Below are 53,102 nucleotides of genomic sequence, written 5' to 3'. Positions count from 1 at the left end.
GAGATGGAGCACTCTCTCCACCCCAAGATGACCCATCTCCTCATGGAGTTCCTTGAACACCAGACTGGGGAATTTTTCTGGTAGGACCAACTGGGATCTAAGAGCCGTCTTCCTGTACAGCAGCCCATCATCCTCCAGGTATAGCCTCCAGGAAGCCCTGGTGGTAGGCCTTTCCTTAGTCTATCACCGAGAACTATTCACTGTCTTTGAGGCTGTTTATCATGTCCTGGATACGGGGTATGGCATGACGGTCTGGAATTGACTTTTTGTTCAACTCACGGTAGTCACAAAAAAAAATCCAGCCTTGTGTAGGTCCACAATCTTGTCCTTGACCTGTGTATCTTAGCAACAGACGTCGTCCCGACAACATTTTCTCCATCTAACATTGTTGAAATGGTTATCGGGCACAGCCATGGTTTGCTGTCTTTCAGCTGGATAGACAGAACCTGTGTCACACTCGTCATAACATCTGGTAAGACCTTGTGTGAACATGCACGCATATATTCTTCAATGTCAAAGGGCATGCGAGACAAGCCGTCCACATCCCTATTAGCCTTTCCAGGGTGATATTTAGTTGTAAACTGAAAGTCGGCAAGTTCTGCTACCCATCTGTGTGTAGCTGCATTAAGCTTAGCTGTCGTGAGAACATATGTTAGAGGGTTGTTGTCTGTGTATACCATAAATGGTGGGGAGTAGTAGGGGTAGTCCCGGAACCTCTCACATATGGCCCACTTTAACGCAAGGAACTTTAACTTCCCATAGTGAAGATGGTAATTTTTCTCTTGGGCAATTAAAGTCCTGGAGCCATACGCAATGACCCTCAGTTTTCCCTGTTGTCTCTGATACAGAATTGCCCGAAGCCCCTCTTGTGAGGCATCACAATGAAGAACAAAAGGCTCTTCAAAGTCTGGGTATCCCAATACCAGGGGCTCAGACAGGAAATCTACCAGCCGACTGAGGACTTGTCGGTGCTCTACTAGCCACTTTATTGGGTGTTCTGAGGACAACTGCTCTGGTTTGTTTTTCTTCCCTTTCTGATATTTTGTTTTCAATGGGGTCTCTGCTGCATTGCTCCGACAGAGCAGATCATAAAGGGGCTTTGCTATGTGGGAGAAATTTGGGATGTACTGTAGCTCTGATAGTTGGACACAAATCCCAAAATTTTTCTTAACTCTCCAACTGTAGAGGGTGTTCTCTGCTTTAGTGACTGCACAGGGGCAACCTCCGCAGGATCCATTGTCTATCTGTCCTTCGTAATAATCCTCCCCAAGAACCTTACTTGGTTTTTAAAGATCTCACACTTCCTAGGTGTTAATTTTACTCCATGGGTGATGTATCGACACAAAACTATTTTCAGATCTTGTAGGTGATCATCAAATGATTTGGAGTGAACAAGGTTGTCGTCTAAAAACGGTAGACATACCTCATCTCGTAATCCAATTAAGCACTCCTCCACTGATCGTTGGAACTCGGCAGGAGCTGAAGATAGGCCAAATGGGATTCTCACCATCATATAACCCCCAGGGCGTAATGAAAGCAGTGAGAGGGCGGCTCAACTCCTCCAGGAAGCCCTGGTGGTAGGCCTTTCTTTAGTCTATCACCGAGAACTATTCACTGTCTTTGAGGCTGTTTATCATGTCCTGGATACGGGGTATGGCATGACGGTCTAGAATTGACTTTTTGTTCAACTCACGGTAGTCACAGCACAATTGGAGACTGCCGTCTTTCTTCCTTACACAGATAATGGGGCTTGAGTAGTGAGACCTTGATCTCGTGATCCAGCCTCTGTTCAGAAGGTGTTCTAAGTACTCCTTGACGTCTTTATGTAACAAGATCAAGAAGGGCTTCTCCCCTGGTAGGGGTTTACCAAACTGAGTAAAAAAAAAACAATCCTGTACTAAGTTCATCTACAGAAGAGCCAGAGACTGGGTCCCACTGTATCCCAGGTAACCCATAACCGTCACATCATTTTTATTACTCATAATCCTGATATCGTCATATAACATTTTTCTTTCCTCTGCAGCTATATTAGGTGCTCTATAACAAACCCCGACAATTAGGCCATTTGAGTTTTTAGCATCTAGTTTTATTCATACAGCTTCTGTACTTTTATTATTATCAGTGAGCTCCCTTGCCTGCAAGTTTTCTTTTACGTATACTGCAACACCACCTCCCTTCTTGCCTATCCAGTCTCTACAGAACAACTTATAACCATCCATATTATATTCTTCACCATCATTGTCACTCATCCATGTTTCAGTTCTTCCTATAATGTCGTAAGTGTCCGATGAAATTAAAGCCTCTAAATCATTAATTTTGTTTCTAATACTCCTAGCATTTAAATACAGACCGCAAAGGGTAGGCCTTTTACAGTGCCCACTTTTAATATTTATTGGGGTTTTCCGTCTCTCCCCAGCTAAATTCTTAACTAACCTCCCTGCCCCCCCAATCCCTAGTTTAAACATTCCTCAACTACTCTACACATACGCCTCCCCAATATACTGGTTCCCCTCTGGTTCAGATGCAACCTGTCCGGCTTGAACAGGTCCCACCTGTTCCAGAAGGTCTTCCAGTGCCCCATAAACCTAAACCCCTCAAATTACAGTTACTTATGGAAATATTCATGATTACAATTTTAGTTACATCATAACCTTGCTAATATCTTTAATAACAGTATTTTTATTGCTTTTCATGTGCTTCTTATGCAAAACATCCTCCTTTGCTATTTCCCTCTACAGCCGAAAGTTTGAAACTATTTTATGCTACCGGAGTAAAGTTAGCAATGGGTTCGATATTCGCCAGACATTCACAGATCATCTTTGAATTTACTGTATTAAAACATTACAAAACAAAGTAAATTGCACATTCACAAATTTGTGTGTCTTTGTGAAATCACATGCACACCTTGGTTATTCAATTATTATATCCAGTAAATTGTGAAAAAGCAAAATAATGCAGCTCCTGGTGTGAATTAACGCGTTCACTTGGATTTTGACAGACTGCGACATTTCAAAATGAAAGTCCCAAATTTAAAAAAGGAGTAGCTCAACAAACGATTATTACAAAACACATAAAACACTTTTAAACCTTATTCCAATGTGGCACATACTTACAAGAAATGACAAGCATATACATGGCCCACTAACACTCGTGAAACTGTAAATAGTGGTATAAGGTAGCATGTCCATTATTTTTTTATGCAGGTGGAACATTGACTATACTAAATTTGTGCCTGTGGTTAAAGTACATGAGTAAAGCTACACATATCACAGCTTTTGGCACTTGTGAAACCTGTAGAAAATTTCTGAAATCAAATGATATGCCTCATGTCCATTGTTTTCAGTGCAGGTGGGACATAGAGCATCCCAATGCTCAAAAAACAAAGAGCCCAGCAACTGAATTTCAGCCTGTGGTTAAATGCAAAGAGATATGTGTGGCGGAAAAGTAACACTGCTCATCACCGTGAACACACCATCCCCACTGTGAAACATGGTGGAGGCAGCATCATGCTGTGGGGATGCTTTTCTTCAGCAGGGACAGGGAAGCTGCTCAGAGTTGATGGGAAGATGGATGGAGCTAAATACAGGACAATCCTGGACGAAAACCTGTTAGAGGCTGCAAGAGACTTGAGACTGGGAAGGAGATTCACCTTCCAGCAAGACAATGACCCTAAACATACAGCAAGAGCCACAATGGAATGGTTTAGATCAAAGCATATTCATTTGTTAGAATGGCCCAGTCAAAGTCCAGACCTAAATCCCATTGAGCATCTGTGGCAAAACTTGAAAATTGCTGATCACAGACACTCTCTGTCCAATCTGGCTGAGCTTGAGCTATTTTGCAATGAAGAATGGGCAAAAAAATTTAGTCTCTAGTTTTGCAAAGCTGGTAAAGACATACCCCAAAAGACTTGCAGCTGTACTTGCAGCGAAAGGTGGCTCCACAAAGTATTGACACAGGGGGGCTGAATACAAATACACGGCACACTTTTCAGTTTTTAAATCGCAGGGCCCTGATGGCATCTTACCTATAGTTTTAAAAGAGATGAGGGATATTATTAGCCAACCTTTAACTTTAATATTCCAGAAATCATTATCTGCGGGTGTGGTACCTGCAGATTGGAAGCATGCTAATATAACACCCATATTCAAAAAAGGGGATAGAAGTAATCCAGCAAACTATAGGCCAATCAGTTTAACTAGCATTACTGGAAAAATAATGGAAGCTATAATCCAAGTGAAAATGGTGGATTACCTGGATGCAAATAACATTCTGAGGGATAGCCAACATGGATTGAGGAGAGGTAGATCTTGTTTAATGAATCTACTTGAGTTCTTTGAGGAAGCTACAAGTGAAATTGATCACAAAAAGGCCTACGATGTGATCTACTTAGATTTCCAGAAGGCCTTTGATGTTGTTCCCCACAAACAACTCTTGCTAAAGCTCAAAGCTGTAGGGATTTTAGGAACTGTGGCAGCTTGGATCAAAAACTGGCTAACTGACAGGAAGCAGCGAGTAGTTATTAGAGGCACAATGTCACAGTGGGCCTGCGTTCATAGTGGGGTACCGCAGGGTTCAATTTTAGGACCACTATTGTTCCTAATTTACATTAATGATATTGACACCAATACATACAGTAAACTGGTTAAATTTGCAGACGACACCAAGGTGGGTGGTGTAGCAGATACTGATCTAGCAGCAGGGAGGCTACAACGGGTTCTTCATTTAACTCTCTGGAGTCTAGGGGTAGGGAACACACTTTTACTGACTGGGGCATGGTCACACATTTCATTCAATATCATAAACTTAATTCATGGCAAATAAATTTCTTATATATTTATTTTGGCATTAAACGCACCTTAATCTTAGTGTACTTTGTAAATATGTCAGATTTATGTGAAGTTTGACATCAAAGTATAGACATTGCAAAATGCAGTTTGGAACACCTGCAGAAACATTATAAAAGTACATAGTAAGCAATGGAGGAAGTTTGTTTTGATCCCAGATATCTGATCACCAAAGTCTAGGCTAGACTAAATGGTGTAGTTGCAACATTCAGTTGGATAAATAAATAAGAAAAACCTAACTCATGTCACTATTTCTGGCTCCTTTCATTGAATATGTAGCAACTTTCATGTGTATGAATGAGCCATTCACACCTGGCTACACCCCCCCCACCCCCTTTATGGGATGTACCTGGATTGCGTTTCACCGTTGTGTTCTTCATCAAATTACCGTACGAATGTGATTTAAATACACAGTAATGCGGCTATTTAGAATGTGAATAGCAATATTCAGGTGAGAGCGGCACTACATGCCCCTGATGCAGGTAAAACAAGGTAAGGTGACATGATTTACTTTTCTGCCGTGTGAACTGGGGATTTTGCCATCTTGCTCATTTGACTTCCTCTGCTGCCACCTGTAGGATGGGCTCCTCCTTTCAGTCTAGGATGTTTTTCCTTGCTACTGTCGCCTATGGCTTGCCCACTGGGGGCTTTGGGCAGGGATAATGTAAAGCGCTTTGAGACAATGTCATATTGTAAAAATGTGATGTACAAATAAAATTTAATTTAATTAATATTTACTGTTCTGACAATAGTTGGAAGTGCGTGGATCATTGCGGAAGCAATAAATTCAATTTATTTTTATATAGCGCCTTTCACAACAGAGTCGCCCCAAGGATGGATGTGTTGTGATACATAAACATCCACAAAAACAAACAATACACACCAAATGCAAACTATAATTAGAGAGAGATACAGAACAGGAAAAAGGAAGGATAGAAATTAAAGAAAGCCAGAAGACAACAGGGGAGAGGAACCAAAAACTTCTAAGTAAGGAGAAAAAAATCTCTGGGGGTCCAAGGTCAACTGGCTGACCAACCCCCCTGGGCATACTAATATTACTGAAAACAGAAAACATGTTTGCAAAAGGTAGGTATAAGCTGTGATCAAGAATGAAGACAAAGTCCATCAATGAGTCTGTTATCCATGTTGGCCTGAGAAGGTTGGTCAAAGTCCATCAATAAGTCTTTTCTCCACGCTGGGTCAGGTGGCCATGAAGGCTGCACCCACAATGATACAGTTCGTAGGTCCCATTCGCGATGTCACCATTCCATGGGACTGAACCAGGACTCTAGCTCAGATGGTGCCCACCCCAGGCACCATCCGGACATATGGGAAGGCAGAGAGCATGGCATCAAATATCAACATATTTTGCGTTTGTCGGGTTCTAAGGGTAAGTATAGCAGATGCTTTTGTCCAAAGTGATGTACAAGTGAAGATCAGTGAACAGGGTCAGCCAGGTCCTGGAACAGTAGGAGTTAAGGACCTTGCTCAAGGGCCTAATGGTGACATCACTTCGCTAGACACAGGATTTAAACTAGTAACCTTCTGACAGTGAGAGGGGGTCCTAACCTGCAGACTCAAATGATACTTGGACCATGAACCTGCTGATCACTAAATTAAGATACATTAATCTCATACATACACCAGAAGTCACTGCTTCAAACAGAATGTTTACAGAATCCCATAACACAGGTTTAGGCAACAAGTCTCTGTTTAAACCCCAAAATCATCATCATCTATTGGTCCCCTGCAATCTGGAAACCAATTCCAAGATACCAAATATCTCTGCCTTTTTCCAAGACCAACTATGGTGCTACCTCTAGCACAACCTTTACATGTAAGTTTACTACTACCACTCATCACTGGATCTGATCCAAGTACCAAGGACATTGCCTCCATACCCATATCACACACCATGTCCAACACTCTGCCTGGCACTGTCCGTGTTTATGGTTTGGTCGGTACCATCTCTTCCAGTTTCATCAATGATCATGCCACTTTCTTCATCTTTATATCCATCTTCAATCCATCTCAAGATGTCACCATCTCTGGGTCGAGCTCCAGCCCAAACTCAAACATAATCTCCTGTTTCCAGATGATCTAATATAACTAGTGCTGTCAAACGATTAAAATTTTTAATCAGATTAATCACAGGGTTGCTGTGGATTAATTTCGATTAATCACGATTAAATATCGAAAATATTTAACTTGTTTATTGAACATCTTGAACATGAGTCGGATGCATTCCATCTGCCACAGAAGTACAATACCATGGACGCATATCAAAAGTTTTTTTGCTTAGCCGGACAACTTGTCGGATTTAAGGTACCTCAGTTTAAATGGTCTCATCTTTGTTCACTTACAATTAGCCAGAACTACCGTAAATCCGACAAATAATCCGACTAATCATGAAATCCAATTCTAGCCCGGTTAACTGCCATTGTTAGCAATATCAGTTGATAACACATTACGCGCGGTGCTTTACGTATAAAACTCCATAGCAACATGTCCACAGATAAGTTGGACGGTATAGTATGTGCGACCGATTTAATGAGCCACAAATGAGAAGTAGTGCTTAAACAGTATAAAACTACAACTTTCCCTTCTGTTGATAAAAGGCCCAGCCATCTTGGATTCTGAACTCGGGATCCTCTGTGCTGCTCCAAGATATTTCTTGGATCTCCGAGAAACGGGAGTGCACATGCCGTCACTTCCAGCTTCAAATACGAGTTCCCAGGGCAAAAGGAACGCAACAAAACTGCCCGAAATGGGTTGACAGAGACATTTCAAGGATTTTGAGTCATTCTGTGCATCAGATGGGTTAATTGCGTTAAAAATTTTAATCAGATTAATCATGATGATGGATTAATCTGCGTTAACCCGTTAATTTCGACAGCCCTAAATATAACCAAAAAAATTATCCTAGTTCCCCTTTACCAAAATTCTTATAATCTCTCAAAATTCTAAGTACACTTGGTCCTCTGTATCAGTGGGTTCAATGAACCGCAGATGAAAAACACTTAAATAAATAAATAAATAAATAAAAGCCCAGAAAGTTCCAGGAAGCAAAACTTGAATTTGCTGCTCGCCAATCAAATGCCTTCACTATGCTGAAAGGTATGCTATTATAATTTTCAGTCATGTGTGGGAGCAGCTAGGAAGTTAATGTGGCTTCATTCATTTTTCCCACTCCTAGTGTTCTGGTTTGCCACACTGATGAGCTGGAGAGACTCTCCTTTCTCTTTTACCCACACTGCTTTATTGTGCAGTTAGCAATGGAATCTGGCTAAAATTCAATATATGATCTTGAGACTTTAGAGTGAAGTCATAAATTTTTTTTTTACATGGTCATTTATTTGGCTGCTGTATTTTCCCTTGTTCTTCACGTTGTATTAGGTATTATAAGTTATCTAGAGCCGATTAAAAGTATACGAGAGGATGTGCATAGGATACACTGTTTAACATAAGGGACTTGATCTGTGGATTTTGGCATCTGTTTGGCGTCCAGGAACCAATCCCTGTGGGTACCAAGGGACAACTGTACTTCAGCTACTTTAAGTGTTTTCAGTTTAATGTCTTTTTTTTATAATCCGAAAAACTTGTTCAAATTCTTGACATACAGCATTCTTTATTTGTCAGCTATGGGTCACTGTTTCCTTCTTTAGCCTAGCTCTGAGATCTAGGATTGTGCACCATTCAGAATTAAATTAAGAATTGACATTTTCCTGACTTTGAATTGAATTTGAATTACAGCTAAGACCAGGATGTATTGTAATTTGAATTTAAGGAAATATAACTAAATTGGAATTGAATTCAAACATACATACAGTACAACAGTATACATACAACAGTGCTAGGAAGTTTGTGAACCCTTTAAAATCTTCTCTAATGCTGCATAAATATGACCTAAAACATGATCAGATTATCCTAGTTCAAAAACTAGATAAAGAGAACCCAATAAAATGACACAAAAACTTTATTCTTGTTCCTTTATTTACTGAAGAAAATAACCCGATGTCACATATATGTGTGTAGGAAAAGTATGTGAACATTTGCTGTCAGTAACCCTATCCATGAACACTTTTTCCCTTATAATCAGGCAAATATAAAATACACTTTACCAACTGGTATACAGCCTCACTGTATACATCCACTATCTAGAACAGGGATGGGTAACTTTAGTCTTCAGTTGGGCCATAAAATTTATTAACAGCTATGATGGGGCCAGTCCGATTTGTCTAGTCGGGGGAGTTCCATCTATATCCAGAATAGCCACCCTGGTACTGGCCCAGCACATGGAAGTAATATAAAATTGTACTGCAACTGTTATAATCGTATTTATTTTGTGATACAATATATTGTATTTACAACTGACCACTACAGTTTTCTGCAGTTATGCTCCAGAACATCTTAAATCAGCAGAAAATAACTCAAATACATTGGTATACTTAGTGTTGTCTAAGTAGGCTTGAACAGTGTCTAGTTTTGCCACCATAATTCCACCAAAGCTTATGTCTAACCAAAAGATTGTAAATTCACATAATACAACGCACAACAGAAAACAGAAAGCGCTAAAGACAAACATGCTTTACATTTCCAACTCCCCCTAGTGGTCAGGCAGCGTGATGCACTAGTACTCATTTCAAAGAAAAAGAGTAGGGAGGGCCAGATGCAGCCCGTGAGCCACCAGTTGCCCATCCCTGATCCATAAAGTATTATTATTTGTGCTTTGCTAGATCACAGTTTTGTTTTTTTTTTTTTAACTGAAATTAAATCTTATTCCTGTCATTACAAATCAAATTTTAATTCATGAATGGAATTCTTATATACTTTTTATAAATTCTAAATTTTGCATGACCCTGCTGAGGATGACTGGTCCCTTGTGTGTACAGACACCTCCTCATAATGAACACAGCTGGATATAGAGCAGCATGAAGTGATTTATGTTGTGTCTGGATTCTTGAATGATAAAACTTTAAAATAAAATTCCATCCAGCCATCAATCTATCCATCCCATGTGCAAATACCCTAGGCTAGGTAATATGGCAAAATATTTAATCATAATATTTTTTATATCAAACGATGTCATAATATAATCCAAATAATTGCCCTTACAAAGATAAAAAACATGAAAAAGCTAACAAATTGAATGGACTGCACACTAAAATCTAATTTTAATAAATAAATTATATGAAAATACACTTTTTTGTCGTAGGGCATAACACTAGAAAACGCTGACAATAAATTTTGATGCTAGGTTTTGTATACATGTGTGTGTATGTGTGTGTAGGTGAGAGAAAGCTGGCTGCAAAGGGCAGCCACCTGTTGTGGCACCCAGGAAGCTGGAGGTTAAGGGTCTTGCTCAAGGACCCGCAGACATGGCAAGGCTGAGCTGGGCTCAAACAGGTGACCTTCTGATCACAGGCATTGAGGCTTAGCCCACTGAGCCACACGCTGCCCCAACACAAATCACAATGTTTTCAGAGATTTTCACAATAATTATCACAATATTCTAAACTTCATATGTAGAAAAGTAAAGTATGTCAGGTACTTTTGTGTTTTTCTGATTATGATGATCAAATTGTTTTACTAATAGTTATAGAGCATTTGACAGATACAATGATAAATTACACCAGCAACAGACTCATACCTTGAGGGAATTTGTGTAAAAATAGGCATAATAACTGTTAATCATGCAAGACAACTACTTGATGACAGTACAAATGTTCGTAATCATGCCCTACTGGGATGTTAAGTAGTAAATAGACTTATATTTTGAGATGATGTGGGAATGTTTGTCACACCTTCATGAAAACAGTGAGTGATGTTTGCTGCCTTAGTTCTGGGTCAGGCCACATCCTGGCAAGTAGCCTTGGGGAAGGCATATTTCAGGAGGGGAAAAGGCCCCCTGCTCATCAGGTGTACATTTTCTTCATTTTAAGCTGAGAGAAAAAGTTGTTTTGCATGTTTGTTCAGCTTGCTGAACCCAGTTCTTCATGATTCCTCCAGCACACATTGAGCTATCCCAGTACTCAAAGGGACACTGAACAGTTTTTATAAACATAAAACCCTGGACAGAGGGGTTCGGTGAATGAGGAGGTGAACCTGTACAGGAAGGTCAGTCCATCAGGGGAGACTCTGTAGAAGGACAGAGTACCAGCCTCCCAGTCCAGATACACCCCAACTCTGTGGGAACCTGAGGGCTGTATGGGTATGACAGTCCATTCATTATTGTGCCGGACATAGTAATCATGAAGAGAACAGCATAGAATCCATGACTTGTCATTGACCCCAAGCCAACAGTCATCACTGTCTCCTTTCCTCTTGATTCCTTTATAAGTTACTCCTATTTCAGCTCGATCTCCACTCCATTCAGTCTCCCAGTAACAGCGACCAGTCAGACTCTCTCTACACAGAACTTGGTACCAGGAGTCAAATCTCTCTGGATGATCAGGATATGGCTGCTCTGCCCCACATGTCACCTTTCTGTTCCCCCCAGACAGAGACAGGAGTCTGTGTGCTGTGCTGGGATCCAGTGTCAGCTGACAGGAGTCTGTAGGCAAGAGGAAGAGCAATTAATACCATCAGGAAGATCAGCATCTCCATCATTTTATTACTGTCACAAAACACACTCTAACACTGAACTTTAGTTAACCTCAATACACACATTTTTTTCAATATACTCTTAAATGAACACAAAGATATTACTAGATTTGCATAGCAAATATTCCAGGGTCCAAACACCCCGAGGTGGTCAGAAACCACACAGGGCCCTTCAAGAAGCCAAAATGCGTTGCCTAAACAAATGACTCATTGCTTGTATACCTGAACAATGGAGAGAAGTCAATTAGTATACTGCAGGCCTACATTTTTCACCTGTGTTACGTTTGTTATGGGTCACCTGTTTTGTGAGATTTTATTTGGCCTCTTGTGAGTATTTTTCCAAACATTTTGTTTAAGCACACTCATACACCATGTTTAGAAAGGTTAGTTATGGTTTACATCAACAGCATTGTCCCTTCCCCTACCAGGCAAACAGGTGAACAGAGGACAAAATCTGCATTAATTAAACACTGCTTGAAATCACCTGAAAACCTAATGGTTCCCATGTTAAATGTAGCTCTGCATTCAATACAATCATCCCCAATAAGCTGAGCACATAGCTCAGTCCCCCCTCCTCTATGCCTGACCACACTTCTAACACCATCATCAAGTTTGTGGGCGACACCACAGACTTTGGCCCAATCACAAATGATGATTAGGCAATCTGTATGGAGGAGCTGCACAACCAGATAGAGTGGTGTGAAGACAATAGCCTGTTTCTGGCAGTCAATTTCTACTAGAAAGCCTTCTGACATACTGCATTACAGCTTGGCACATTGGCTGCACTATGCCTCACATGAACTCTACAGCAAGCCACCAAGACAGCCCAGTGCATCAGAAACACAGAGACTGAGGACATTTAGAAAGTGTGCTGTGGGAGTCAACATCATCAAAGACTCATCCCACTCAGCAGGTTCAGGAACAGTTTCTTTCCAAGGGCCATCTCAGAAATGAACTTCAAGAATCAAAGTATACATCTTGCATAAATAGCACAATAATGGACCATTGCAATTTCACAGAGATCACCATTCATTGTACAAAAAGCAAGTATGTGACAGTATTGGGAACCAAGACTCACTCTGTCATCATGTAATCCAAAGTACAGTGGTACCTCAGTTCTCGAACTCATTAGAACTCAAATTTCTTAAAAGTCGAACCAACCATTTCGAAAAAAAATTACCTAGAACTCGATCTGAATCTCAGAAGTCAAACCGTGAACGCACACCTAAGATAACTTGTACGTGCGGGGAAATGAGTCACGCGGCACGTCTCTCAGCGGAAACAAAGGGTAACGCTTTAGTCTCAGCCTTGCATTCACTGTGATAGCATCGTGCATGTTTACACTAGCTGAAAACATGGATTTAGACAGTAAAAATACATTTAGACAATGATAAACAGTAACAGTAATTATTATTATATAATAAATACATTTAAAAATAAAGATTTCTTATGAATTATTTTAATATTAATAATAAAACATTAATACATTTAACTGTGATAATATTGTCATGCCCAGCGGGGACGGAACGGAGACAAAGGGGCAGATGTCAGGGTATCGGGAATACGGGGTTTAATAACAGGTAAGGCAGGCAAAACACAGACGGACAATACAATGACCACATTGGGTCAAACTGAAACGCTGACTAAATGACGACAAGCAAAAACAGCTGATCACAGGGGGATTCCACACGGGGTTAACGAGGTGGCGTGGTACATGGAAGGCACGGACGATCGGGGCAGGACACATTGTTTGGATACATTTATTTTCTTACTTTAAAATATCTGTTTTGATAAATGTGCTTAGAGTTTAGTACAGTATATGCTTTTCTTGTTTTGTCCGGTTCATTTTGTGTTTAAATGCTAAAAAAACAACATATTTAGGTGTCATTTTTTGGGGCCGGGAACCAATTAATTGGTTTTCCATTATTTCTTATTGGGAAAATTCAATCAGAACTCGAACTTTTTAGGATTTGATCCGGAGTTCTGAACGGATTAAGTTCGAGTTCTGAGGTACCATTGTACTTCAGTAACATTTCCAAAACTCTCTAAGCCCACAGATAGGGTACTAACTTATGAACATTTCGGATCCGGGTATCCCATGGACTGAGTGAGTTTTGGAAATTTACTCTTTGATTGCTCCTTGTTGAAGGAAAAGAGAATTGGGATTGAATTGGAATTACAGGAAACAGAACTGAAGTCCACTAAATTACAAGAAATTCCGCCTCGAAGAGGGTGACTTGATTTAGTAAATATTAGACATGTATTAAGTACCTTTTACAGTAATAAACATCATAAATACATTTGATCATAATTTGTTCCATATTCCAACTTGTGCAAAATATTTACCAAATTATTCATTATTTTTTGCTGTGAAAATGCAAGTCTGTGCATTGATCCCACTGCAAAATTATTGTGCTGGATAGTTATTTTGTTTTGAATCTGATTAAAATACATTATCTAGAATCCATGGGCCATTATTCCTTTAAAAAAAAAAGCCAACTGTGCCTTTGTTGAAATTATGAGGTGGTTTAGCGTGTAGAAGTTTCACTTCATTTTTGCACAGTCACTAACATCAGTGGAGGTGCCAAGTTATCTGAGCCAACCACGGCATGGTTGGATTGTCTCTGGTACTGTACTGGAAACATAATCAGAACTGGTTCCTTTACTTTTGGTCCTGTCTCTCTTCGAAGAATCCTTGGCTACCGCTGATTTGACTTAGAGAACTCCCAAATGAGGCACATTACCTTCGTTGTGAGGGAGCATCAGTTATGGCACTACGGCTATGTGGCGCATTTCCCTGAGGGTGATCCGGTTCATTGCTGGGGACCCAAATGGCTGGACCAGGCTGAGGGGACGCCCACGTAACACCTGGCCATTTACAGAGTGTGGGACTGGACTGTGTGTGTGCCTGGGGGGGTCACTGGCCAGGATCCCGTGTGGTGGGTGTGGCAACGCGCAGCATCAGTGCATGCTCCCGAACCTGACCTAACCTTACCTGTTCCTTTACTAGGCTCAAACTTGCATCCATATCCCAAATCCCAAAGCCATTGCTGCATCATGTGCACCTATAGAATGCATTATCAGTGTTACTGGCATGATATTTAGGCCTGACAAATGAAACGTTAGAAATGTGAAATTTCAACAGATAATGATGATGCAAGTGAAAATATGTGAATACAAGAATATAATCAATATAATCAATAACTGGACAATTCCTCTTGAACCCCCACTCCCAGATCCTGGACATTAATGCACCACACTGTACTGTTCAAAGTAATCTGTCTGTTTTCTCCTATTAAGCTTAATTCCCTAATAATTTATGCTACTTCTAAACTCATCGAGCTGCACTCCTGATTCCCTTTCTACAAAGTTTTAAAATCAAGTTCTAAGCTTGTTGTTGGCAGATATTGTTAATGATTCTCTGAAAGAAGGAATTTTTCCACAATGTCTTAAAACTGCTACTGTCAGGCCTTTATTGAAGGCCTTTATTGAAGGTATTGTGCTTAGTAATTATATGCCAATCTCTAGCCTTCCATTTCTTGGTAAAATAAATTTAGAAAGTTGTGTCTGTTCAGTTGATTGATTATCTTAGCACAGGTAATCTCTATTAAGTGTTTTCAGCCCAGCATTCAGGCATGCCACAATACTGAAGCGACTCTTCTCAAAGTGCTAAATTATTTTTAAATAGAGGTTAAACAGAGACTCAGGTAACCTTTCCATTCTTGTTCTTCTAGACATCAGTGCTGCTTTTGTCACTATAGACCATGAGATTCTGCTGAACTGGCTGCACACCAGGGTTGGCTTCTCTTAAACTGGTTCAGATCATATCTAAGTGGGCATTAATACTGTGTTGCACTTGATACCTATGTTTCAAAGCATCAAGCTATTACATGCGGAGTCTGGAGTCAGTTTTAGGCTCTATATTATTTCATGTTTACATGCTACACCTGTCAAGTATAATAAATAAACATAAAACCAGCTTTCATCAGTATGCAGATAACTCACATATCTGTCTCTAGCTCCTGATGCACATGGGGTCTATCCACTGCCTGACTGAATGCATAGACAATGAACTTGATGCCACAAAACTTTCTGCTACTGAACAAAGAAAAAACAGAGATGCTTGTTACTGGGAATGAAGTACAGAGGAAGGACATACTGGTGTACTTAGAATCAATGTCTCTGATGGCCAAACAACAACTTAGAAACCAGGGAATGTTTTTCAATGGTGATCTTAGCTTTAATAGTCATATAAGCAATGTCTGCTTAGCAGCAAATTGTCACCTTCGTAATATCGGCAAAGTCAAGGGTATGCTGTCATTTGATGACTGTGAAAAACTAATACATGCTCTTGTATCAAGTAGAACAGATTACTGTAATGGCGTCTTGTCTCGTCTACCTAGGAAATTTATTTAAAATCTACAATGGGGCCAGAGTGCTGTCACATCACATCACACCTACTATTTTTTTTTATTATATTCCCTCTGCGGAGGACTGCTTTATTTCTATTTAAATATTTATTTTAGGGATGCTCATTTTGATTAATTTTCCCAACCGACAACCGCCGTTCGTTAACCGAACATTAACCGTTAACTGATTAGATTAGAATATTAAATTCCTCTGGGGTCGGCGGTCCCGCCGGCGGGATCTGACAGAAATTTCGCCAAACCATTTAAATAACTCTGCGAGGTTTTATCATATACACATTTAAAAAACACCCTCAGAAACCTTGGACGGTCTACTTTTCAAATATACAGTATATATAGGTAGAAACTAAATATATTTTTATAGCTTCGTGATACGAATAGAAAGAACAAGAGTGACTGACTTAAGCGTCTGCGTCTCGAAGCAGCTCTGATCGCCTTCCCACTTGCAAATTGCGCTATTCGTATGATAACAACATGATAATCCGACAGTCAGTATTGGATAAAGAAATATGGAATACGCCCATTGTAACCGAAATAAAACAAGAGCACATGTCTGGGTAGTGTTTACACCGATCGGCTACAATATAGCACACGGATACGTCTCTGCCGCTGAAGCTTTGCGCCAATGTTTCCATTTTCAGCAGCAAAGCTCGTACCTGTGTTCATGGCTCAGTGGGCTAAGCCTGTGTGCCTGTAATCACAGTCGCCGATTCAAACCCAGTGTATTTAGAACGTGAAAAGCGATCTTCAGCTGAGATGCCACAAAACTTCATACTACTACTAATAATTAAAATATATATAAAAACATTTTAAACCGTAATATTCGGTCAAAATTAATTATTTCGGTTAACGGTTAAACGGTCAAAAGGAGCATCCCTAATTTATTTATTTATTTTTATTTACTTCCTCAAGAGAAGGAAAGGGAGAGAGAGAGGGGGAAAAAAGGAGAAGAAGGGGGATAGAGAGAGAGGCTTCCAGTGGCTTTTAGGGTTGATTTTGAAGTGCTCTTGATAATTTTGTAAATGTTTACATGGTCTTGCTCCATCATACCTCAGTGACATGACTGTAAAGTATGTCCCAGGCCGATCTCTCAGATCATCTTAGAGAAATTTATTGACTATTCCTAAAATGGGGCTAAGGAGGGAGGAGGCAGCTTTTAGTCACTATGGTCCTAAACTATGAAACTCTCTCGCCAAGAACCTGAGAGCTACTAAATGTCTTAGTGCTTTCAAAACTAGACTGAATTTAATTACAATTTTTTGACTTCCACAGCAACCAGTAGCGAACACGGGATTTAGTGATAGCAGTTTTATCAGTAAATAATACCAAAACAAATTCTGTTCTCCCTATTGTACTGAAATTTCACCAAACCATGAACACAAAATTGAGGTTTGTACCAAAATCATGAATCTTGTGTACCGTTATACCATTAGTATTAGCAATAAAAACATGCAGACTTACATTTCTGGAACCGTGGTCTGATCCTGCATTCTCCACTGTGGTCCACACTATAGGAGAAGTAGAATGACATTGTACTGGTGTATCCATTTAATTAATTAGCGCTTCTTCTCCACATACATGTGTCAGTAGCAGGGACAGACACACACACTCTGTAGCGTTGCCACCTGTCCCAGTCTTCCTGGGACTGTTCGCTTTTTTGAGCAACTGTACTGGAAAATTTATATTCTTTCCCTGGACATGAACTGTCCCGGGTTTTTGTGAAAATGTAATCTAATTCAGAATTTCATAGTTTCAAATAAAACGTCACTTGGTTTCCTTTACCACTATTCTTTTTCTTCCTGGTTATGTTTATATATCAAGTACTGTGTCCATGAATGGTCTAAAATGGGTAAAACGGGTATGGGTATGGGTAAAATGGGTATAGTTTTATTTGATTGGTAGCAGAAAGACGAAGCTTACTTTATTACCTGGCAACTTAGCAGGCTGTCGGTCAATATAATATGTTCATTATAATATGTCTAATAATGTTTTCATTACTAAAGGAAGTATACCTTTGGACATATTACGGTTAGGTTTTATAATAGATAATAATTTGAAAAAATATATTTACTCATTAAAGCAAAAAATCTGTATTTAACGTAGAAAGGGACAGCAGCAGACAAAGGAGTCCAGAGTGAGTGCAACTGTGTCTGCATCAGGTCAGATACATTTAAGAAAGGCAATAGAGATTCCTACCTCTGGTAACATAGTATATTTTCAAAAAGGGTATAATCCGAGTGTTCCCGTTTTTCACAAGTTGAAGGTGCCAACCCCACTCTGTACTCACATCAGCTTCTCCAGTTTACAGCTGGGATCCTCCAGTAGAGCAGAGAGCAGCTTCACTCCTGAGTCTCCTGGGTGATTGTAGCTCAGATCCAGCTCTCTTAGGTGTGAGGGGTTTGACCTCAGCGCTGAAGCCAGGGAAGAACAGCCTCGCTCTGTGACTTTACAGCCTGACAACCTGCAAAGCCACAGACAACAACACTGTCTAAGTTCCAAGAAGGTAGATTAGCTCACTGTTACAATTATAAACTTAAATATATCTACTTCAATAAAGATGTCAATAATTACAGTTAACAATGTGTAAAACCAAGCAAACTGTTCTTTAATTACTGCATGAAGTAGCACTGAACTTCTCCAGTGTGGAATGCCTAGTAATACTAACCTCAGTATTTCCAGTTAACAGTGTGTAACACCCAGAAATATTGACCTCAATAACTCCAGTTTACAGTGTGGAATACTCAGTAATACTGACCTCAGTATCTTCAGTTTTAAGTGTGGAATACCCAGTAATACTGACCCCAGTATCTCCAGTTTACAGTGTGAATCCCCCAGTCCAGCAGAGAGCAGATCCACCCCTGAATCCTGCAGGTCATTGTCACTCAGGCCCAGCTCTTTCAGGTGTGAGGGGTTTGACATGAGAGCTGAGGCCAATGCTTCACAGCATGTCTCTGTCAGTTCACACTGGTCCAGCCTTTAAAAAAATGTAACTTTTAAATCCAGTTTTTGCACTGGTACAAGGAAAATGACAAAACAGATTTTTTATAAAGGTTGAATATATTGTATATAAAAAGCATATTAGCAATCATGCCAGTTATGATTGATGCCCAGTGTATTTTTATTTGTAACATATGTTACAGTCAACATGTTTATGTTGTTCGAAATTGCAACATTGCTTTTACTCACAAATCTTGTGAGTGTGTATTAAAAATGAATGGTTATTTCCTGCTTCACTGCTTAATAATTTCTAACAAGGATTGAGTGCTGATAAGTTTGTGGAATATAAGGAGGTAGGAACAGAAAAGATAAGCTGGTTATTTTCGTTTATTATGTTACTGATGAAACACATTATGGCTTTTCTTGATGTTCAGTTTCTTTTTTGTAAAATGCACACTCTGTACTCACTTTACTTTCTCCAGCTTACAGCCAGGATCCTTCAGTACGTCAGAGAGCAGCTTCACTCCTGAGTCTCCTGGGTGATTGTAGTTCAGATCCAGCTCTCTCAGGTGTGAGAGGTTTGACCTCAGAGCTGAAGTCAGGGAAGAACAGCCTTCTTCTGTGACTCTACAGCCTGACAGCCTGCAGAAAGCAAATCAAAATACACTGAGTAACAAAAAAAGTTACCAAAAGTAATGATTTGATTTGCAAGGGGCTGGCATGTATAGTAACAGACACAGAGGATGCCTTGTAGATGCATTAGGCAGCATTACCAGCACTTGACGGAGTTTGATAGGGGTTGCATTGTGGGTTTGCATGTAATTGCCTGGCATGTGGGGCATGCAGATATCACAGTCCCCAATGTTGAAACCAATGGGCACGTGAGGGCACCCACATACGTCGTGAAGTTTCTGGTCGCCCAAGACCGACCACACCAAGAGAGGATCGTCATATTGTGCACCAAGCATTACAGAACCCCATGACATCTGCACCTGCCATCCGGACACAGGTACTGGACTCTCTACAACACCCCGTGTCATCCTACACCATGTGTTGACAACTGGCATCAGCCGGATTATGGGTTCACCGTCCCATGCATAGGCTGCTGTTAACACCAGTGCAGGGAAGGCTGCGTTTGGAGTGATGCCATAACCAGGAGTCATGGACTGATTACGAGTGACGTCGTATCATGTTCAGCAATGAATCTCAGTTCTGCATTACCACGGACGTCTGTCGGGTGTGCGTATGGCTTTTCGTTCTGTGTTCCCCATCTCAGCTGGGAACAGACATCAGCATCTCCCTCACACCTCCCGTCTCTCACACCCAGGAGTAGGGGCTGCACAGATTAGTCGACAAAAATGGCCAATAGCTACAAAAGTTCCAGGTCAGCCGAGGAACTAGGGTTCTTTACTTCGGTGAGAAAGCGCCTTACGACACGAGGAGCAGACTTACGAGTTGGATGTTGCGTGAGTTTTGTTATCGTCCCCAGGTGTTACACCAACATTACAATCTACTTTTATACTTTAATGGAAGTTGTAGCATACAAGTGTTATTGTTGCATAAATTGTTGCTGCTGAGTTGCAAGCTGTTGTTTCTACTTGTGTTTGTTCCACATAAAAAAGATCCGCTCATTGGCGCAGGGGTATGAGCCCCACCTCTGGTACAAAAGGTCCTGGGTTCAAATCCCAAGCAATCCCATTCCCAATGCAGTGTAACACTTAAATAGTTCTTTAGCTGCCCTCTGTCATAATGTCACATATGGGTGAAATGCAGAGGACACATTTCGTTGTTGTGCACTGTGTGCTGTGGTTTGCAGGTTGTGTTGTGTGCCTGTTAAAGCGGTTGATTGGAATTATTTGGAAGTATATTTGAGTGTTTGTGAGCCAGTACGGTTACGTGGGTGGTTGTTACATATATAGATATATATATATTTTTATTTTTTCGGTCGGCGTGAGTGCTTGTCTGTCTTTAATAAACAGTGTGAGTGTTAAATCAGAGCTAGATAAGATTTTAAGAACTCTGAGTTATTAGTTAAGTTTTCCCCAAACAAGCTTGATGGGCCGAATACCCTCCTCTCGTTTGTAAATTTCTTATGTTCTCATGTGTGTCAACAATGACCACTGATCACCAAATTCTAATTCTAAAGAAAATATGTATACGCATTTTTTTTATGAATACAGGTGTTCGATGGGGTTGAGGTAAGGGCTCTGCGCAGGCCAGGCAAATTCCTCTACACCAAACTCACCCAAGCCTGTCTTTATGGACCTTGCTTTGTGCTCTACAGCAGAGTCATGCTGGAGCAGAAAAGGACTTTCCCCAAACTGTTCGCACAATTCTCATAGACATGCCAGCAAAAATGAGCACACAGTAAGAAATAATAAAAATAATAATAACTGCATACAGTAAATCATGATGCACACGATAAACAAGCGTCTCTTTGATTTAATGTCACTGTTGCTCTCCAAACTTGGCAACGCCTTTACTGAGCCACCCTCCTGCAGTGGAAAACCAAAAAGATTTGCAACCACGCTCTTCTCAGTACGGCTGGGGTACAGGTCGGTTCCTGTATACCAATGGAAAAGGGCCATTTGTCTTGACAACCAGCCTCATTCATGTTAGCTGTCGTTTTGATGGTACAGTATCTTTTAAAATTTTCAGTACCGTTAACTGTGCATTTCTAATAATGTGTCCAAAATGTTATGCTCCCAGTGCGTAAATTAGTAACATTCTACATAATTTTATATAAGTTAGATGGTTTGTACATTATATAAGATAGGAAATGACAAAATAATTTCACATGCAAAGTGTACAGTAGAGTTTGTTTAGACATTGCTAATAAATAGATGTTTTATGTTATTGCTCAGGCTAGCAGACTGTTATGGGTTGGGGAAGTATTTTTCACAAATTTTCACATTTGCGGGAGTGAAAATAACCCTCACAAATCTGAAGGGGTTACCTTCATTTCACTAACTACATAGAGAAGAGGAATGTCAGTATAATGGATTTTAAATCCAGCCATTTTGTTTAATTCCTGTCTTTGTCTGGCTTGTTGAGCTGACCACAATAACAGTCACATGCTGCCATTTAGTTTTTTTTTGTCACACTGGCAGATGTACTTCCAGATAAAATGGTTTGGCGTTCCTCTACTTCGAACACTATTAAGTCTGCACTTCACATTCTGAGAAATTCCTTTTTCTGTTTGTAGCTGCATTGTCTCTGAAATGGCATTGCAAACTTGGGATGTGCACATTTATATGTACTTGGCTAATGTACATTGCCAATGTTGTAGTAAATAGTGGTTTATAAAGGGGTGGTCTCTTAAATGTGCACATGTGCAAGTGTTTCTATGATACATGTGATTTAGAACCTGTACAATGCATATTTATGCAAGGTTTAATAAATCTGACTTTTACTTTTCGTACAAAAGTCGAGTTTTCGCATGAATATTTCCTTACATTTTTTACAAATGAGCCCCCAGATTCTTCTGCCATTATTTACATATCATTTGTCAAAAAATACTTTGTTTTCATTTTCATTTAATATCAAGAGTCACTTGATATAAAACAGGTTTTGCAGTCTGTTATAATATGATAGTAAATTAAAAGAGTGTTAAACTGTCACATAATAACAATTATTGCCAAAATTATGAAGCAAAAATAATTAAGAGAGGATACTGGAACAAATTCTTAGACTCCTCTAAACTGAAGGGACACACTGGGAAAAGAACAACTGTTCTTTAATTACTGCAAGAAGTAGCACTGAACTTAGTATCTCCATTGTGCAGTGTGGAATGCCTAGTAATACTAACCTTAGTTTTTCCAGTTTACAGTGTGTAACACCCAGAAATATCGACCTCAGTATTTCACTTCACAGTGTGGAATACCCAGTAATACTGACTTCAGCATCTCCAGTTTACAGTGTGAAATACCCAGTAATACTGACCTCAGTATCTCCAGTTTACAGGGTGAATCCCCCAGTCCAGCAGAGAGCAGCTTCACTCCTGAATCCTGCAGGTCATTGTCACTCAGGTCCAGCTCTCTCAGGTGTGAGGATTTTGAGCTAAAAACTGAAGCCAGTGCTTCACAGCATTTCTCTGTGAGCCTACAGCTGTTCAGCCTGAAAAAGGAAACATGTTATTATACACACATAGATGGGTATATATACCCTACACATCAGTGATACAAAATACTACATAATAATAGGCACACCCTATACTTCAAAAGGAATTGGAGGGTAAACACGGCAACAGCTTAAATCACTACAGTTAGGAAAATAGTTAAACATGGTAACATTTACTTTTTGGACAATCGTCTGAAGGTCAACATGTTTCCTGTCATGAAGAATACATGAGCATTTTCACTTCGAAAGGAAGATATCAGAGTTTAGTGGATGAAAAGTTTAGCGTGCAGAAATTTCAAGAACTCAATCCACCTACTCAAATGAACAGCTGTTGGTACACTGCAGGTTCTCTTGCCATTTGTTACAATCACATTATCATTGACAGTGATCAAGTCTACCTTAAGTCAAACCTATGTACTTTTAGCCAAACTGTACATTTTCAGAAGTCATATAGACCAGAGGTGGTAATTTCAGGTTGAGGAAGTACAAATCCTGACCAAGATTTAGTTTCAACCAACCAGTTGAGTACTCTGTGACTGTGCCTCTTTACAACTGGTTTGTTGAAAATAAACCTTGGTCTGGATTTACCACCTCTGATACAGACCACGTTCCCTAATAATATTCTTACAGAGCCAGTTTGATGATTGAGTGCATGAGAGTGACCATGATCTAAAATCTATTCAATGACAGATTAATTTACGTTATTTTGTTGTCTGTTTTTTGAAACTCGTTAGCAATCTCCAAACTCCTTTTTAACGGTGCCAAAGAATGAAAGTTCAGTACATGGAAATGACACACCAGGAATCTCAAACACTGTTGTTCCCTCTTTCAAATATAATTCCTGAATATGTAAAAGAAGGAAGTGAAATGAGCTGTTTCGAATTCTGTTTCGAAAAACAGTCTTAATCACACTCCCAAAACGTAATATATGCCAGCCCACTTTCAAGCTCAATGGACATGCGCATTCAGACTTCAACAGTTGTGTAGATTTGTGAAGAATGTAGCAGAGAACAGCAAAAATGGCAGGCTGTATGCATAAGTGTGCCGTTCAAGGCTGTGAATTTTCATACCCTTCTCAAGGAACCAAACTGTCAACAGGCATGGTTGATATTGATCGTTAACAGGTAAGTGAGGGGAATGTTTCCCAAAGGCTCCCATTAATGACTTACATAGTTGCATGGTTCTAACTATGTAAGTAGCTAATCACGTTGCTAGTAGCTATGCTTTTCAGAAAGCATACCCCAGTTTAGCAGGAGAGTAGTAAACAACATTACGAAGTCTGAGGTACTGACATTGATAAGAGTTATTTCTCTCAGCCTACTTTTGGTTAGCTAAACAAATATCTAATCGATTCTGCACTTAAAAAAAAGAAAGAAATTCATTACAAGTAACACATTTACAAGCTGTTCAGCTTGCTATGGAGATAGTGGTACCTCGGTTCTCGAACTCACTAGAACTCAAATATCTTGAAAGTCGAACAAACCAGGTTGACCTAGAACTTGATCTGAATATCAGAAGTCGAACCGTGAACGCTGACCTAATATAAATTGTATGCGCCCGGAAATGAGTCATACTACAATGCAATTCTTACTTGAATGCCTTCTTCCCAGACTGGACGATTAACCAAATAAAGCAGCGCAACATTGCAGTAACTAACAATAAATAAACCACTAACTTATGTGTACTATTAGAGCATTTATGTCATTTATTTAAACTTTATTTTGCCAGGAAAATTAACTGAAAACCAGTTCTCATTGCTTTACGTGATATTTGGGAGAAATAGCAGATTACGCATCGGAACTGCCTGGGATACAAACGTCATGCGTGTAACTAAACTCTTCAGCCAATAAGGGCAAAGGTGTGTCGTCACGGAGGCGGTTCCAGTTTGTGCAGCCGGGTGAGAGGTCGCAATGCATCTGATGGTGCGTTCGTTTTTCTCTCGGAACTTCTGAGTTGAGTGACATCACGTCCGACAATCTTCCGTTCCAGCTATCCACATCTCGGAACAAACATGGCTGCCTCCATGAACACGTTGCTGTGTGTTGTTGCTTTATATTTTAGCAGATTTGGAGTTTTCCAAATGGAGAAAATGGAGAAATGGATATTTTTCCGAGAGACAAACAAGAAACACGAACTAGTCAAACCACATTAAAAGCTTTATAAAATATTTTAGTATATTCATAGCGATATTCTTTTTTCGAACGGTAAACAAACTACAAACAAACCAAGTCGCCATGTTGAAATTACGTCACAGGGGCAACTCGGACAAGAAAATCTTGTCCGACTTCTTGGGGGCGATTTGTTCCAAATATTTTGTGGAAAAAAGTTTGGTCTTTGTCATACAAATATGTCATTTCAAATAAATGTAGCGATGTCTGTTATAAATTGCTACACAGGTGTTACCCGACAAATTTGAAGTTGAAGAAGGATATTCAGACAAATTGTTCTTTCTGTAATGTCCATGTTGAAACAGTTTTACATCTGTTCTGGAACTGCCCTTTTGTCACTATGTTTTGGAAAAACTTATCTCAGTTTGTATGCCGATGTATATGTGAAAATTTTTCTCTCTCATTTAAGTATGTGTTGTTTGGATTTTACAATATCTGTCATTCTAAACAGGAAGAATACTATCTTATAAATCTTCTTATTATCCTAGCAAAATTTCATATACACTCACCTAAAGGATTATTAGGAACACCATACTAATACGGTGTTTGACCCCCTTTCGCCTTCAGAACTGCCTTAATTCTACATGGCGTTGATTCAACAAGGTGCTGAAATCATTCTTTAGAAATGTCGGCCCATATTGATAGGATAGCATCTTGCAGTTGATGGAGATTTGTGGGATGCACATCCAGGGCACGAAGCTCCCGTTCCACCACATCCCAAAGATGCTCTATTGGGTTGAGATCTGGTGACTGTGGGGGCCATTTTAGTACAGTGAACTCATTGTCATGTTCAAGAAACCAATTTGAAATGATTCGAGCTTTGTGACATGGTGCATTTTCCTGCTGGAAGTAGCCATCAGAGGATGGGTACATGGTGGTCATAAAGGGATGGACATGGTCAGAAACAATGCTCAGGTAGGCCGTGGCATTTAAGCGATGCCCAATTGGCACTAAGGGGCCTAAAGTGTGCCAAGAAAACATCCCCCACACCATTACACCACCACCACCAGCCTGCACAGTGGTAACAAGGCATGATGGATCCATGTTCTCATTCTGTTTACGCCAAATTCTGACTCTACCATTTGAATGTCTCAACAGAAATCGAGACTCATCAGACCAGGCAACATTTTTCCAGTCTTCAACTGTCCAATTTTGGTGAGCTCGTGCAAATTGTAGCCTCTTTTTCCTATTTGTAGTGGAGATGAGTGGTACCCAGTGGGGTCTTCTGCTGTTGTAGCCCATCCGCCTCAAGGTTGTGCGTGTTGTGGCTTCACAAATGCTTTGCTGCATACCTCGGTTGTAACGAGTGGTTATTTCAGTCAAAGTTGCTCTTCTGTCAGCTTGAATCAGTCGGCCCATTCTCCTCTGACCTCTAGCATCAACAAGGCATTTTCGCCCACAGGACTGCCGCATACTGGATGTTTTTCCCTTTGCACACCATTCTTTGTAAACCCTAGAAATGGTTGTGCGTGAAAATCCCAGTAACTGAGCAGATTGTGAAATACTCAGACCGGCCCGTCTGGCACCAACAACCATGCCACGCTCAAAATTGCTTAAATCACCTTTCTTTCCCATTCTGACATTCAGTTTGGAGTTCAGGAGATTGTCTTGACCAGGACCACACCCCTAAATGCATTGAAGCAACTGCCATGTGATTGGTTGATTAGATAATTGCATTAATGAGAAATTGAACAGGTTCCTAATAATCCTTTAGGTGAGTGTACATAAGAGCAAGCATTGCAACAGAACACCTATGTTTATTATCTTTGAAAACGAATTTCAACAATACCTCCAAACTATTTATTATTGTAATAATTCCAAAGCTATAAAGACCATCAATATCTGCACTGAATTTAATTTATTGTAATTTAAGCCCCTACATCATTATTTTGTTTTATTATTTACTTATTTATTTTCTTTCTTTGTTGTTTCCTTTTACTTCTTAAAGTTATTATTATTGTTGTTATTATTGTGTGCTGATCTACTCTGCTGTATCATATGTTTGAAGTTCATAATAAAGCATTAAAAAAAAAAATAATAATAATCTTGTCCGACTTCAACATCATAAAAGAGGCGTGTTTCCGACGGGAAGTGACGTTTTTCGTGACGTTTTCATCCAAGTTCCGACTTGGAGAGAAATAATCGAACGCACCATAACCGTAATGCATTACGTCAGGATCAGATTCAGAATGCGTTACTTTAAGCCAGCGCTGTAAGCAAGTCGAACGCACCCAATGATCGGACTGGGGAAACAAACTGAAACGCGGACTTATGCTGCATTCCATTTGCCTCGGGATCCGATTTTTGAAATCCAAGATTACATCACATCCGCTAAAAACTCGGGAAAACCGAGTCGGATGCGTTCCATTTGCCACAGAAGTAGCAATACCATGGATCCATATGAAAAAGCAAGATTTTTTGCTTAGCCGGACAACTTGTCAGATTTAAGGTACCTCAGTTTAAATGGCCTTTATCTTCGTCCACTTACAATTAGCCCGAACTACGTTAATCCGACAAATAATCCGACTAATCATGAAATCCAATTCAATCCCGGTTCATTGGTAGCCATTGTCAGCAATATCACTTGATAACACATTACGCGCGGTGCTTGACGTATAAAACTCCATAGCAACACGTCCACAGATAATTTGGATGGTATAGTGTGTGCGACCGATTTAATGAGCCACAAATGAGAAGTAGTGCTTAAACAGGATAAAACTACAACTTTCCCTTCTGTTGATAAAGGACGCAGCCATCTTGGATTCTGAACTCGGGATCTATGGCCTTCTATGGCCTTATCCGAGATATTTCTCGGATCTCCGAGAAACAGGAGCACGCATGTCTTCACTTCCGGCTTCAAAACTCGGAATCCGACTCGGAATCTGAGTTCCAAGGGCAAATGGAATGCAGCATTAATACAGAGGACTAATGACAACAACCAGAAACAGCTGATCATATAGGGATCCCACACGAGATTAATGAGGGGGCGTAGCACACGGAAGGAGCGGACGATCAGGGCAGGACAGGGGTAATGTTGGGATAAGATCTTTATCGTTTTGGAAGCCATTAAGAAAAAAAATGCTCTTGTTTTATCCTGTTCATTTTGTGTAATGTGTAAATGCTAAAAAAAAAAAAAAAAAAAAAAATAAAAAAATTTAGGTGTAATTCTGGGGGGCCGGGAACCAATTAATTGGTTTTCCATTATTTCTTACGGGAAAAATTCGATCAGAACTCGAACTTTTTAGGATTCGATCCGGAGTCTGGAACGGATTAAGTTCGAGAACCGAGGTACCACTGTATTTATAAAACTTGCATGACAAAACTAGAATCATAAAATTAGTTTGTTGCTGAAAACGAAGTTATGATTATGCTAATGTTGCACCTCAGGCTGAAGAAGGACTATTAGTTACGTTCGGCAAATTGGTTCTGTGTGAACAGTGCCTCACTGTAAACCAGCCAAACAGAGCAGAGCTCATGATCCTATTAATGAGCCCATCAAATAAGACAGAACAGCTTGTTCCATTCTACGGCCAAATTATAGGATTGTTAATGGGCCTCTAAAACCACTTCTGGACATTTTTTGACCAACCCAAGTTTACGAACCTTCTATGTAGACACCAGAGAAAAATTTGGGAAAAAATTAAATAAATAAATAAATAAATAAATAAATAAATGCATTCTATGTAGAGGTCGACCGATGTATCGGTTTTGCCGATTAATAGGCACCGATAGTTGATTCCCGGAACTATCGGTTATCGGCAAAAATCCACGCCGATAGTTTTTCCGGGTTGCGTCAGAGCTGAAGCGGCTGAGAACGGTCTGTTATCCTTATACAGTGCGAGAGCCAACATATATATCTATGGCAAGTGCCGCCTCTATAGGCGAAAATCGCTGTAAAGCACATGCTTTTGTTTTGACACGTGATACTGTTAGTTGCAAGGAGAGCGCAAGCTGCCTGGAGAGAGCGCGGTGCACGGACAACGCTGACACTTCAAATGCACGTTTAAAACACAGATAGCGAAAAGGTATGTATACAGTACACTACAGTACATGTTTTCATCTCAATATAAAGTAATTCATTTGTTGATTAGATTCTGCATTGGAGAAAGAACAGCAGTATGTTTGTCGACAAGGCTGAGAGGACGCTAACATTAGCAGTACATCAAGCGGTTAAAATAATGTGGCAAAAATACACGCAAGTCCGACCCAAATGTTTAATGTCATGATTGTTACCATCAGGAATGCATTCGATTTCAGTTCTTTTTATCTTCAGGCACAGGGTGCGATTTGCCGGGGGGATGGGGGGATCCGACTGGAGCGCTTCGAAATAGTGAATCTTTTTGCGACGCAGTGTTTTACTGATTCGGAGTTTCAAAAAGCTCTGTTGATACTTTGCTCACCTTCTCTATATAATATATTTGTTGTTTGAAATGAAATCATTAATATTATAGGCCTAACTTACGATGTTTTTATTAAATTTGTTATCACGTAATACAGCTCCCTTCGTATTAAAACGATTTCATGACGTGAAACTCATTATCTGGTTCTTGCCTAAAAAGACGGGTATATAATGAGCGTTGTTAACAGATTACACAAACAGTTTGGTCAACCTCTGCCTATGGAGAGAGAAAAAAGTTTTCAAAATAGAAGCAAATATAGTGGGAGACTACACATATAATATACATTTATATAATTAATATTATATATAATTATAATATTATATAATTATATAATTCATTTTGTATGTAACTTTTTATTTATTTATTTGGAGTGTTACTTTTTCTTTCAGTTTGAAAGCATGTCTTTAATTTACCTCAATATTTATTAATATATTCATATTTATTTCATATAGCACATTTTCATGATTCAGTACTGTTTTTTTGTTTGGTTTTTGTAATAAAGTTTAGTACTATTTTACATGTAGTGTTGTGTTTTAATTTAGTTTTTTTTTTTAAATCCAGTATCCATTTTAAAAACTATCGGTTAATTAATCGGTTATTGGCAAGTACGGACCAGCCTAGCTATCGGTATCGGTAAAATTCAATATCGGTCGACCTCTAATTCTATGGCACCTTAAGTGAGCTGTGTTTTAATTATCTTAAAGGGTTATTGGCTCACATGCTAAAGTGTCTGTGGCAGCAGTGGAGATGGCAGATGGGTGCTACAACCATATGTATTCCCTGAAGGCCAGGGAATAAAACTGTATATTTCATATATATTTCAGGTAATATCAATGTATTACTGCCACACTATACATGTTTTCACATCCTCACATCACTTACAGAGCTGTCCTAGATTTCTTGACCACAGGAAGCAGCCGCCGAAGATCTTCATTGGATCTGATGAATTTATTCATATCGAATACATCCAGCTCCTTGTCTGACATCAGTAACACAAAGGCCAGAGCTGACCTCTGAGCAAGTGAGAGGCGTTCTACAAAATTTTTTCCTGAATTCAGGTATCTTTGTACTTCGTTTACTAGAGAATTGTCATTCAGTTCATTCAGACAGTGGAACAGGTTGATGGTCCTTTCTGGAGACAAATTCTCCAGTATTTTCTCCTTGATGTATTGGGCTATTTCCTTCGTGTTATGTGAGCTGGTACTAGTCTGTGCTAGTAGGCTTTGTAACAGAGTCTTACTGGAGTCTGTTGAGAGGCCAAGGAGGAAGCGGAGGTAGAGGTCCCAGTGTCCATTCTCGCTCGTTAGTGCCTCATCCACTGTAGTCTTCAGCAGATCAGCTGATGAGTTTGATAGAAACATGTATAAAGCAGCGAGATACTCCTGAATGCTCAGATGTACAAAGCAGTACACCTTCTCCTGATACAACCCAGACTCTTCTTTAAAGACTTCTGTGCACACTCCAGAGTAAACTGAGGCTTCAGTCACATCAATGTCATTCTCTATCAGATCTTGCTCATAAAATATGAAATTGCCTTTCTCAAGGTTGTCAAAAGCCAGTTTACCAAGTTTTAAAAGGAATTTTTTGTCAGACGGAGAGGATTTATTGAGCTTGGTTTCATGTTTTTTCATGTACTTGTCATTTTTTAAACTTGTGTGAAATATCAGGAAATGTGTGTACATTTCAGTCAGAGTCTTTGGGATTTCTTCACTGTCAGTTTCACTAAAAAGTCTCCCAAGAACAGTGGCTGAAATCCAGCAGAACACAGGTATGTGACACATGATGAAGAGGCTCCTTGATGATTTCACATGTATGATAATCTTGCTAGCCAGGCTCTGATCATTAAATCTCTTCCTGAAATACTTCTCCTTCTGGGCATCATTGAATCCTTGTATCTCTGTCACCTGGTGGACACACTCAGGAGGTATCTGATTGGCTGCTGCTGGCCGGGAGGTGATCCAGAGTAGAGCAGATGGAAGCAGATTCCCCTTAATGAGATTAGTCAGCAACACATCCAGTGATGTTTTCTTTGTTACATCACACCAGCTCTCATTGTTATGAAAATCTAGAGGAAGGCGACACTCATCCAGGCCATCAAAGACAAACAAGACTTTGAACCTAAACAACTCAGTGGATTCAAATGATTTCAGATCTGGGACAAAGTGATGAAGAAGTTCAATTAGACTGTATTCACCCTTAATCAAATTCAGATCCCGGAAAGGAAGAGCAAAAATGAAGTGAACATCCTGGTTTGCTTTTCCTTCTGCCCAGTCTAGAATAAATTTCTGCACAGAGAATGTTTTCCCAATTCCTGCAACTCCTTTAGTGAGTACAGTTCTGATAGGTGTCACACACCCACATAAGCGTTTAAATATATCATTGCAGTTGACTGTAGTATCTTCTGTTAGCCGTCTCCTGGATGTTGTTTCAATCTGTGTCACTTCATGTTCATCATGGACTCCTCCAGTTCCTCCTTCAGTTATATAGAGTTCTGTGTAAATCTCACTGAGAAGTGTTGGCTGTCCTTCCTTAGCTTTCCCTTCAAATACACACTCAGATTTCGTCTTCAGGTTACTTTTGATTTTGTGCTGACACTGAAACATAAGTTCCCCTGAAAAGACATGAGCAAAATGCACTAATTATGATCCTGACCAGTATGGAAGGAAGAATATTTTTACAAAAATACCATTTTTTAAGTCAATTTAGTTTCATCATGTATATTTTTTCCAGAAACACCACATTCATGTACAGAATGGCATAAAGCTCTTACTCTTTTCCAATATGTCAGCAAGATCATTTTGCTTCATGGTCCTCAGGATGTATAGTGTGATCTTCAGAGCTCCCTCTCTACCACAGATCTTCTGCACCTGATCATCACTGTCCAGGTCATTGGGCTTCTCCACAAGCTGAGGCTCAGAACATTCTGGGTAATTCTGATCTAGATATCTTGTGATCTTCTTCAGCTCATCTTTCAGGAACTTCACAGCTTTTTCCTCAAGTGACTAAAATAAACAATCACAGTTAATTAATGCTGCTTGTACCATGCCTTTTCATGCTTATGAATCATATTTTTAAATATCTTATCTTTAACATGATTAATTTGTCATTGTTCAGCTATATAAAATATTAGCCAATATAGAAAACAATTAACAAAACATATATCAGCATTAAATGCATACCTTCAATATGGATGATAAATCTGGTTTGTCGGGTAGATATGAACTGCATTCCCCCATTTGGTCTCTGAATAAGGCAGAAATTATAAACTTTAAATCATCTACACAAATATAACAGAAAGACTGTTAAAGTGCCCATTAAAATGGTTGTCGCTGCAGACAAAGAATAAACCTAGTGGTATATTTTTATTTGAAAAGATCTAAAATGCCATTTTAAGCTTTATTCATTAAGGAGGCTTCATAACAATGATTTCCTTATAACAGTAGAAGAGAATCAGTGATATCATGCACCACCACACAGAGAGATGCAGTAGTCGGGGAAGACAGTTTTCTATTGTCTGATTTCCACCAACACAGAGGCAGTGCTGGTGCAGATGCTGGGCTGATTCTGACTTGGTGCCTTTTCAGAACCTCCCTGCATTTCCACTGGTTTCAAAAAAGAACGGAACGTAAATGTTATGTAGGCAGAAGTGAAAGTAAAGGCAATCTGTATTTCATTTTTTGGATTTATTCTCGCTCACTGTTATACTGCCATCCTTTTAAGGATCTTGCAATATAAGACTCTGCTAAAAACTGAACTTTGTAGCCTGCCTCATGATCTCTTCGCCACTCGAACATCATAAAATTTTATTTATTTGACTTGAGGCATATTTATACTTTACTGTTAAACATATTCACACTTTATTATTAAATCTGGCCAGTACATCTTTCATTTTTCACAGAATACAAAACATTACGTTGCACCATTTATGTGAATTATACAAGTGTTTTGGTGCAAGTTGTTTCACTGCCAGCACAGGCGATATTAAGCTAAACTACACTGCTCAAAAAAAAATTAAAGGAAGACTGAAAACACATCAGATGTGAATGGGAATAAAAATCATGCTGGATATCTATGATATGGACTGGGTAATGTGTTAGGAATAAAAAGATGCCAAATCGTTAGATGGAAATGAAAATTAACCTACAGTGGGCTGAATTCAAGGACACCCCAAAAATCTAAGTGAAAAAATGATGCAGCCGGCTAGTCCATTTTGCCGAAATTTCATTGCAGCAACTCAAAATCATACTCAGTAGTTTGTATGGCCCCCACATGTTTGTATGACTGACAACATCGGGGCATGCTCCTAATGAGATGACAAATGGTGTCCTGGGGGATCTCCGGCCAGATCTGGAACAGGGCATCACTGAGCTCCCTGGACCGATACATAATGTCCCAGAGGTGTTCTATTGGATTTAACTCAGGCAAGCGTGGGGGCCAGTTAATGGTATCAATTCCTTCATCCTCCAGGAACTGCCTGCACACTCTCGTCACATGAGGCCGGGTATTGTCCTGCACCAGGAGGAACCCAGGACCCACTGCACCAGTTTAGGGTCCGACAATGGGTCCAAGGATTTCATTCCAATACCTAATGGTAGTCAAGGTGCCATTGTCTAGCCTGTAGAGGATATGCCTCCCCAGACCATCACACTACCAAACCAGTCATGCTGAACAATGTTACAGGCAGCATAACATTCTTCAGGGCTTCTCCAGACCCTTTCAAGTCTGTTACATGTACTCAAGGTGAACCTGCTCTCATCTGTGAAAAGCACAGGGTGCCAATGGCAGACCTGCCAATTCTGGAATTCTATGGCAAATACCAGTCGAGCTCCACGGTGCCGGGCAGTGAGCACAGGGCCCACTAGAGGACATCGGGCCCTCAGGAAACCCTCATGAAGTCTGTTTCTGATTGTTTGGTCAGAGAGATTCACACCAGTGGCCTGCTGGAGGTCATTTTGTAGGGCTCTGGCAGTGCTCATCCTCTTCCTCCTTGCACAAAGGAGCAGATACCAGTCCTGCTGAAGGGTTATAGACCTTCTACGGCTCTGTCCAGCTCTCCTAGAGTAACTGCCTGTTTCCTGGAATCTCCTCCATGCCCTTGAGACTGCGCTAAGAGACACAGCAAACCTTCTGGCAATGGCATGTATTGATGCGCCATCCTGGAGGAGTTGGACCACCTGTGCAAACTCTGTAGGGTCCAGGTATCACCTCATGCTACCAGTAGTGACACTGACTGTAGCCAAATGCAAAACTAATGAAAAAAACAGTCAGAATAGAGGAAGAGAGAAAAATATCATTGGCCTCCACCTGTTAAACCATTCCTGTTGTGGGGGTCGTCTCATTGTTGCCCCTCTAGTGCACCTGTTGTTAATTTCATTAACACTAAAGCAGCTGAAACTGAGTAACAACCTCCTCTACTACTAAACTGACCAGTATCCCAGTATCAATATCCCAGAAGTTTAACTGACTTGATGCTATACTCTGATTAAAAAGTGTTCTTTTAATTTTTTTGAGCAGTGCATATCAGATTTTCAGCACCACCAGCTATTGCCATCTACACCTATTAAGTTCTCAGACAACTCCTCCATGGTAGAATAAATCAGCAATGGCGATGAGTAAAGGCTGATTTATGTGTTCTGTGTTGCATGAACACCATAGATATGGCACAGGCGCATACCCGAGACTGCAGCCTGACACGAACCTCCTCAAAAAATAACTACAGTGCCGTGATGCAGACTGATCAAGTGATAAATAAAATAATTAAATTAAAAAAAGAACAATGATTAAAATTGCAAATATTGCTAAGTTTCATTTCCGATAACAGTAAAAATGTTTTAGCAAAACTTAAACCCACCACGCTCAGCCAGCTAGGATTTTGACAGTGTAATTACAGAGAAACACAAACAAACCAGCCCACAAGTATTAATGCTCGCAATGGTCTAAGGCCACTCACATGGCGTAAGCTCTGTATAGGCACAAGGCAGCCTTTAGAGTACAGGGAGCAAAACAATGGAGTTGATGGTGGACTTCTGGCAAAACAAGGAGTCCCTGCAACCAGTCACCACCCAGGGGGAGGAAATGGAGGTGATGAAATGTTACAATTACCTGGGGCTCCACCTAAACATCAGATTGGACTAGGCTGACAACACAGCGGGGCTGTACAAGATGTGTGTAGGAAGGTGGCGAATATCTTTTATCAGTCCACAGCGGCCAGTATGCTTCTCTACATTGTATTCAGCTGAGGAAATGATGTTAGTTCAGACGATGCCAAATGCCTCATCCGGAAAGCCTCATTTCTCAATTTATGGGTCTGCATCTGTGAATAATACTTTTTTTTTTTTGCAAACTGCAGCTTGGTTCTTCCCTGTTTCTCATTAATGAAGGACTTCTTCCTCGCTTTACGGCAGTCCTGCTTCTAGGAGCCTGATGGTCCTAAAAGTGCACTTCACACCTGCAATTGTTTCCCATTTTTTTCTCACTGTTGAAGGTCACTTGAAGTCATCCTATGATCAATGAGAAACTGTTGGATAAGTTAACGGTCATCTCTGGCATTAGAAAGTTACTTCTGTCCTCTACCTGGCTGGTTTCTGGTCGTCCCTAGTGTCTTCTACTTCACTTTGTTCTTGAGTACTGCTATCTTAGAAATTTTTAACCTGGGATCTGCTGCTCAGTGTAGCCTTCTAGCAGCAGATATACAGTATATATATATACACACATACATACACACATACATACATACATACATACACACACACACACGTCTATTGATGTCCGTGTTTGGCCCTGGAAGTGAGGACGTAATTCAATCTGGATATCTCGTGATCATTATAAGGGACAGGTCAAATATACTGTACATCATATACCTTTTGTAGCTATAACAGATTCAACTCTTCTGTGAAGGCTGTCCACAAGGTATAGGAGTGTGTTTATGGGAATTTTTGACCATTCTTCCAGAAAAGCATTTGTGAGGTCAGGCACTGATGTTGGACAAGAAGGCTTGGCTCGCAGTCTCCACTCTAATTCATCCCAAAGGTGTTCTATCTGGTTGAGGTTAGGGCTCTGTGCAGGCCAGTCAAGTTCCTCCACACTATACTCACTCATCCATGTCCTTATGGACACTGGTGCGCAGTCATGTTAGAACAGGAAGGGGCCATCCCCAAACAGTTCCCACAAAGTTGGGAGCAAGAAATGGCTTTGAATGTTTGAATGTTTGTACCTTTCACTGTAACTGAGGGGCCAAGCCCACACCATAATCCTCCCTCTACCAGATTTTACACTTGCCGCAATGCAGTCAGGCAAGTTCCGTTCTCCTAGCAACCGCCAAACCCAGACTCGTCCATCGGATTGCCAGACAGAGAAGTGTGATTCGTCACTCCAGAGAACACGTCTCCACTACTATAGAGTCCAGTGGCAGCATGCTTTACACCACTGCATATGACGCTTTGCATTGCACTTGGTGATGTAAGGCTTGGATGCAGCTGCTCGGCCATGGAAACCCATTCCATGAAGTTCTCTATTCCCTGTTCTTCAGCTAATCTGAAGGTCACATGAAGTTTGGAGGTCTGTAGCTATTGACTCTGCAGACAGTTGGTGACTTTTGCACACTGTGTGCCTCAACATGCCTTGTTCCCGCTCTATGATTTTACATGGCCTACAACTTCATCAGTGAGTTGATGTTGTTCCCATGTGTTTCCACTTTGTTATAATACCACTAACAGCTGACCGTGGAATATTTAGTAGCGATGTCTCTATAAATTTTTATAAAAACTCTTATGGGACATAAGTATCATCGGACATTACTCAACGGATGTTTGCTCTTTGTCTTTGTTCTGCACTCTATGTTTGTTTCTTGGCAATTTTTGCACGTTGCTGCAGGCAGTACACAAGAGAATTTTCCCCTGGGATCAAAAAGTATATTTTATTTCATACTTCAACACTAAAGTGTCACATTTATCCAGATCAGAATCAGCAACCATTTTAATATCACATTTGGGAAAGAAAGCAATTGCTTGATTTTTTTTCTGATGACTTAATAGCAGAAACTTATTAAGTGAGTATGCTCTTGATGATGCTGGTGTAAAACCTAAGGAGAAGACTTTGTTTTACTTTGAATTATTTGAGCTTTCCTAGAAAACAGTCTGAGCTGGGCTTTTTTGGTCAAGCTGATGTTACTTTTGAGTGGATTGCTGATGCAGATACCAAGAAATTTGACTGTGTCGTAATTTTTCCATTGTTCAAATTGAAACCTCAACATGAACTAATGAGACCATGACAATTTATTTGTTATCAAAAAAAGTAACATTCATCACCAAAAAAGACAAGCTATTTTTCAGTCATTCTTAAAGGACATACAGTAGTGTACAGGTGAGCTTTTTTCCAGTTGTATGCTGAGTATTTAAATATAAAATGCATTTTTCAATTAACTAACTTCCAATTCCAGCTCACAGGAAGTCACTTTTTCTAGAAATCTGTCAGGGTCAGCATCCGTTTGTGTCTCCTCCCCTTTTGGCCGACAGGTGTTGCTGGTCATCCTGTCCTCCTCCGTCTCTTGCCTTTCAGCCCCAGTGTGTCTATCCCTAGTGTGTTTTCTTGGTTCCGTAACCTGCTGCATAAATCTGTGGGCTGAGCGTGGGGCTCAGAGACTGTTAACCCTCTAGTTGTGGGTTCAAGCTTGTCCTCAGGCCAGCCTCATCTGTTTATTTATATTTATTAGTTGTGTTCCCCAGTATTTATAGTTTTATTTTCTGTTTTCCTGGTTATAGGTTGCCCTGCACAGGTTCTGTGCTTGTTATTGTAACTCACTCTACCTGTTGTTTGTTGCTCTGTCTCAGTTAATTGATTAATTGTCATGCCATGTTCCACACCTGCCCTCTCGTTCAATTTTACCTGTTTCTATTTAATTGCCCATGTTTTCTCTGTTCTTTAGTTAGTCATTGAGTGTGGTGTGTTCCTGCATGTTGGAAGTGCTGTCCCCTTTGTTTTTGTTAATGTTTTGTTTCTTTAATAAACTCCTTTTTTGTCTTGGAGCTGCTATAACAGAAATCTTCATCTTTTTACGTGAGATGTAATTTATATAGAATACAGAGAGATAGAATACAGACAGAACTTCTGTTTAAAATTTCAAAGATAATGAAGAGAGTTTGAGAGTTAAAAAATTATGTATTAAGTTTTTTCCCTCTTAGTCTCATATATGCCTGTATGCCTTTTGATTAAGAGTCCGAGTGTTTTAAACAGTGTTTGTATAAATGCACATTTACCTTTGATATGTTGGAAAAGGTCCCGCTCTGAAGTGCAATGGGGGCGCCATTGACCAGTCACTCTTCATGGAAATACAGCTGGGTGCAGCTGAGTCTGCTCTCTCCATCAGGACACTGTGGACAGACAAATCCTCAGAATATAAATATAATTCATGTTAAGTGGACAACATGATGCTAAATCTTCAGTTATGCCTTCTCTTCTGCCATCATGTACTCTGATACGCCATGAAACCCTTGATGTAATCCAGCTTGTTTACAGTTACCTCATGTGAAATTGTCTCAACTTGAATTAAGATTCTTTTATGAAAGATTTAGTGACATTGTTACAGCCTCTGTCACTAGACTTTTTCTTGTAGGTCGTAAAGGTGATGATACACAGGGCAACTTTTTGAGCAATGTTGCTGGGCAATTACCAGCCAGGGGAGACAATGGGCAACTCATTTGGTTTTGGATGGCCGCAAAAATTTGTCCATTGCCAAAGTTTTTCGAGTAGAAATTTGTTGCCTACTGTCAATGGGAAAGTGCCGAAGCAACATTGTCCCTCAACATTGCTCAAAACCTTGCCCTGTCTATCGTCACACTAACACTAAAAAGCACTGTGATATACAGTGTATATTATATATATATATATATACAGTAAAACCGGTCTAAGTCGACACTCGCGGGACCAGCTTAAAAGTGACGACGTAGAGAATTGACGAGATACACTCGTACCTTACGAGATACACTTGAAGTCGATACTTTGGCGACTTATGTCTATCTCGCCGTTTTGTCGACTAGTAAATATAACTCGCCGTTTTGCCGACTTATAAAATCGACACTTCGGCGACTTATGTCTATCTCGCCGTTTTGCCGACTAGTAAATATAACACCATACCTCTACTACACCGCACTATACACGCGAGACTTAAGACCAGGGAGCGACTAGTGCGATAGGTGGGGATTCCCCGTTTCTACATCGCCGTGGTGACAAGCAGGCGGTTTGAAGCAGGCGGCGGGAATGCAGCGATTGGGGTGTCGACTTACAGGTAGGAAAATTCATTCATTTGTGTTCTTCGGGACCGGGATTTAGGTGACGACTAAGGGAATTTGACGACTTACAAGCGGCGAGTTACACAAGGAATTTTAAAGGAAACATCATTAGGAAAAATCGGGACTTTTGCTTGAGCTTCGACTTAGGCACATTGACGAGTTACAAGACGGCGACTTAGACCAGTTTTACTGTATATATATATATATATATATATATATATATATATATATATATATATATAGGCCTATATATATATATAGACACACACACACACACACACATATACTGGTACCTTAACCTACCTAAGAACAGTAATGTTCACGGACAAATCGGATTATGAACCAAATGTTTTGGAAATTTTTTGTACCGGTTCGCGAACCGTATTTCAGGCTGCGAAGACATATAGTGTATGTGTGTGTATATATACACACACACACACACACACACTATATATACACTGTACATATATACATATACATATACCAACACGTTACGTGTCCGACGAGGGGAGACAGAATTCTGGATCATTGCTACACGCCATACAGGCAGGGCTACAAAGCAGTTTCACATCCAGCTTTCGGAAAATCCGACCACAACGCCATTTTCCTCATCCCTCAGTATAAACAAAGCAACGTAGGGATGAGGCAGTCACGAGGGAGGTGAAAGGCTGGTCTGCCCAATCAGAAGCTACGCTACAGGACGCGCTCGAGGACGTAGACTGGGACATGCTCCGGTCATGCGCAGACGACATCAAAGAGTTTACGGAAGTAGCAGTTAGCTTCGTAAGCATGCTAGCGGAGGAGATCATCCCTACAGTGAGAGTCAAGTCGTTCCCGAACCAGAAACCGTGGGTGGACAGATCGATCCGCGCTGCAGTGAACGCCAGGACCGCCACGTACAACGCGGGTCAACGCTATGTCAGATTGCTGTTTGTAGACTACAGTTCAGCGTTCAACACAATAGTGCCCAGTAGACTGTTCACAAAGCTGAGGGACCTAGGACTCAGCAGCCGTTTGTGTGCATGGGTGTTGGACTTCCTCACTGGCAGATCTCAGGTGGTGAGGGTGGGTAGGTGTGTCTCCGACAGCGTCTCCACCAACACTGGGGCGCCACAGGGGTGCGTACTCTCACCACTGCTGTACTCCCTCTACACTTCTGACTATGTGGCCACTCATGGTTCGAACACCATTGTGAAGTTCGACATATATCAAGGGAAAATTGATCCTGTGCCTGGAGAACCTGACATTGGTGCAAGTGGAAACCTACCGACCTATCTCCAACAATGATGAGGAGGACTACATGGACGAAGTGAAGAACCTGACATCGTGGTGTCAGGACAACCACCTCCAGCTGAACGTTTGCAAGACAAAGGAGCTGGTAGTGGACTTCAGAAGGAGTCAGCAGCGAGTCTACAAACCCCTCAACATCAACGGAGCTCCAGTGGAGAGGGTTCTGTCCTTCAAATATCTCGGTGTCCACATCTCCTCAGACCTGACATGGTCTGCTCACATTCAGGTCCAGTCCAAAAGGGCTAGGCAGCGTCTGTACTATCTGCGACAACTTAGGAAGTTCGGGGTCTCTCCAGTTATTCTCAGGACTTTCTATTCAGGTGCTGTGGAGAGCATCCTCACACAGAACATCACATCCTGGTATGGAAATAGCTGTATTCAGGACCGTAAAGCTCTTCAGAGTGTGATCCGGGCAGCAGAACGCTGCTGCAGGTCTATCCTACCTTCCCTGCAGGACATTTACATTAAGAGATGTTGGTCCAGAGCAGTCCGAACATTGAAGGACTCGTCCCATCCCAGTAACGGACTATTTCAACTCCTGCAATCAGGCAGAAGGTTCCGCACTATCAGGGCAAAAACAGAGAGACTCAAGAGAAGCTTCTATCCTCAGGCCATCTGAGTCCTAAATCAGACCATGCCCCCACTCCCCTCATAGCATTCCTTAATTGAAACAGGACTTTGTAGGCACACTGTTTTTATATTGCGGTGCTATTATAGCACAATGCACTTTAAAACTATGCACTGCCCTTACATTTATACAGTTATACTTATTCTATTGCACTCATTTCTTTACTTATTTTTACTTTTGTTAATGTTTGCACAGTCAAGGAGCGGCTCAGGGTACATTTCACTGTGTTGTTGTACTTGTATGACTACACATGTGACAAATAAAGATCTTGAATCTTGAATATATATATATACTGTATACACACACACACACACACACACACAGTGGGGAAAATAAGTATTGAACGCGTCAACATTTTTCTCAGTAAATATATTTCTAAAGGATCTATTGACATGAAAATTACACCTGTGGCCTGTACTACGAAGCGGGTTTACTGGCTTATCGGGGTAACTTTGCGAGTAACTTGATGACGTGTGGTGTAACTTTGCGATTAACCTGTACTACGAAAGGTGGGTAAGTTATAGTCGAGGCATGTTGCCATGGCAATTTACGCTAAGTCTCAAAACTGCTCCAAGCAGTTTTTGTTCTTGGTTAAGTCGAGGTTTCTGCGTAAGCCAGCCCTATATGAGCACCGCCCCTCCAACTACAATTTCTTCGAAGACAATGCCGGCGTACCTGGATGATCCGTATGACATTGGCACGCGAATCGTGTGGGGCTCTCTCTGTTAATATGTATGAAATGGAGCAATGGCATATAATATGCATACAATGTATTAATTAATAACTGTTACAGAGAAAGTTATTCTGAAAACCCAAGGGGTGTGCATTGTTCCCTGTTGTCCACTGATCAAAGCACACTTCACTATAGATGTGCCTGTCTTGTCTAGTTTTAAAGTTATTAATCCATTCATGTATTGTCGACTGCACAGTATACGGATACATTCGAACATTCAAAATTGAATATATAATTAAAATTCGCATGTAAAGCAATCTGGGAAACAAAGGGGTGTGCAACAGTCACCATGAGCCCAAAATACTAAACCACCATGTCATTACAGCTGAAAGGACCTATATTATATTAGCTATTAACATGATTTGGCATAAATCACAAAATGTTTTGAAGCGGAAAAATAATCGGTGTGCATCGATGTCTGGGTACTGGACATCACGATTCTGTCATTAAAAACGCCCACTTTACTTCCGTAAAGATATTAAAGCCAGAAAACTGAATATGGAATATGAGGCTAACATAACCGCAGTGACAGGTTCCTAGTCGTTTTCTCACTACACATTTGCTTCTGCCTTGTCCTGTTGTAAATCATTTATTTGTTTGTTAAACAGTGGCTCACCTTCTATTAAGTGTCATATGAACAGACACCTCTTTATTATTAGCTGTAAAACATAGAAACACGCTATTAAGTGGAGGCTATAGACACAACAAATCTTTCATAATGAGTAGAAATATAAATACATAGCCCTACCACTTGACATGATGTTCATCTTGAGTTGCTGCCACATACACTTTACTATTGCATTTGAAATCGGATCAGTTATTGTTAATATTAGATTTACATTATGAGTAACATTACAGTAATGGAACTTCACTGAGCATTACATTACTTAGCAGCATATAAAAGGTAACTTCTGAATTGTGTCGCATGTATTAGCCTCTGTAATCATTAACAGTATTTCAATTCTTTTCAGTAAACACGTACTTCATAGTCTAATACTCGGTCGTGAGATATTTTAGACCACGTTTTATGACCGTGAAAATGTACGTATGCATTTTCTCCGTTGTCAATACGTTGCCAACAAGCCTGCCTGCTTTTGTTGGCTGCAGTGGTATTGGACTTTCTTTACAGCGTTGATTTAAACTCCTCATAACCCTGCATAATTAGCTTGCAGTCTTCCTCTGTGAAACATATGGAGGTTGCGCTATGAGTCAAACGGTGCCTTGCGTTGCCGAACATGCTCTATATATGTGAACGCGCACAAACTCCAATGCAGTTAACACCGTTTTAACAAATCAACTTCTTAACTGGCGTCGTAGTACTGATTAGCCCCGATGGAGTCAACCTGATTTTGTCAACCTTGCGTTAGCAAATTACCTCGGGGTTAAGTCTGATTTGGTTAAACCCCCTTCGTAGTACAGGCCACTGGTCTTAGGTTTGCTTGAATCTAGTCACTTCTGGTCCCATTTTTATTTTAGTTCTATGCTAATTATTCTTAGTGATTCCCAGTTTGTGATTAATACTGCTTAGTTTAATACTGCATTGTTTGTAGAGATCCTAGTCCTATGTTTGTCAGTGTTCATTAGTCATTAAGTTTCCCCACCTGTTGCCTGTTTTACCTTCACCCTTGCTATTGCTTAATTCTCATTCCCCACCTGCCCTTCTTCGTTAGCCGCCTTGTCAGTATGTATTTAAGTGCTTGCTTTTGGTCTGTTCTTTGCCTGGTTATTGTATTGTCTCTGCTTGCTGTTACCTTGCCTGTTATTACTTTAATTGTTGTCTAGCCCTATTCCCATTATCTCTTAGTCCCTTGTGTGTGAGTCTTAAGTTTGTTAGTCTGTTTTCCAGTTTGTTCTGACCCCTGCTCTCCCCGTATGCATGCATGTGTTTCCAATGATATGACAGTAAAAAAAAAAAAAAAATGCAGGGCATATTTTCAAGTCTTACTGGTGCACCTAGTTATAAAATTTAGTTGTACTGTCTCCGAAAATGGTCACTGTTTAATTGCAGGTTTTTGCAGGAAATGCCATTTAACAAATGATAAACACAAATCTACCCCAGAGCTGAATCACTGAAGTCTCAAGGAAATGTATTAGGCTAAAACTGATACTCTAATTCCTACTGCTTCCAAAAATGCTGGAAAGGTTTTTTGGCAACTTGTAAAGAAGTGCAAACACACACAAGTTGTCTTACCCCTCAGTTCTCTGTCTTTTATATTCCTCAGAGGGGCTTACTTCAGAAGCTGCTCCTCTCTTCTTACACCCCACAGAGGGGCTCATTTCAGAAGTACCTCCTTCCATTTTTGTGCTGATCCAGGCCAGATGGTTCGTGCCGGGGCCTCTGTGAACACAAAGGGTAAAAAGAGAATATATACACAAAATCTAGTACAGTATTTTCACTAGTAACATTTCTCTGTGGTGGCCCATGCCAAAATCTTTGCTGCCATGGCAAAAACATGTCTGTCCAACCAATCATATAATGTGATTCCTTGGTGACTTGCTCGGGAAGCCCAATTCCCACATTATGGAATTCTGGAGGTTAATTGGACTAATAGGCTGTATTCCATTGTCATTGAGCAGACGCTTATATAAAGCTAACAAAATGACCTAATTTAGCTATTTCTAGAAAAACTAACAACAAAGGACACAGGTAACCAGCAGGCATTTAGTTAGGTGGAGGACAGCGAAGCATCTCTCCCCCCTCTCACATCTCTCTTATTCACACACACACACTAAACAAGCTTCTCTTGCTATTTCACCATTGTGAGGGCCAAGCAGGCCAGGGCTCAAGGACACTAGGAGGTTTTTAACGCAAAAGATGTATTACAAATATTTACAAAAATACCACAACAGAAGTAAACTTAAATGCAAACTAACAAAAGTATCAGAAATTAACTTAAGATGGCACAAGAACTCATCTTACAACAACATACTAACACTGACTGACAACTCGCAATTCACAAAATGATACAGGTATATATACACACGCAGTCTTGGCCAAGCCATCAGGCAGAAGAGGAAACACAAATTAATCCAATAATTAAAGTAAATCACAAAACAATCCATAAACCAAATATCACAAAATATAATCACCAGCACTCAAGCAAATCAATATCATTGTAAATCAAAACATAAAGCCAAACATTAAGAAAAACAAAAATTCCATTACTCCCGACACATACTATAGCCCTATTTCCTGTTTCTGGGATGAGTCAGCTTTTACCCTGCTGCCACATTTTACTCCCCCCAACCAGGCCTTTCTCAGACAGCAAACAAAGGTAATTAAAACAAAATAAACCATAACTTAATGTCCACAAAATAAATGGCATTGTAAAAGAATCTAAATGTGTGTGGCTTCATCCTGAAACTTATGCAAGCAAGAGTAGAGGTCGACCGATGTATCGGTTTTGCCGATTAATAGGCACCGATAGTTGATTCCCGGAACTATCGGTTATCGGCAAAAATCCACGCCGACAGTTTTTCCGGGTTGCGTCAGAGCTGAAGCGGCTGAGAACGGTCTGTTATCCTTATACAGTGCAAGAGCCAACATATATATCTATGGCAAGTGCCGCCTCTATAGGCGAAAATCGCTGTAAAGCACATGCTTTTGTTTTGACACGTGATACTGTTAGTTGCAAGGAGAGCGCAAGCTGCTTGGAGAGAGCGCGGTGCACGGACAACGCTGACACTTCAAATGCACGTTTAAAACACAGACAGCGAAAAGGTATGTATACAGTACACTACAGTACATGTTTTCATCTCAATATAAAGTAATTCATTTGTTGATTAGATTCTGCATTGGAGAAAGAACAGCAGTATGTTTGTCGACAAGGCTGAGAGGACGCTAACATTAGCAGTACAGTACATCAAGCGGTTAAAATAATGTGGCAAAAATACACGCAAGTCCGACCCAAATGTTTAATGTCATGATTGTTACCATCAGGAATGCATTCGATTTCAGTTCTTTTTATCTTCAGGCACAGGGTGCGATTTGCCGGGGGGATGGGGGGATCCGACTGGAGCGCTTCGAAATAGTGAATCTTTTTGCGACGCAGTGTTTTACTGATTCGGAGTTTCAAAAAGCTCTGTTGATACTTTGCTCACCTTCTCTATATAATATATTTGTTGTTTGAAATGAAATCATTACTATTATAGGCCTAACTTACGATGTTTTTATTAAATTTGTTATCACGTAATACAGCTCCCTTCGTATTAAAAAGATTTCATGACGTGAAACTCATTATCTGGTTCTTGCCTAAAAAGACGGGTATATAATGAGCGTTGTTAACAGATTACACAAACAGTTTGGTCAACCTCTGCCTATGGAGAGAGAAAAAAGTTTTCAAAATAGAAGCAAATATAGTGGGAGACTACACATATAATATACATTTATACAATTAATATTATATATAATTATAATATTATATAATTATTATTATAATTCATTTTGTATGTAACTTTTTATTTATTTATTTGGAGTGTTACTTTTTCTTTCAGTTTGAAAGCATGTCTTTAATTTACCTCAATATTTATTAATATATTCATATTTATTTCATATAGCACATTTTCATGATTCAGTACTGTTTTTTTGTTTGGTTTTTGTAATAAAGTTTAGTACTATTTTACATGTAGTGTTGTGTTTTTAATTTTTTTTTTTTTTTAAATCCAGTATCCATTTTAAAAACTATCGGTTAATTAATCGGTTATCGGCAAGTACGGACCAGCCTAGCTATCGGTATCGGTAAAATTCAATATCGGTCACCTCTAAGCAAGAGCATCAATAAACAAACAGAATAAAGTAAATACTAACAATAAATGACAATGCATTGATTAATAAGTACTGCAAATAAACAAAAAACAAACATATCTAAAGAAATTACAGTGCATTGAGTTAAACTGGGATTGTAAGCTTAAATACTGTGTGGCTGTTAGAGCAGCCATCAGAATCATTATGGTGTCGTGTGGGAATGGGAGCAAAACAGCAAAGTCTATCCGTTTATCTATCCCCTAGTGACCTAGTAAACATTAGCAGTAATTTTCAGACATGGCTCCAGTGTGAATGTGAAACCATAACAGATTACAGTGTTTAAGAAGGGCATGGACTTCATGCACTAGGAAACCTGCCAACTATCACAAATTACTGATTACATAAGAACATAAGAAATTTACAAACGAGAGGAGGCCATTCGGCCCATCAAGCTCGTTTGGGGAGAACTTAACTGATAGCTCAGAGTTGTTAAAATCTTGTCTAGCTCTGATTTAAAAGGAACCCAGGGTTTTAGCTTCCACTACACTAGCAGGAAGACTATTCCATACTCTAACCACACACTGTGTAAAGAAGTGCTTCCTCAAATTTGTTTTAAAATGTTCTCCCGCTAATTTCCACTTATGGCAACGAGTTCTAGTATTTAAACTAATATTGAAACAGCCATTTGGCTGAACAGCATCCAGACCTGTTAGAATCTTATAGACCTGGATCATGTCCCCCCTCAGTCTCCTTTGCTCAAGGCTAAACAGATTCAGCTCAGCTAACCTCTTCTCATAAGACATTCCTCTAAGACCAGGAATCATTCTCGTAGCCCTCCGTTGCACCTTTTCTAAGGCAGCAATATCCTTCTTAAGGTATGGTGACCAAACCTGCACACAACATTCTAGGTGGGGTCTTACCAAGGAATTATATAATTGTAGCATCACCTCCATTGACTTAAACTCCGCACACCTACAGATATAACCAAACATTCTATTGGCCTTTTTTATTGCTTCCCCACACTGGCGAGAGTGGGACATGGAAGCATCAACATACACAAAGAGATCTTTCTCGTAATCAGCTACCTTTATTCCAGTGAAACCCATAAAATATCTGTACTTTATATTTCTGCTCCCCGCATGGAATACCTTACATTTGTCTGTGTTAAACTTCATCTGGCAGCTATCAGCCCAGTCGCTAATTAAATCCAGATCCCGTTGTAGCCTCTCTGCTGTTAGATCAGTATCTGCTACACCACCCACCTTGGTGTCGTCTGCAAATTTAACCAGTTTACTGTATGTATTGGTGTCAATATCATTAATATAAATTAGGAACAGTAGTGGTCCTAAAATTGAACCCTGCGGTACCCCACTATGAACCAGAGCGTGTGAGCGGAGTGGAGCGGTGAGAATTTCCGCTCCTCGCTCACGAAGCTGTTGGCTCTGCCCGCTCCTCCACTCTAATTCGCACTAAGCCGCTCCGCTCAACACAGCTCCTCGCTCCACTAAAATTTCATCCCGCTCCAGTCAAATTGCTCCCTGCTCGCTCCAACTTAAAAGAGGGACAAATAATCTGCATGCCTATCAAATGTCACCTTAAACCGAAGCCTTATATCATAAAGAAATATGAGCAACGGCAACATTGCCAGTCAGAACAGAAAATATTTATTTTCAAGCAACATATAGGCAACAACGGAGAGGTTTGGCAATGGCATTCCACACAAAAATAGGCTTAAAAATAAAGGAATCAGTGGGCTTAATAGCCTAAAAAATATACAGGCTAAGCATCCACATTTTAAATTCCTCAATTTTTTTCTGTTGATGCTGCTGCTGCGTCTCTATAAAATACAATTTCACTGACAGCGTTACATGAAATTTAAAAAATCCTATTAGACCTACTTTGAATGACAAAACAAATTTATTTGATTACCAATATTTACTTTATAGGCTTTTATACTTTACTTTATAGACTTGATATGCTACAACCATATAAAACTTGCTCGCGTTTTGCTCTGGCTTCCGCCTGTTCGGGTAGCACACTCATGTTTCTGAGAAAAGTGATTCCAAAGTGAATCTTTACTCACTGAAACAGTTTCACCACATTGTTGTTCTTGCTGTACATTATTGTCACACGTTTGATAAGAATAGTACACTTGTATGATTTATCAGTTTCCTTTGTGAAATACTTTGCGAATTCCATCTCGTTCCAATTTGTGTAACAGTCTTGATAATTGTACAGATGAATTCTGGGTAGATTTAGGCACGCCTCAGAATTGTAGTGTGAGCGGTATCGGAGCAAAATTGGAGCAAGACAGAGCGACCGCTCCAGTCTTAATTAAAAAACCGCTCCGCGCACTGACCGAATTCCGCCCGCACCGCTCCGCTCACATGCTCTGCTATGAACGCAGGCCCACTGTGACATTGTGCCTCTAATAACTACTCACTGCTTCCTGTCAGTGAACCAGTTTTCGATCCAAGCTGCCACAGTTCCTAAAATCCCTGCAGCTTTGAGTTTTAGCAAGAGCTGTTTGTGGGGGACAACATCAAAGGCCTTCTGGAAATTTAAGTAGATCACACCGTAGGCCTTTTTGTGATCAATTTCACTTGTAGCTTCCTCAAAGAACTCAAGTAAATTCATTAAATAGGATCTACCTCTCCTAAATCCATGTTGGCTATCTCTCAGAATGTTATTTGCATCCAGGTAATCTACCATTTTCACTTGGATTATAGCTTCCATTTTTTTCCAGTAAGGCTAGTTAAACAGATTAGCCTATAGTTTGCTAGATTACTTCTATCCCCTTTTTTGAATATGGGTGTTATATTAGCATGCTTCCAATCTGAAGGTACCACATCCACAGATAACGATTTCTGGAATATTGAAGTTAAAGGTTGGCTAATAATATCCCTCATCTCTTTTAAAACTATAGGTAAGATGCCATCAGGGCCCGGTGATTTATTTATTTTGAGTTTAGCTAGGCTTAGTACCACATCAGCCTCAGTTATACATATATTGGTCATAGACAATGCTGTATTCATACTAAATGGTGGTAAGTTACTTGTTCTCTACTGTGAACACCCGTGAAAAATAATCATTAAACTCATTTACTATATCAATTTCATTTTCAATTATAAGGCCCTTACTATCCTGCAAATGAGTGATTTTCAGCTTTTTTCTACTTTCAGTCTCATACCATGAAAGTTAGCCTTCCTAACATTGTATACTTTTAATTTCGACTTTGATCTTCGGACACAAAAATTAACCTAGAATTTAACCATGTTATGATCACTACCGTCCAATGGTTCTAAAACCTCTAATTTTCCAATCCTATCCTGGTTATTAGAGAAAACAAGATCAAGAAGGGCTTCTCCCCTGGTATGGGTATTAACAAACTGAGTAAAAAAACAATCCTGTACTAATACCACCATCTCAAGTTCATTTACAGAAGAGCCAAAGACTGTCCCACTGTATCCCAGGTAAATTAAAATCACCCATAATCACCACATCATTTTTATTACTCATAATCCTGATATCATCATATAACATTCTGCTTTCCTCTGCAGCTACATTAGGTGCTCCATAACAAACCCCGACAATTAGGCCATTTGAGTTTTTAGCATCAAGTTTTATCCATACAGTTTCTGTACTCTTATTATTATCAGTGAGCTCCCTTGCCTCCAAGTTTTCTTTTACGTATACTGCAACACCACCTTCCTTCTTGCCTATCCGGTCTCTACGGAACAACGTATAACCATCCATATTATATTCTTCACCATCATTGTCACTCATCCATGTTTCAGTTATTCCTATAATGTCGTAAGTGTCCGATTAAATTAAAGCCTCTAAATCATTAATTTTGTTTCTAATACTCCTAGCATTTAAATACAGACCACAAATGTTAGGCCTTTTACAGTGTCTACTTTTAATATTTATTTGGGCTTTCCGTCTCTCCCCACATAAATTCGTAACCTCCCTGCCCCCCCAGTCCCTAGTTTAAACATTCCTCAACTACTCTACACATACGCCTCCCCAATACACTGGTTCCCCTCTGGTTCAGATGCAACCCGTCCGGCTTGAACAGGTCCCACCTGTTCCAGAAGGTCTTCCAGTGCCCCATAAACCTGAACCCCTCTTTCCTACACCACCATTTTAGCCACGCATTTAATCCCCTTATCTCAGCTAACTTAGCCTGGCTTGCACGTGGCACAGGAAGTATTCCAGAGAATACCACCGTGGATGTTCTGCTTCTAAGCTTATCCGCGACTTCTATAAATTTATCCTGCAGAACAGCCCTCCTGCCCTTTCCTATGTCATTGGTGCCAACATGCACCATGACCACTGGCTCCACCCCGGCTGGGGCCAAAAGCCTGTCCACCAATTCGGAAGGTCCCCTACCTGGGCACCAGGCAGGCAAGACACCGTACGGGACCCTCTATCACAGGTGCACACATAACTATCTACACCTCTGATAATTGAATCCCCTACTACCACAACCTCCCTCCACCAGGGGGTAGGCGGCTCCTTGGTGCCCAAGGGCCCACCTGCCTCCCCAGGCTCTTCCGGCTCTAAAGCTGGAAACACCTGAAAGCGGTTAGACACCGTGATGCTGCCTCTGAATTGTGTACACCCTTTTCTACGTCTACAACCTACGTCAATTAACAAGGACAGACAAGTACTCACGCAGACCAAGAAAAAAATAAAAATAAAAGTTAAAAATGAAACAACAACCACCCACGTATCCGTAACGTAACCCCCCCTGTCTAACTCTGGCTGGGAAAATGCTACATGCACCAAACTTGCACTAGTTACTCATATTTATCCCTTATTTATGCTGTATGAATTACTTTGGGCTGGGCCATAAGGAAAAAACTCTGGGGGGGGGGGGGGGGGGCATTTTATAGCAGGCCGCCTTGCCACAGAATGCCTCCCCTGTCTAACTCTGGCTGGGAAAATCCTACATGCACCAAACTTACACCAATTACTCATATTTATTCCTTATTTATACTACACAAATTACTTTGGGCTTGGATGTAAAGAAAGAATGATAGGTGTGGGGGGTGCTGCTATAGCAATTTACGCTAAGTCTCAAACCTGCTCCGAGCAGTTTTTGTTCTTGGTTAAGTCGAGTCTGAGTAAGTCTGTGTAAGCCAGCCCTATATAAGCACTGCCCCTCCGACTACAATTTCTCTGAAGACAATGCCGGCGTACCTGGATGATCCTTACGACACTGGCGCACGAATCGTGAGGGGCTCTCTCTGTCAATATGTATGAAATGGAGCAATGGCATATAATATGCATACAATGTATTAATTAATAACTGTTACATAGAAAGTTATTCTGAAAACCCAAGGGGTGTGCATTGTTCCCTGTTGATCAAAGCACACTTCACTAGATGTGCCTGTCTTGTCTAGTTTTAACGTTATTAACCCATTCATGTATTGTCCCATTGCACATTATATGGATACATTCGAACATTCAAAAATTAATTAAAATTGTGGGAAACAAAGGGGGTGTGCAACAGTCGCCATGAGCCCAAAATGCTGAACCACCATGTCATTACAGCTGAAAGGACCTATTATATTAGCTATTAACACGATTTGGCACAAATCACAAAATGGTTTGAAGCGCAAAAATAATCGACGTGCTCGTTGTCTGTGTACCGGACATCACAATTCTGTCATTAAAAACGCCCCACCTTCCGTTAAAAGTTATTAAAGCCAGAATATGAGGCTAACTTAACTGCGGTGACAGGTTCCTAGTCATTTTCTCACTACACATATGCTTCTGTTTTGTCTTGTTCTAAATAATTTGTTTGTTAAACAATGGCTCACCTTCTATTAAGTGTAATATGAACAGACACCTTTTTATTATTAGCTGTAAAACATAGAAACACACTATTAAGTGGAGGCTAGACACAACAAAT

General features: G+C 40.2%; 1 protein-coding gene across 2 annotated transcripts; it reads right to left on the bottom strand.

Annotated features, from left to right (window-relative positions):
- Nucleotides 1-8,822: 8,822 nt before the first annotated feature.
- On the bottom strand, nt 8,823-44,766 carry LOC140587378 (NLR family CARD domain-containing protein 3-like). 2 transcript variants are annotated; one of them, XM_072708641.1, is made up of 12 exons: nt 44,630-44,766; nt 38,756-38,869; nt 32,681-32,744; nt 32,272-32,503; nt 30,384-32,112; nt 22,757-22,930; nt 19,283-19,456; nt 18,678-18,851; nt 18,165-18,338; nt 17,339-17,385; nt 14,446-14,515; nt 11,274-11,400 (listed from the first exon to the last, which is right to left on the bottom strand). In XM_072708641.1, exons 1-11 carry the CDS (start codon nt 44,734-44,736, stop codon nt 14,463-14,465), a joined length of 3,042 nt encoding a protein of 1,013 aa, XP_072564742.1. In that variant the 5' UTR covers nt 44,737-44,766; the 3' UTR covers nt 11,274-11,400; nt 14,446-14,462. The 2 variants fall into 2 exon arrangements, with proteins under 2 accessions (XP_072564741.1, XP_072564742.1); XM_072708640.1 differs by lacking the exon at nt 14,446-14,515 and having other exon boundaries at nt 8,823-11,400.
- Nucleotides 44,767-53,102: the final 8,336 nt, after the last annotated feature.

The sequence above is a fragment of the Paramormyrops kingsleyae genome, unplaced genomic scaffold, assembly GCF_048594095.1.
Source record: "Paramormyrops kingsleyae isolate MSU_618 unplaced genomic scaffold, PKINGS_0.4 ups198, whole genome shotgun sequence".
NCBI classification, from domain to species: domain Eukaryota; kingdom Metazoa; phylum Chordata; class Actinopteri; order Osteoglossiformes; family Mormyridae; genus Paramormyrops; species Paramormyrops kingsleyae.
This window is presented reverse-complemented; position numbering and strand designations above follow the sequence as displayed.

Excerpts from the sequence above, each read along its gene's own strand:
- LOC140587378 (XM_072708640.1), bottom strand. The coding sequence starts at position 44,736 with ATGGAAGGAGGTACTTCTGAAATGAGCCCCTCTGTGGGGTGTAAGAAG. Across the intron at positions 38,870-44,629 it reads AAAAGACAGAGAACTGAGGG|TGTCCTGATGGAGAGAGCAG; the intron begins GTAAGACAACTT and ends GTCTGTCCACAG. Across the intron at positions 11,401-17,338 it reads CAGACCACGGTTCCAGAAAT|ACTCCTGTCAGCTGACACTG; the intron begins GTAAGTCTGCAT and ends TCTTGCCTACAG.